At 41.1% G+C, this 72089-nt stretch overlaps 1 protein-coding gene across 1 annotated transcript; it reads left to right on the top strand.

Moving 5' to 3' along the window:
• Positions 1-35984: 35984 nt before the first annotated feature.
• On the top strand, positions 35985-68386 carry Frzb (frizzled related protein). The gene is made up of 6 exons (XM_059260790.1): positions 35985-37029; positions 43996-44043; positions 58690-58755; positions 63455-63659; positions 64030-64093; positions 68171-68386. Exons 1-6 carry the CDS (start codon positions 36552-36554, stop codon positions 68279-68281), a joined length of 972 nt encoding a protein of 323 aa, XP_059116773.1. The 5' UTR covers positions 35985-36551; the 3' UTR covers positions 68282-68386.
• Positions 68387-72089: the final 3703 nt, after the last annotated feature.

Genomic DNA, 72089 nt, shown 5'->3' with positions numbered 1-72089 from the left:
CAAGCAGTGGTTCTTGGCCTTCCTGATGCTGGAACCCTTTAATACAGCTCCTCATGTTGTGGTGACGCCCAACCATAAAATTATTTTCATTGCTACTTCATAACTGTGACTTTGGTACTGTTGAAAATAGTAATATAAACATTTTTGGTGATAGAGGTTTGCCAAAGGGGTCACGACCCACGTGTTGAGAACCACTGACCTGTAGGCAGGCATTACAAGACTTCAGCAGAAACAGGAAACACAATAAATCCCTCTTTTATTTTTGTAAGTGGATACATTTTACGGTGCTCTCAAAAGTCATCTGACTGGGAAACAAATAAATGCTAGCTTGTATATTAATAAACAGCCTCTGCTGAATTATAGCTTGTTTATCTATTTAGCAGTGCTTTGTAAAACAGTGACTGTGTTTGCACTGTAGGTAGGAATTCGTGAACTGTGATTCTAAAATGAAGAGGAAACAGGCATTTGACACTGAGCCTGTGAGCTGTTATAAGTAGTCACATTTCCTGTGAGTGGATGAGAAGAGGGTGATGCATTGGAGCTCATTAGTTTGAATGGAAACACGTTAGTCGAGGGGCGGGGAGATGGCTCCACAGATAAAGCTCTTGCTGCACAAGCCTTGGGACCTGAGTTTGAACCCACAGAGCCCAAGCCAATTGCAAGAGCAGCATCTGTGTGCCCAATGCTTCTGGAGCAGGATGGGTGACGGAGCCAGGAGAACCCCTGAGGCTCACAGCCTGCTGCTCATTTGGCATATGGACCGTTAATCAGCCAAAGAGACCATATCTTGAACAAGATATAAGACAAGGAGCAACTCTGGAGGGGTGCACCAGACTACACTTGCTCTCTCTCTCTCTCTCCCTCACACGCACACACTGAAATCTTTCAGGAATATGATATTAGGCACGGGATAGCATACACAAGGTTCTGAGTGACATTCTTACCCTAGCCTATTTTTTTTTAAAGCTCATTCAAGAGAAAGTAAATATCATGTAATTACTGTCATCAGGAGGACAACTCCCTTAAAAAGTAAAAAAGAGGGGGGAAAAAAGTCCTATTTTTTTTCTAGACCACAAATGAAAGCCAAGAAACTTAAAGACCAAGGGAGAATCCCTCATGAGCCCCGTAGTTGAAAGCTTTCACCGTATGTCATTTCTACAGCAAGTGCTGTGTTCTCAACTGCAGCTTACATGAAAGCACAAACATGGACTCACTGCTCCTTCTGTAGTTTTCATGCGCTGCTCCAGGGCAGGTCTTCTGCCGCACACTCAGCAGAATCCCAAACTTCTCAGGCTGAAAAGGAAGTATTTTTCATGGAAGATGGCACAGAGACTGGGTATTGTATTAGAAAGGATCCACTCGAAGGTGGTACTCTCTCGTGGAGGTGACCACATTCTCTTCTTTCTGATTAGACTGAGAAGATAACCCCGATGGAAAAGTAAGAAGGAACTGGACACCAAAACAAATCTCCTGTTCCTGGAGCTCCTAGTCAGTGCTGCTTGGGCTGGTAAGTTAGCACAGAAAAATCATTTAAATGACTTAGACTAGGAAAAAATAGAATATATAAGTCAATTAGAAATGTTACATACACAATCCATATGACATAAGAAAATTCTTACATAGAACTTGATACATCTTCACTTTGCAAATCTGAGATGTTCCACACACACAAAAATACTTTAAATGACTATTAAATCGTGTTTCAATTAATGGGTGGTTCAGCATCCTAAAATTGTAAAAAGTCAACTATACCTTAAGAGCACCTAAGAGATTAATAGCTAATGGTTCAGTTGTTGCCAAGTAATTGTGAGGCTGAGACCATAATCACAAACCCATACGGCCTGAAAGAGCTCTGCCTGCAACAAAGCCCAAAAGGGCAAAACACTACAATTAAAAACCGGGATTTGATGGGACCTGGAGAGAGGGCTCAGTGGTCAAGGGTACTTGTGGCTCTTCCAGAGGACCTGAGTTCAGTTCCCAGCACTCACATCACATGGCTCACGATCATTTGTAACTCAAGCTCCAGGAGATCCAATGTCCTCTTCTGGCCTCTGTAGGCATCCACATGCATGTGCACATACTCACAGACAGACACACATGTGTTAAAAATAAAACTTTTGAAAAGCTTTTATATTAACTCTTATAAAACTTTTTTTTTTTTTTTTTTTTTTTTTTTTTTTTTTTTTTTTTTTTTTTTTTTTTGATTTTTCGAGACAGGGTTTCTCTGTGTAGCTTTGCGCCTTTCCTGGAACTCACTTGGTAGCCCAGGCTGGCCTCGAACTCACAGAGATCCGCCTGGCTCTGCCTCCCGAGTGCTGGGATTAAAGGCGTGCGCCACCACCGCCCGGCCTTATAAAACTTTTTATATTAACATATAAAATACAATTTTTTTTCAGAATGATATGATGTGATGCCAGATATGATAAAGTCTGGCAATTGGTTGATCTATTTTAATCTTTCAAAGTGCACATAATTTAAATGATTTTTCTGCATTTAAAGTAGTATTTCCTCCTTGAAAAACATTAATGTATTTACTGAAGAAAATTCATGTTAATCCAGGAAATTTACAGATAATCAAAGGTCACAAACCTTAAAATCACTCTAAATTTCATTCCTCAGGAAGTTTTTGTTAGATGTTTTAATATCTATAGATATATTTTAATGTCTATATAAAAGTATACTATATGGAATATTCTACATTAAACTATTAAAATTTATATCTGTCCACAAATCTATGTAACATATATCCTAGAACTATGTGTTTCTCTAAATATATCTATGTTTATATCCACAACTATGTATCTATCCTAACATCCTCTATCATTTATCTCAATAGTTATGATGATATACTTTCATAACATCATACAACAGATAATAATTGTGTTTGTGCATGTGTATGTGGTGTGTGTATGCATTTTATGGGGATAATAAGGAGATCCAAGGCCTTGTGCATGGTAGGTAAATGCCCTTTTATCATGCTACTGCTCTGTTTAATAACTTAAGATTTTTTAATATATCATGAGCATTTCCCCATGCCATGTTCTTCTCCTTTTGCCTAGTCCCAATCATTTTAACAGTTTATGCTTATATAGCATGTACCAATATCTGATTCTTCGTTAGGGAACATTTACAGACACCAAATTTGAGGTAAGGTTGGAAGAGTTCTGCCCTTCTGTGACCCTTTGTTCTGCAGGCTGTCCACTTCTCTTTCTCCCAATAGAATTGGGCAGGCCTGCTTCCCTACCTCATACCAAACATTAATTTAAGGTTTTATAGGCTCTTCTTAATACAAACAACTCAAAGTACCACACGAACACACACACACATACACACAGAGAGACAGGCAGACAGACAGACAGACAGACACACACACAGAGACAGGCAGACAGACAGACAGATAGACATACACACACACACACACACACACACACACGCACGCACGCACGCATGCACGCACGCACGCACGCACGCACGCGCACGCACGCACGCATGCACACTCACACATGCTGTAAGTAGTCGTTGTTCTTAATGAATCCTGTGACTTAAGTCATGAGGATCTGCAGGTCACCTCTGTGACCTCTCCACTCCTTCCATTTCCCCAAGCCACAGGGTCTCCTCATCACTCCTCCAACCTGCCACACAACTGCCCACCTCAGGCCCTACATGCCACTGTGTCTGGGACTCTCCTCTCTGAACTTTCCCCTTCTCCAGGTTTCCATTCAACCATCCTAGCAAAGCCCCCTCCCAGCAGAAGTGGGGGAAGGAAGAGCCTACACTTCATTTGAAAAGAGATTATTGGTTCTTCTTAATAGAATGTTGGAATAGACAGTTATTTGAGGCACGATTTAAAATGTTGACTCCACTAGATATTACTGGGATTGCCTTGCTTGCTGAAGAGTCAGATGTTAGGTCTGGAGATGAAATGCAGCTCAGTGGTAGAACACTTGCCTACAACTTGCCTAGCAAGTGTGAGGCTCCCCGGTTCCATCCCTCACCCCAACACAGGCAAACGAACGCCATTCTATCACTTTTTTTTTTTTTTTTGCAGATTTGCATAAGTTTCCATGTGGCTAATATCTCATCCCCTGAGGGTCTAGTCTCATCACTGTTGAACTATTTAAGGGATGTTTTCAGCCCCCCAAGAATTTATGTACATTGTGCTGCATCAACCTTCTCACTTTCCTGTAATTTTCTATCCATACACAAATTACTCTCAATTGACATTTGTTTGCACATGGAAAAACCGACAGATGCTTCAGGAAAAATGGAGAGATTTCTATCACAGGTAAGTCAACATCAAAATGAACTATTAGATGTTTTTGATGTTGAAAGTACTTTGGCTGTATCTGCAGGTGTGCTCTAGTTTCTGTAAATGACACTGAGTGGTGTTTGTGAGGGCAAGTGAGAGGAAGGATGAGCCACACTTTGAACAATGCCCGGTATGGAGCAACCGTTAGCTCTCATGATTCCCTTAGCCTCATCTTAATTGTTCACTGGCCGTTGCTCTTCTCTTTCCTTTGCCCCCCTCCCCTCCCACCCTTTCTCTCTGGCCCCTCCCCCGACATCTAAATTCGCTTTTATTCTGGTTGGCTACAGATCTTCAGTGCCCCCATCTGAGATGTTTATGAAAGCATTTCCTAAACAGATACGGTTTCTTTTCTAAGAATCCTGGTGCCAGCCATTAAGATAAAATGGCTTGCCTCCCCCTCCCCTAAGTACTTGTAGCTTGGGTAGAAGATTTACTTATGTTACAGATACAGCCAGATTCAGATCATGTTTCACCCCCACATCCCAGATAATCTAGCTACACAGTTTGCTTATTGACCACACCATGCGTTTCTTTGCTTTGTTAAAGGAACACACACTCCCGAAAAGGCTGTGCGTCTACAGTTTGTTCTCATTCAAAAACTCTGGGGTAGACATACCCAGTGAGTAGCTGCTGCGTTCTTCTCCTCTGCCAATGTCGTTATGTTGTTGAGATGTGTCTTACGGTTACTTATGTGTCTTCTTATGAGATCTTCATCATCATTTGACTTTAGACCGAGGAACAAAATCGGAATTATTCTACACTCTAGAGCGTTCAAATTAAAGCTAATAATAAAATCAAGTACAAACCACAGGGAGACAATGGAGAGCAGGGCTGTGTCTAGGAGGAACTAGCACGTGTGATGGTGCATGTTTATACTGCACCAGGATCTCCTGAGTTTTATGATTGAGCTCAAATGGTTGGCGCTGTTGGGGCAGTGTGCATTCTTTATAAAGGAAAATAACATCTTTCTGATGCTTCTGCACTATTGTGCTGATCTAGCAATAAACATGTGGGGACTTTTATTTTAAAAACCTGACTGAGTGAATAGATCAAACAATAATATAGTCAGAACTGGTTCGGTGGTGGTTGCCTGTATTCTCATCACTCAGAAAGCTGGGACAAGAGGCTTTTGAATATGAGTCCAGCCTAGGATGCATAGACGAGATCCTGTACGAAAACAAAGCATGCATGTTCGGTTTCCAAGAGGAATACGTGCGTGTGTGTGTGTGTGTGTGTGTGTGTGTGTGTGTGTGTGTGTATACATATATATATATATATATAGTGTGTATATATATATATATATATATATATATATATATATATATATATATATATATATATCCCTGTATTTTACACTCCTTGAAAGGAAGAAGGAAGGTGAAAGGTATCTATATACTTCAAAAGCTGTCACCCAGCAACACTGATTAAATACTCACATTGCTATGATATGGTAAGAAGAGTCCACTTTCCTGCCACCTAAACCCCACCTCGGCAGAACTTGCAGCTCAGTTATGCATACTCTAGCTCTTTTTCATTTATAACTGGTGGAGTGAAAGCAATTTATAAGTGTTGTGTCAGTTAAAAAAAAAAAGTAAAGATGCAGAGAAATGGACAGTGGAAGTGGAGAAGAAAAGCCAAGAAGAGAAGATGGGAGGAAGGAGGGAGGGAGGGAGGGAGGGAGGAAGGAAAGGAGAGACAGAGTAAGAAAGTTAAGGAAGACAGGGAAGAAAAAGGGACAGAGATGTGTTATGTGGAAGATTCTGGGACTGAGAATTTATTCCATATTCACTCTACAAACGGAACCTGGAAACAGATGGGGAACCAGTTATTTAGCAGCTTTGCCAAAAGCGTAAGTATCGTGTCATTGTGCTATTGTTATAATCTCAGAGCCCCAAACAATGCCTAGAGCAGCGGAGATAGTTTATAGTGCTTGCTGGATGAACAGATTCATGGTTTTCATAAAGACAGGCTGCTTTATCCTTGTTTTCTACATCTTAAAAGAGAATGTGAGATTCCCTTCACCCAGCAGGGTAATACAGAATTGGAAGGGCCGAGCTGACTCAGCTTCTCTGGAACTGAATCAGTTTGACTTCCATGGAGATGTGGCACACATCACAACTGCTTTGACTCCCCCCCCTTTCAGACAGAAAAGTAAGTACTAAAACTCGGAGAATTTTCACTTCTCTGTGCAAACCCCTCCATGCTCCATTTGCACCAAGCATGTGCATGGTCTCCTCGGTAAGGAAGGCCACTGCCGTGGGAGCTGTCACAGCCAAAGCCAGAAATTGTTTCGTTGACAGCCACCAGTACCATCAGTGTGTGGGGAAAGTCTTACCTTCCTGGCTTTCAGGTGGACGTAAACTCTTACACAGACAGGATGGGCACTAATTTATTATCTAATTTCTTTAATGAAAAAAATATCAGCAATATAGGGGAAATGCATAGATGAGTCTGAGTAGTGAAGAGACCCCATATAAAAGATACCGTAAAACCTGGAATGCTTTGAGGCACCCACATGAGACATGGATGCAGGATTTTTTTTTCGGATGGAAAGAGAAATGATGATTTCAAGAGCAATCAATAATAATTGCTAATGCTTATTGACATTTATCAAGCATTGCTGTAATTGCTTATACACTTAATTTATTTTTCATAGTGACCATGTGCGATCTAGGACTGTAATGTTGTCAACTCACAGGGGAGGAAATGAAGGCTGAGAAAGGTTATGACCTTTGCTTGGGGCTACCCACAGACTTGATGCCTTCAGCAGTTATGAGGAAGGGCAACTCTACAACGTGATGAGTCAGGGACGATGAACGTCCTCAGGAGTGTGCCAGAGGTGAGTCACAGGCATAAAGTGCTCGCTCTCTGCATAAGCTCTGTGACTTCTCCTGGCTGCATATGCTGTCATCCTCTCAAATTCTTTGTAAAAATTTCTCTTGTCAACATTTTAAGTGAAAAGAACACAGAAGTTTGTCTTTGGATGTAATGGATGCAATGGAGTCTGAGATCAAGAAAAAGATCAAAGATGGTGGCTGAGTCCACAAAACCTATAGCAAAAGGAAAATTCAAGGCACAGGTTTTGGCAATAGCAAAGACCTTGGAGATAACCAGATAACTGCAGCAAATGCAGACTATGCAACTGAGAAAACAGATTCAAGGCATTACTGAGCAAAGGTTATGGAATGTTCTCGTCTGTAAGTGTTGAGATTTGGAAGTCCTTAGGCTCATTTCTCCATCTGTGTTTCTATGGCACCATAAAAAGGAGGTATGGTTTTCTCATTTGTGGCCACATCACCTAAAAGATTTTCTTCCTGCACCTGCCAGCTACTCTTGATCTGGTTGGCTTTTCCTAAAGGAGATTTACAGAATAGAAAAGAATCTCTTGACACTTAGACTAAGATGACTAGTTGTTGATGGTGGAACAGTGCCCTGTAAGGAAGAGTGAAGAGCACAGAAAAGAGTTATGATATGCCCTTTGACCTTGACACACTGCAAGCTGATACAGGCCTCTACAATAAGGAACATCGAGATAAAGGACGTGGTTCTAGAGGTGAGGCCGACGTAAGGGTACCAGAATAGGAAAGGACTCTTATGTTTATCTTAGTTATCAGTTTGAGTGGAACAAACACTGCTTTTGAGAAATAGTTTTGTGTTGACTTGGAGAGAGGAAGATCTGCATTCTGTGGAAAAGAGATGCCATGGAGTGGTATTGCTTGGTGAGGAGAGCTTGGCCTAAATGGTTGGAGTATGCCATGGGGTCTAACAATCCTTAAAGGACTTCACTAAAACTCTGAAAGGTAAGTCTTATGCCAAGGTTTCTTTCTGTGTTTCCTCAAGAAGCATGAGTTGGGGGAGGCTGAACGCCAGGACTCTGGGTACATCCTCCTGCTGGTGCTTGAGATAGGCCTCCCTGAGCTGGATCTTCCAGAAGCTCTGATATGAGGGTCGTAGTGGGTGATTTCCAAGAGCTGGTTGTTTTCTTCCCTTCACCCTACTAGAGCTGGATCTCATTTCGTTAGGAAAATGTGTTGAGAAACTTAAAATCCATTCTTTTTTTCAGATCAAATTCTCTTTCTCCTCTCTCTCTCTCTCTCTCCCTCCTTCCCTCCCTTTTTTGTTTTTTGAGACAGGGTCTCACTATGGAATTCTGGCTTTCCTGGAACTCACAGAGGTCCATCTGCTTCTGACTCCTGAGAAGTGCGTGCCACTACATCCAACTCATATCAAATTCTTAAAGAACGAAAAGTTGTTATAGTAGGAATAAATAATACCTGTTCTATTTAGTTTTCATTCATTTTTATTCATCTCACAATCTATATTCATTGAACATCAAATAAAATGTTATGCTACTAAGAACCCAACTCATCTTTTCGTGTTTAGTTAATTTTACTTACAATATCCCTCAGTTTCATTCATTTTGGCATAAGTGACACTACTTCATTATTTTTGGCAAAATAGTATTCCACTGTGCATATACGGCATATTCTCTTTATCCATCATCTGCTGATGGGCACGTGTGTTGACTTCCTGTCTTGGCTATTGTGAGAAATGCAGCAGTAAGCATGGGAGCAGAGACAGTTCATACCATGATGATTTCAACTTCTTTGCACATATATTCAGGCAGGATAGCAGGTCACATGGGAAATTTAGTTTTAATTTTTTAGGACCCCTGCCCATACTGTTCTCACCAACAGGGTGGAAGGGGCCCATTTCTCCACATTCTCTCTGGTGCCCATTGTTTTATGATTTTTAAATTGTAGCCATTCTAACCAGGATAATACCGAACTGTGGTTAGAAAGGCACATCAAATTTTAGAGTGTATGGCGGTTTGAAAGAAAGTGGCCCCCAAAGGGAGTGGCACTATTAGGAGATATGGCTTTGTTGGAGTGAGTATGGCCTTTTTGGAGGAAGTGTGTCACTGTGGGAGTGGGCTTTGAGTTTTCCTATGCTCAAGATACTGCCTAGTGTCACAGTCCATTTCCTGTTGTCTTCTGATCAAGATGTAGCCAGCACCATATCTGCCTGCACACCACCATGCTCCCTGCCATGATGATAATGAACTAAACTTCTGAAATTGTAAGCCACCACCACAATTAAATGTTTTTCCTTGTAAGAGTTGCTGTGGTCATGGTATCTTTTCACAGCAATAGAAACTTAAGACAGAGTGTCTCAGCACAGTAAGGTTTTCAGCATCCTTCTAATCTACTATACACTGTATGAAGTACTAGAAGGGAAGACCTTAAGTCTCAAAGCTTGAATGACAGGAAGAGAGAGGCTCATTCCCCCCACCCCCACCTCCGATTTCATCATCAGGCATTGCATGTATGCATTGAAACATCCCACTACATCCTATAAATGTGTGCAATTATTATGTGTTAATAAAAAAAATCAAAATAAGCCTGACAGTAGTGGCGCATGCCTTTTAATCCCAGCACTTGGGAGGCAGAGGAAGGCAAATCTCTGAGTTCGAGGCCAGTCTGGTCTACAGAGAGAGTTCCAGGATGGCCAGGGCTACACGGAGAAACCCTGTCTTCAAAATAAATAAATAAATAAATAAATAAATAAATAAATAAATAAATAAGTAAGTAACTAACTAACTAACTAAATAAATAAATATTAAAAATTCCATGCCAAAGATACAAAGCTGGGCAGAACTTAGCTCTTGCCTTCACAAGAGGTCCCTCCCTGGCTCACATCATGTTATCATGTGATTCAAACACTTTCAGATTAAAAGAAAAGCCACCAAATACATACCCCATTATGCTTACTCTTCATAACCTCAAGAATGGGTTTAGCTTCATTTAGCCTCCTTAAATCTGTGTGCCTCAGAAGAAAAGAAAGGGCCAAACTCTTGGTTAAATAATGCCAAGATATTTTTGTTGTTGTTGTTGTTGTTACAGTCTATCACAAGGCCTTTACTGTCCCAGGCTCATCCTACAGTGTCATACACTCATCCTACAGTGGCTCACAGAACAGCCTAGCAATGATTTTATTTAGTTTTACAATCTTATTCTGATAAGTGATATTTTTACTGAGCAGGTAAGACACGTAAGGTGCTTGGTATAAGATGGTTTTAAGACTTTCCGGGTTAAAGCATTTTTTATTTTATTACTAACAACATTAGGTTTTTCTCTAAAAGCCTTCTTTTGTTAAAGTGAACTTCTGAAGGTGGGAGATGTGCCCTAACTGCTCTGACAAGAACAGATGAACTGTGGCTATTTCCACAGATCCCGTGTGCATTTCATGTCTTTTCCACCCAACAAAGCCAGAAGGGAACACATGATTTCAGTAACTTGTGGTATAATGCATTTTTGGTTATCCTTTCTTAATCTTTAGGGATATAAGCCCTAAATTCTCTGCTTTAAATTGAGCAAACGCAGCACCACTAAATTTAGAAAACAAAACAAAACAAAAAGCCCCAAACCAAATTAACCAAACAACCAAAGGAAATCTGTGAGGTTTCTTGTTTGTTTCATTTTGTTTTGTTTTTAGAAAGAAATTGAGGTTTCTGGAACATATTCAAATCATTGAACTAACAAATCTTTAATTGGGGGCAGTAGGTTTGATTTTTACCCATTTGGTATTCATGTTTGTTTGCCTAAAATGTATCTACCAAAGAGCAGCACATTTACAAAGTGCAGTAAATTTGTGGTTTCTTCTGTCTGTTGATGCTATGGACCATTTCTGTCCTGGCCATATTAACACTGATGTAGAATCTAATTAGAACCATGTTGTAATTCTTCGATCAAATCAAGACTGTCTCATCAGGGTAAGAAGATTGGCACTGTTGATAAGGGGCGGGGAAACTGGCTGGAAAGCTTCTCTTCTTTGCCTTGGTACTGTAAGGGCTAAAGCTAACCTGTAAGCTGCCCTTGCCCAAGGACAGATAACTTCCTGGAATGCTAGGGGTAGTTGTTCATGTACAAGTTTGGTTGCCCCACCTGCACAGGATGAGCTTCATCACAGGGAGGTAAGAGATACATAGGCAGGAAGTACGTCAGGATGTATTCTTGTCCCCAATTGGACAAAGGTGAGAAGTACCATAGCCTTGTGGGGTTTGCCTTTATGAGCACCTGACTAACCTAATTCAGCAGTCAATCTCTGGGAATTCCAAGTATGGACCTGGCCAGTGTCCATCTTCTTGGCCAGTATTAAGTAAAGTTTACTTTAATTAGACAATCATGGATTTGGTCTTTCTCCTCATAAATTTCCAGTTTAACAGTACTATTCCAAGAGGATTCCAAGCCTCCATGATTCTCTATGGTCTTTTGTCTCTACCCTTTATCTCCCTAAATCATTGTCAATAGTGAAGACATTCATATGTACTTCTGAGTGAATACAGTGACTCAAATTACAAATATTTTATCGAATTATTTTAGCATTGAAAAATAGCTTTAGAAAAGCTTAGTGTGACAGGCAAATAGCCAGGTAAGAGAAAATTTAACTAGAGTCAACTAGACTTTACATATGTGTAGACAGAGAAAGAAGAAAAATAAGAGAAACCTTGGGTGTGTTGAGAGATAGAATATGAGGGCTGAAAAGTTTGGGAAACTTTGCATCACATGTAAATCACTTCTTGTGACTCAGAATCCTGTTTCAAGTCCATAGTTTCATTTTGTCCCCTGTTCCTCTTGGATATTTTCTCATATTATGTTAAACATCTATTGTTATGAGATGCTCCATTGACGTTCTTATAGTGACTGTCTTTAGACACATCTAAGGTTCATGAGAACATGTCCTGAATTAATTAATTTTATCAATGGACTGTTAGAAATAAAACAAGCAGAGTGAACCTTGAACCCGGAGAGACGAGTGTTGAATTACAAACAGGTTCACACAGAAGTGTAGCCACTTTTATGGACGTGGCCAAAGAATCTTACAGTGAGTGGTTGGTAGCATTAGCCTCGGTGTGGATTAAGCTTCTGAACAGCAGTCACATGTACCATAGCATTGATCCTATAAATACAGTATGTATGACAGACATACAGTCTGTCAAAACCATCTCAGGCCCTGGCTTTCAGAGGGAGGCTATTCAGCATACCATCTGTTCCATCTTATGTTTATGTAGTATTTAATGACTAGGGCAGTTTGTTTACAGATAGGCAAAGAACAGGCAATGTGAGAGGAAAATTGATTGGAGTAGGGTCGTGAAATAGAAAAAAAGGATAGAAATTGAAAGCATTAGGGTCCTTGTAAACAGTATTTTTGTTTTATTATTATGAGGCCCCTTTTCTTTGACTCTATTTATAAAGATAGCTGGTGTTCAGTGGGGCATGGTGGTTCATGTCTGTGGATCCCAGCAGCTGGATGACGAAAGCATGAGCATCAGGAGTTCAAGGTGATTCTCAGGTAGATATCAAGTTTGAGGTAACCTGAGTTACACGAGACTTTGCCTCAGAAAACAAGACAGAACTAAACTAAACTAAATTCACTCTAGTAGATAGTATTCTTAAGAATGGCATCTTTGGAAATGCCATAGCAGACACACACAGAGCTGTGCTTTACTGAGCTTAGTACAACCACGCTGACAATCCAGATTAAACGGCAAAGCTTCTGTCAGATTTAGTCCTAGCTATTTACTATTGTTGATGTTACTATAAACTGCATCATCAGTACATCTTTGGCCGGGCGGTGGTGGAGCATGCCTTTAATCCCAGCACTTGGGAGGCAGAGGCAGGTGGATCTCTGTGAGTTCGAGGCCAGCCTGGTCTACAGAGTGAGATCCAGGAAAGGCGCAAAGCTACACAGAGAAACCCTGTCTCGAAAAAAAAAAAAAAAAAAACAACAACAAAAAAACAAAAAAACAAACAAACAAAAAAAAATTGGTATCTTTGGATCTAACAATAGTGCTTGCTGCATATTGGTTGCCTATAAAGCAGACTTTAAAGCCATGCTCTTTTAAGTTTCTACATTACCTAAAATATAAATGAACAAATAATTTACTTTGAAGTCAAGTTCTGTTTTCCAAATGTCTCCAGAGATTAAAAAAAAAATTCTTAAAGTCACACATAGAGAAAAAAATGATATCTTTAGATCTTAAAATCCCATCATATTTGGTGGTGTATTGCTCATTCATCTTGTTATATAGGAACTGGACTCTAGGAACAAACAAGGGTCCCTGAGGTGGACAAGACAATTTGAGACTCCTGGTAAACCTGAAAGATACCACCAACGCCGCTGCTGCCGCCGCCGCCACCACACCACACCATCATCACACGACACCACCACCACCACCAAAGGTCAACTGCTATCAACACAAAAATACAACTCTCACCTCAAAGAGGGTAAGAGATAGTTTATTCTACTGTTAAAATTGTATAACCATGGCCCAGGAATTAGGCTTAATTTACCTCACATCTATGTTCCAATGTGGATGTACTTTTATGAAATTTTTATAGTAACAGAATAAAGAAAGTCCTAAGTTGAGGTGCTTTTCAAATACATTGGTGGAAATTTGAAGTAGGCACTTACAAGCAAGCAGAGGAATCTCAGCTGTAGGCCTCAAACGCTACCTGAAGTCTCCTAGACCTTTGGTTAAGTTAATACACTACACAAAGTTTGTTTGTTTTTTTTTTTGTTTGTTTGTTTGGTTGGTTTTTTTTTTTTTTTTTTTGGTTTTTCGAGACAGGGTTTCTCTGTGTAGCTTTGCGCCTTTCCTGGGACTCACTTGGTAGCCCAGGCTGGCCTCGAACTCACAGAGATCCGCCTGGCTCTGCCTCCCAAGTGCTGGGATTAAAGGCGTGCGCCACCACTGCCCAGCTACACAAAGTTTTTATCGGTGAGTCACAGTCAGCACAGAGGTGGGCAAGGAATGGCTAGAAGGCTAAAGACAGCCCAAGATAAATTGTAATTAGGCTCTGAACCTGCAACATTTCAGTATCCCTTAGTCATTGAAGTTCCAATCAGGCAATCAGACTTTCAGGTTTCAGGTTGAAGATGTAACTGCTTTCTGGAAACTTTGACACTGACAACCCAAGTTAGAAACAAGACCCAGCAGAGAAAATAAAGATGTTATCACCGACAGAGTTCCCTGGAGAGCATGGCTGACCGGGTCTTGCTAGTTTGGGCCCTACTAGTCATGCCAAGTCTATGAGTACTGGCCCACCGGGTTTCCTCTGCAGGCTTCTCAGGGCGATCACACAGGACACCAGGAAGAAGGAGTTCGAGAGTGTCCAGAGACCTGTTCATCACTCACAAAAGTTGCCCTTGCGCCTGCACCGCTCCTGTATTGTCGTTCCCAGGGAATGGATGTTTTCTCTGCCGGAACTATGTATGTTCTTACTTTTTCTGCAGACATGGAGTGCATCATCACAGCATTCTTCAGCTCCAGTGTTCCTTACATTCTTTCTCGGTTTCTTCCCCTGCTTGGAAGGCTCCATGCCATGCTGATCACAGGCAGCCTTTGAACATTGTTTTTCCCTTGGAAAATTTAGCAAATATTTACCTCTTCTGTTTCCAGCCTTTAAAATAGATACGACAGATTTCCTTGTGATAAAGTTGATGTTGAGAGCACGCAAAGGTTAAGCACAAATGTAACCATCCACCTTTTTTCTTTCCCTTTCTCTTAGCAATTTATTTCAAATAGAGGTAGTGGCCTTAGTGATATAACAGTAACATTGTCTGTAACAATTTACAAATGCAAAAATGGAAATATATAACTTAACATACTTTAGATCAATATATGAAATGAAAAAAAAACCTTAATTCTCTATATTCAGGAGAAAAGAAATAAATTTAAATTTAAGTGGAAACCGTGAAATGTACGAATGCTTTAGGAACATTGCATTTGTTTAAAAAAAAAAACAAAAAAAAAACACCAAAAAACAAACAAACAAACAAAAAACCAAGTAGAATATGTTCACTCATAGATTGAACCTAGAAACTTCTGTTTCCTTAGCATAGTGGTTCTCAACCTTCCTAATGCTTCTGCCCTTTAATACAGTTCCTCATGTTGTGGTGACCCCTGGCCGTAAAATTATTTCATTGCTACTTCATAACTGTAATTTTGCTACTGTTATGAATCGTAATGTAAATATCTGTTACACAGGATATCTGTGTAAGGGTCATTTGACTTCCAAATGGGTCGAGACCCACAGGTTGAGAATCACTTCCCTAAAGGCTCACTAGAAGCCCCAGAAAGTGAGCTACTGAGATAAGTTTTTCTCCTCTGGCTGGAACTGATCTCTTCTCTGCAGTTGCTTGTTGTCTTTGCCCCAGCTCACTGTGAACTGTGACGTGCATTTCTGCTTTCTTCTTAAATACTTTAGGGGCTGTCTTAGTCTACCGCTGGCTTAACCACATTCTTCAGAGAAAAAGACGTTTGTAAGCAAGATGCATACCAGATGTAGAGCACAACAATCCCGTCTAGCCTCTCATCACAAGTGACATTTTTAGCCACAGGTCATGCTCACTAAATTGGTGATGTGCCACGGTCTGACAGCATTCCTTGCATTCTGCACAAACCTGGCAATTATGGTCTCAAAGATACTTCTAGCTAAAACTTTTGGACCTAGAAGAGGAACTGTAATGTTCTGCAAAAAAGTATGTCCATGGATGATGTGTAAGTAAGAAAAAAATAAAATGAAAATATGGACCTATAATTTGGTGAAATGAAATGACAAAACTTGACTTGTGAGCAAAGAATTATCTCAAAGGTATACTTTTAAGCTCTCAGTAGCTTTGTAACATGCCCCGTTAAGTATTTTCAGTCCACCGGTCTTTGAAAAACCTCACCTTTCAATTATCCTCGCTTTCAATTATGTGCAGAACTTACCTGAAGAAAACAGGCATGCAGCCTGGTTTGTGGGGCAGTTTCATCGAAGTCCTTTGAAAAGAAATGTGTTCTCTGTACATGATTTTTAAAAAGTTGGTTTTTTTTTGTTTGTTTTTTTTTGTTTTGTTTTTTTTTTTTTTGAGATAGGATCTCATGTAGCCCAGACTGGACTCAGACTCACTAGGTCTCTAAGGATGACCTTGAATTTCTGTTCCTCCTTCCTCTGCTTCCTGAGGGCTAGAGTACAAGTGTGTGCCACCATCTGGTTTAGGTGGTGCTAAGGACCAAACCCAAAGCAGTGCTAGGCAAGTGCTCGACTACCTACATTCCAGCCCTACATGACTTCATTTTTAAGGATTCAGGTCAATGATTGTCTTAGTTAGAGGTCTTGTTGCTGTGATAAAATACCATGACCAAAATCAGCTTGGGGAGGAAAGGGTTTATTTCATCTTACAGCTTAGAGTTCATTATCCAGGGAAGTCAGAGCAGGAACTCAGGACTTAGGAACCTGGAGGAAGGAACTGATGCAGAGAACATGGAAAAATGCTGCTTACTGGCTTGTTCGCCACGGCTTGCTTAACCTGCTTTTTTATAGCATCCAGGGTCACCTGCCCAGGGGTGGCACTACACACAGTGAGATGGCCCTCCCATATCAATCACCAGTCAAACAAAATGCTCCACAGGCTTGCCCACAGGCTAACTCTGGACATTTTCTCAGTTGAAGTTCCCTCTTCCAAAATGACTATGGCTATGTCAAGCTGACATAAAACTAGCCAACACATTTGAACACTCTTAAGTGGGTTACCCAGGATTCTTCATCTCCAACGGAAGCCTCACTGTAATATAAATGATAGCTTAGTTGATCTTCCCTCTGCAAAGCTACACAGTTGGCTGGTATGCTGGTTTTTCTATGCTGTAGAGAAAACCTATTAGAATTTAGGTTTTATGACAGTTTGCACCCTGATTTGCATGTTGCGTTATTGACCACAATCTATAACTGTCTAGTACTTAGAAGGTGAACACTAAGTGTTCAATGTTAAAAAAAAAATGAATGGATTATTTTTCCCAGAACAACAATATTTTTTGATACCTTCTTCAGAGATTTTATTCTAGTTCATCTCCAAAAGAACTTTTATTGTTTCTTCTGTGTCTTGCTCAGTTTGACTCTGTTAGACACAGCATTGCAGATCTGAATAGCTCAGTGCTTCACTGTGTTAATCAACTGTATCATCAGCGTGGTCAGAAAGGTGAGAACAAATGGTCTCGAATGGACACTCCCCTCCAAGGCCTTCTCAGGCACCAATACCTATTTTTATTCAAAGCAGATCACATTTTCACATGCAGATTAAGAGTTTTTACTTTTAAAAGTGGGAGAAACAGGAACTCCAACGAGAGGAGTGATATTCTTGCGGAATATTTAATTAATATTTTTATTGGTGATTACTAGTGAATTGCTTTAACCCTTGAATCTGTCAGATGAAATGAAGAATTTATAAAAATGTTGAACTAGTCAGATGGCTCAGTGCATAAGGATGCCTCCTGCCAAGCCTGATGAGGAGGGTTAAATTCCCAGGACCTAGTGGTAGAAAAAGAGAATCTATTCCCACAAATTGTTCTCTCACCTCCCCGTGCCCTTGTGAATACGTACACACAGTAAGTACATGTAATTAAAAATTTTCTTAATTATAGATATTCTGTGTTAGGAGAAGCTGGATGTCCCCATGTGGTCAGTATGTGTGTTGCTTGCTTAACTTCACCAAATTTTGTCTCTGTCAGGCCATGAGAAAGGATGGGTAACTTGCTGTCTCTACTTCAAAATGAGTTACGATGTTGCGGCACACAAATATTCATAGCAGCCTTATTTATAAGAGTGAAAAGTGGAAACAACCAAAAGCTCAACAATCAACAAATAATAAATACACATTATTAGACATATTCATACATATTCATATGGCTGAATATCTATCAGCCATAAAAAGGAATGAAATACTGATATGTGCCCCAAGATTCATTGTGCAAAGTGAAGGAAGCCAGGGGCAAAGGCTACAGGTTGCCTGAATCTCTTTACATAAACAGATGTATGTACATCCAGAATAAACACTTCATACAGGTGAAAAAAAAACCCGTTATTGTCTGTCAAGGGTGCAGGGCTTTGTTTTAGGGTACTGAAAATGTTCTAAAAATAATTGTGGTGATGGTTCACAATTATGAGTAAGCTTTGAACCACTGAATTTAAAGGGTGGGTTTCATAATGTGTGACACCTCAGTACATCTATCATTGCAACAAATATATCTGAGAAAATCAGCGCAGAATGTCACCGTTACTTATGCTAAAGCAGATCAAACTGTTCCTCATAGGCATTGGGTCTCGATGAGAGGAGTGCATTTGTTGTCCTTCAGAAGCATGCAGGGCTGAAGTAAAGAGACCAGAGGTGGCAAGCGCGTTACAGTAGAAGCAAACTCCTGGTCTAGAGAATAGAATCTCTGGCTTGGGTAAGACTGATGGTTTTTTTTGTGGCGCTCTTGCCCCAAAGGAAAAGTCATGACACACGACAGAATCCACTAACAAGAGTTTTATCAAGACAAAGAAAAGGGATAGATGTGATCAGGCCTGTGGAAGGACATGTGCGAGAAAGAGACTGGGGGAACATGGCACCACCTTATAAAGGCCAGGACGCACCTGCGTTTACACAGGCCAACGTGCAGAGATCACGCGGTCATGTCCGTGCGACTACGTGACCCAGTAATCATGGGGCATGGGTCATGCAGGACCTATGACCTGGAAATGACTAGGCAGAGATGACTAAGTGTCCCACTGGGCACGCATGACCATGAGGCGTGGTTAGAATTCCTATCAAAGACCTCCTGCTGGAACTAGGCTGGTTCAGTTTCCAGGGACCACCCCTGGAAAGGTGGGCTTCCCTTAAGCCATGCTAAAGAGATAGGTGCAATAATTAGTTCTTCAACGGCATGCTGTCCTTTCCTTCCCAGGATCCTCGGCCTTACAGCTTACCCAGACATGAAAGGCCCTTATGTCAGCCCGCTTTTCAAAGTTACCGAGAAAAGGATAACTTACCTTTTTCTATCTATCTTCCAAGCATGCCACTTTGGGCTTTCCCTTAACATTTCAGGATTCCTTACTCTTTCTCTGAAGCCCCTCACCCTGCCATGTGGCTGTCTGTCAGCCTTGTGTTTGACCTCCATGTCAGCCAAATGGCAGAGCTTTGCCCTTCTCTCCTGCATTGCCCTCCTCCGGGCAGCAGCTGAGCTTTTACAGCTTGCCTCTCTGGTTTTCCTGTTAAATTGTAAGAAAGTGGCCCTGTGCTTCCATTTGAGTCCATTCTTAAATTCTTTTCTTAATGAGACTGAGAATCCCAATAGGGGACCTCAGTTTCCCCTTACTAGCTGGAGTACCTGAGTTTGAATTGTGGCATGAGCTCTTATTGAGTCATGGGATTTGGGAAAAACTATTTTGTGGCATAGTTCCCTAGTTCCTAAACAGATGATAATTGTGGTGCTGTATAATAGGGGTGATGTGATGCTTAAAGCTTTGACAAGTTCTGGCATAAAGTAAAGCAGAGTAAGTGATGCATAAATATTTGGCATAAATGTTATTACATAGGTTAGCAAATTGAAAGCATAACTTCCTGGTGTTGACTGAACTCCAACTCCAAATCAGTGAGCAGCCAACCACTTGAGAAAAGGAGGAAAATTTTTATTGTAGAAAATGGGTGTGTCAGAAAGAGTTTTTAGGAGAAGAGCAAAACAGCGGAAGAAAGTGTTTACACTTGCCTCCTTCTCATGTCGTGTCTGTATAACTGGTTAAACACACTTGGGGAAAGAGACGAGATGCCTGCATTTACCTTTGGAGACTTACAGTTAAGAAGTTGTAAGCTACTAGCTTCACTATTCAGGTGCTAAGGTTGTTAGCATGGGGTGATTGCACTTTTCTGTCCTGAGTTGCAAGACGTACAGTTTCTTGTCTTCAAAGAATAGAAAGGATGACCGAAGGATTGCTAGCCAGAACCGGAAGTGTGAGCCAGTCATGGGAAGAGTGGCTAGCTGAGGACCACCTTGAGGATTGTGGGCTCAATGAAAGGGATCTTAGGGAAAATTCCATGGATGATTAGTGAGATGACTGACATTTGGGGCTTAGCAAGGACAGCCTATGAGGATTTCCAGACGGTGCAACTAGCTGGCTGGTGATGCAGAGGCACTAAACCTACTCCAGGAAAGGTTCTGTTTGCATCAGGAGGATCCAGATTAAGACTTGGGCTGTTGGTATTGGCTAATGTATCTTGATGTTTCTCACCTTGACCTCAAAAACCAATCAATAGCTAATCAATATGATTAGCATTTCCTCTTCAAAACTGAGGGAATATTTTTCTTTTTTCTATTTTCTTTCTTTTTTGTTTGTTGTTTGTTTGCTTGTTTGTGTTTTAAGACTGGGTTTCTCTGTGTAGCCTTGGCTGTCCTGGAACTCACTCTGTAGATCAGGCTGGCCTTGTACTTAAAGATCCATCTGCCTCTGCCTCCCAAGTGCTGGGATTAAGGGCTTTGCCACCACTGCCAGCCTTTTTCCCCCAGAAATCTATAAATATCTCTTTTCTAGATTAAAAAAAAATCTGCTGGATTTAGTATTGGATATACTTTCCAACTCTGTGGATTCATGTTCTCATTTTCACAGATCCACAAATATGTTTCACTTTCAGGGTAGTAAATCCAAGGGGCCTGAGAAACAGCTGTTATTGCTTCTTAGTGATTGTTTTATGGATTTCAAGGTATTCAATGATCATTTTATGGCTGTTTTCTAATTTGACTGTAGCCACAGTTAATTGTTTACAGTATAACAACCCCAAACCCCATGTTAGAATGAACTCTAGGCTACTGGCTTTCTCTTCTGTCACTATAAGATAAATCAAAGATAAAACAAGTCCCTTAAATAGTGAGAAGAAAGAGGTAACAAAATGTGTGTGTCTATTTAGAGTAAGAGCATGCCAGAGCCTATCTGTAATCTTATTTTGTCAAAGGGTTTCAGATTATTGCAGTGCACACCTATAACCCCAGCTCTCAAGAAGTTGAGGCAGGTGGATCAGGTAGTCAAGTGCAGCCTTAGCTACACAATGGGTCATGGGTCATCCTGGGCTACTTGAGATCCTATCACACACACACACACACACACACACACACACACACACACACACACATCCAACAGCAACAAAAACAATAAACAAAGGCAGAGAAAGGAAGGAAGGAAGGTAAGAAAGAAAAAGAAAAGAGAAGCAGTGTAGGAAGGTTTGGGGTTTAGCTGACATTAGGTGTAGGGAAACATGTCTTGGTTGTGCTTGAACCCCCAAATGCTTTGCGACTGTTTGGAAGCTTGGATAATGTTAAGGAATTGTATTAACAGAATGTTCTGTATTTGATTTCAGCTACATCTAAGTGGTACGTGGTGTTTCCAAGTATGTAAAAACACACAAATACTTAGCATTCTGAAGCAGAATGACATAAATAGAACATTAACTGGGATGCATAGTGAACTATCATTGGACTTCATTTGTGGACTTTAATTTCTTTGTGTCTTCTCTTCATGTAGGTATGGAACTTCAGGAAGGGCTGAAACTTTAGGGAAAGGGGTGGGGTGATTTAATTGGTTGAGTTTCATTCTACAAGACACTGGATGGGAGTGGGGGTTTGTGCCATGACCCCTTAGGAAGGTACATTAAATCCTGAGTGCAACATGATTTTAATACTTAGGCACATTAGTGCTAGTATTATGGCTTTTGAAGAAGTGATAGAAATAGACAGACCTTCCTCTAGTCTTCTTCGTAGATTCCTTTATGATAACTTGTGCTTCCAATTTCTCAGTTAAAAAAAAAAAAACATCAAAATCATAAGATTTTTTTTTATGAAATTTCAATAAGATGGAAAGAATTGACCAAGGATAAATGAAAGCTTATTAGTTTGTTTAAAAGGATGATTCTCTTCTGTATGTATATGTGTGGTGTGTTATGTGTTCCTGTAGGCATGTGTGTGCAGGTACAATGTGGAGGCCAGAGATCAACGTCAGCTATCTTTCTCAGTTGCTTTTCACTTTATTTTTGAGACAGGGTCTCTCATTAAATCTAGAGCTCACTGACTAGCCTAGACTGGCTGGCCAATGAGCTCCAGGGATCCTCCTATCTCTCTACCACAGAACTGGGGTCACAGATGTGGCTGCTGAGCTGGCTTTTTATGTGGCACCAAGGGTCGGAACTCAGGTCCTTAGGCTTGCACAGCAGGCACTTTGCCAACTTAGCCATCACCTCAGCCTGACCAGGGTGATTCTCTAAGTTCCCTGAGAGCCTCTTAGAAATGCAAACCCTCACACCCCAACTCAACTCACCCTTCAGAAAGCCTAAAAGGGGTGCTGCTCGGTCTTGATCTGTCTTCTGAGGTCCTCCAGAGGATCCTGATTCATGCCATGGGTTGAGAGTCACTCCCTTAACACTGCGGTGGCTAATAGGAAGGAAGCTTTTATTGAAAGACTGAGACCTTCCTAAAGTGGAACTCAAAGGAGTTAGTAGGTCTGTAGACCATCTTAAGTGGAGGCCACGCTATGTGACACTATTCCTAGAGGGACATGAACAAATATCAACTCACCTCAGATAGGGAACTGATAGCAGACCAAAATATGGCTATCACTAAATTCATATTGAGTGAGCCAATAAGTTTTCTTGGATTATTACAGTAATATGGGTGAGGGGTTACTTACAGGAGCAGAAATGACTCAAAGACAGCCGCATCACCGAATCCCACCCCAGCATGAGTGACAGCTCACAAAGCTGGGAACCTGGAGCACACAGTACGGCCTGCAATGTGAGAGGGTGTCCTTACTACCGGCAGCTTAGCTGGTCCGTGTTTCTTTTAGGCACCTGGGCTTTTCAGGGAATGGGCTTCTGCTGCCATGTGTGCCTATCATGATAGGCTCTGCTGCACAGATCATGCTGTGAAAACTCTGAAAGTGTGAACCAAACTAACTCCTACTTTTAAGTTATCTCAGGTATTTGTGACTGTGACAGGAAGCAAACATGTCTGGACTCTACTAGTTATTTTCATATCAGCTCTGCTTATAGGCATATAAACACATTTTTCTCTCTCTCAACTTTTGGTTTTAATTGATAAAATTGATAAATAAAAACTGTATATATATTGGACTATTTTTTTTTTTTTGGCTGTGCTGGTAATAGCGCTAGGGATTGAATCTAAGTCCTCATACGTGTTAAATGTATGCTCTACTGTGAGATGTATCCTCATACACAACACTTAAATCTTTAAACATTTTATTGCATGTGTGCAGGTGTTCTGCCTGCCATATGTCTGGACACCACCTGTGTGCCTGGTTCCCACACAGGCTGGAAGAGGGCATCTGATCCCCTAGGGCTGGGGTTACAGACAGTTGTGAGCTGCCATGTGAGTGCTTTGAACTGAATCAGGGTCCTCTGGAAAAGCAGCCACTGCTCTTAACCATTGAGCCACCACTCCAGCCTTTACAACACACTTCTTAGAGGAAAGATATGGCTAGTTTTATGCACACAAAGCTAGGGTAAGTTTAAAGTTTTTTTCTAGGTAGATGAAAAGTTGTTTGCATTAATTAACATTAATTTTGAAAATCACTTAACATTACTTAAATTATTGACAAAACATGACATTGCAACTTGGAAGAGGACTGGGAAACTGTTGAGCTCCACGAGGTTGTGGAAGACACTGATGCAGCATCACAGATGTCCAGGTGACCTCACCATTTGAAGACATACAAAGAATATGCCTAGCATAGTCCTCAGAGAGTCTGGAATCTGATCTCCATAGGACTTTTTTTTTTTAAGCAGTATGTTGGTACATCAACAATTTGCAGGTGCCACATTGACAATTTTTTTTTCAAACACCAAATACATTGCATAAAACTTTGACTTGTGTCCTTAGTTCTACAGTATGAGTTCCTATGCCCATGAGATATCAAAACAACAACATCAAACCCACACTCAATTCTCCAGGCCCCTTTTTATGCAAACACATGTAGTTAGATATTGGGCTGATGAGATGGCTGAGCAGTGAAGGGGCTTGCTGGGGAGCTGGACAACCTCAGTCTGATCCCTAGGTTCCATATGGGAGCACTGATTTCTGTAAATTGTCCTCTGCTCTCCACATACATGCTATGACATGTTTGAACACACATGCATGCGAACGCACGCGCGCACACATACGCACACACACACACACACACTTAAAAATTTAAAAATATTCCAGAAGGTGTGAGAAAATGTCTATAGCAAGGAGCTATTTTGTGTATAGTCCTAATACAGTCTTAATTTTAGATTGTATGTGTGTATGTGTGTGTGTGTGTGTGTGTGTGTGTGTGTGTGTGTGTGTGTATGCATGTGTGTGAATGCAGTGCCCTCAGGCCAGAGAAACAATCATATCCCTTGAAGATGGAGTTAAAGGCCATTGATGTGGATGCTATGAACCAAATTCTGATCCTCTGGAAGAAGAGCAAATGTTCTTAACTGATGAGCCATCTTTCTAGACTCCCAGATTTATACAAAGGTACTGTCAGTTAAATCATGCTTAAATAAAGCCATATAAAATAAACTGTAATTTAAACAGATGATTTACGCCCTGTTTTCTCTGGGATATCAAGTTTCAGTGTTCATGAATTTTTCTGAATTTTGGGCTTGTTGAAGGTATTTATTTTGGGGATACAGCTCACTTGTTATTAGAAAATGCTCATGATGTGGGACTTGTGTTTCCTTATGGCCACACAGCCTCTTTTTTTTTTTTTTAATTTTCAGAACTAACACTTTCTTCTAAAGTTGTTTATCTCTTTAAGACATTTATATTTCAATATTTACAACATTGCATGCCAAATTCCATCGGCCATTTTCCCACTGCCTACTTCAAAAGAAGTAGAAGAGAGATTCTCTGTTGTGTGATATTTTTATTACATTCTGAAAATAAAGTTTGTTTTGAATCAGAGGGCAGAGCTAGCTACTAGCTGACCAAAAATTAACCATAGAGGTTTGTGAGGACTGAGGAGGTAGTAAGGCAGGGCTTAGAGAGGATCTCAACCCTTTTTTTGGAGGAAGGAATGAAAGAGATAGGAAGTCACTGGTGTCTGCTCCTCTGCTTCTCTGATCTTTTGGGTTCTTACCCTAATATCTGACTCCTGGTTTTTTATTGATAAAGAATAATTAGATAAACACATCACCTGACATCCAACTCAGGGCACAAAAGCACAAGATAGATGCTCGCCCCTGGCTGTGCAGCTACCACCACTGCTGAAGCTGCCACCAGCAGCCACCACCAGTGCCCTCAGCCACAGCCACAGCCACAGCCACCAGAGTCAGCTGGATTTTCCTCCCTTGCCCCAAGCCCTCTGAGCAATTCTGGGATTTTTCTGTTGTAGCCTTTCTACAACAGCTCCAGCTGCCATCCAAATTCCACAGGCCCCAAACGCCACAGGCACCTGGGCTGCCTTCAGCTCTGTGTTCTAACTTCCCGCCTGCCACTTCTGCTTCTTCCACACATTCCCCGTGTCTGCTTTTCAGACAGCTGGCTCCAGGGCTCCTTTTCCCCTGGGTGGAGGGCTTCTCCTGGACCCCCTCCTCAGGCTGCTGCCACTAGGTCAGCTGCTTCAACACATGCTCAGACTTCTATTGTTGTTGCAACCACCACACACTCTGAGCTCACAGCTACATGTGAGCAGCTGCAGCTGCCTCAGCCAGGCTGTCCATTGTCTATGTTCTCTGCCCAACTGTGCTGCACAGGGACAGCCAGCCTCACACTTCACTGTCATCATCAGCAGATTTGTTGAGATAACTGGGAATTCTTAAAGAGGGAATCAGTTTAAAAAAAGGAGAGGGGAGAGGTTTTTCCCCCTATGTTAAAAATGGGAAACATTATGATGCACAGTTAGGTCTCTGTATAATTCCACAATGGATGGTTTGAAAATGGAGCAATTAAGTGTTTGGGATTGACATAATGTCACTTGTCATTTTGATAATTATTGTTTTATCCCTAAAAAAGATGTTTGATATCAATGCCAAATGTGAAAATTTGACTGATAAGATAAAATTCTTAGAAAGCTATACTAATGGAACTAAGAAAAATATTCACATGCAGACAGAGGAGTTTAGAGTAGAAGTTACGACACCATTGCATTATGAAACTGGAAAGGAGCAGCCCAAGGTTATTAGAAAACCAACCTTAATTTATCCAGCTACTGTTCAAGAATGATCATTGGATGATAGGTATCCCCAAGGCTATTCAGAAGTTCCCTGGGATTCTATAGAAATGTTAGATTTGAAGAAATTTAAGGAAGCAATAATTTCATATGGTCTGCATTCACCTTTTGTGAGGCAGATGTTAAGTTCATGGTCCACTCAGGACAGAATTATTCCATAAGACTGGAAGGATTTAATTACAGCAGTATTGGAAGCTGGTGCTCAGTTACAGTGGAGAACCTGGTGGAGAGATGAAGCTAGAGCCATCAAACAGCATGGTAGGGTTAGAGATTATGAGATTTTCCAAGATTAAATGTTTGGTGAGATCTATTATGTTGCTGTGGAAAGACAGATTACATTTGATAATTACACCTTGCCCCTATACCATACAGCAGCTTTGAATGCTTGGGACAAGTTTGAAGAATCAGGAAAGAGGATTGAGCCATTTATTAAAATTATACAAGGACCAAAAGAAGACTTCACTGATTTTTTACAAAGATAGACTTCAGCTGTAAATAGAATATCAGATCCAGAAGTTAGATGAATATTAATTGAATCTTTGGCTTTTGAAAATGCTGATTCAGAAGCCAGGCGGTGGAGGCACATGCCTTTAATATCAGCACTTGCGAGGCAGAGGCAAGCAGATCTCTGTGAGTTCAAGGCCTTCCTGGTCTACAAAGGGAGTTAAGGACAGCCAGGACTACACAGAGAAACCCTGTCTTGAAACAAACAAACAAATGGCATTTTAGTTAAGGGTTTGATAGACACAGGGGCAGATGTAACAATACTTGCACCAAAATCTTGGCATCCAAATTGGCCTCTTCATGAGGTAAATGTTCAGTTTATAGGGATTGGAACTTTATTTCAGGTAAAACAACACACAAGATGTGTTAAATGTATAGGGAGAAAAGGACAGAGAAGAAAATTAAAGCCATATGTGGCTAACATAGCAATGAATTTATGGGGATGTGATTTGTTATAGCAATGGAATACCCAGATTAACATTCCTCTAATCTCACAAACAAGCCATAAACTAATGTATGTTTCTGGGAAAAATATTAAGAAGTATTATAAAGAACAGTCACTGACCATTCAGGTTGTACATAAATAGGGCACAATGGCTGCTGATCTTTCAAAAGTATCAACAACCCTATCTTTAAAATGGTTGACTGACAAACAAGTCTGGGTGGAACAATGGCCTTTGACATCAGAAAAATTACATGCCTTAAAACAGTTGTTCCAGGAGCAGCCACATGCTCAACATATCGAAGAACTGACCAGTCCTTGAAGCTCTCCTATATTTTGTTATTAAAAAAGAAATCTGGAAAATGGAGAATAGTAACAGATCTAAGAGCTTTCCTTTTCTTTTTCTTTTTCTTTTTTTTTTTTTTTTTTTTTTTTTTTGGTTTTTTGAGACAAGGTTTCTCTGTGTAGCTTTGCGCCTATCCTGGTTCTCACTCTGTAGACCAGGCCGGCCTCGAACTCACAGAGATCCACTTGCCTCTGCCTCCCGAGTGCTGGGATTAAAGGCGTGTGCCACCACTGCCCGGCCTAAGAGCTCTTAATAAGGTGATTAAGCCAATGGGCTCTTTACAGCCTGGAATTCTGTTGCCTTTTTTATTATCTAAAGGATGGTCTATTATAGTGATTGATTTAAAAGACTGCTTTTTACTATACCTTTGCAAGAACAGGATAGAGAAAAATTTGCCTTCACAGTGCCTACTCATAATAATTCCCAGTCTCTTAAAAGGTATCAGTGGAAAATTCTTCCCCAAGGAATGTTAAACAGTCCTATCTTATGTCAATATTTTGTATAACAGTCATTGGTAATAATCTGTAAGCAGTTTCCTCAATCTACAATTTACCATTATATGAATGACATCTTACTAGCTGATTCAGATACAAATACTTTAGAGAAAATGTTTGAAGAAGTAAAGAAAAATTTGCCTTGTTGGGGATTATAAATCGCTCCTGAAAAAATACAAAGAAGAGATTCCAGTAATTATCTAGGATATAAAATAGGTTTACAAAAAATTCAACCATAGAAAGTACAAATTGGGAAAGATCAATTACGAACTCTTAATGATTTTCAAAAATTGATGGCTACAGTCCACAATTGGATTGACAACTCAAGAACTATGTAATTTATTTCAAACATTACAAGATGATAAGGACTTAAATAGTCCAAGAAAATTATCAGGTGAGACTGAGAGAGAATTGGCTTTAATAGAAAAGAAATTACAGGATGTACACATGGATTGTTTAGATCCATAGCTTGACTGTATTCTGGTTATTTTACCTTCCATACATTCTCCTACTGGAATTCTAATGCAGATTGAAGAGAATATCTTAGAATGGATATTTTTGCCACACAAACAGAGTAAAAAATTAAAGACCTATGTAGAAAAGGTTTCTGAATTGATCCTGAAAGGAAAATTAAGACTTTGTCAATTGACAGGAATAGACTCAGCAGAAATTATGATACCTTTTACTGATGCTGGAATTTCCTCATTATGGACCAAAAATGAACAATGGCAAAGAGCTTGCAGTAATTTTTTGGGAGAGGTTAGTAACAAATATCCCAAAAGCAAAAGACTTCATTTTGTAAAGAGAACTAATTGGATCCTTCCTCACATGGTATGGGGAACACCAATTTCTGGAGCCCCTACATTCTATACTTTTGCAAACAAATCAGGAAAGGTAGGTTATAAGTCAGGAGATTTAAGTAAACTGATTCAAAGGCCTTATGATTCTGTTCAAAAGTCAGAATTATATGCTATTCTCATGGTGTTATTAGATTTTTCAGAACCTCTTAATATAGTTACTGACTCTCAATATACAGAAAGAGTTATTTTACATATTGAAACTGCTGAACTTATTCCAGATGATTTGGAATTAACTTTGTTATTTATTCAATTACAAGAAATAATCAGAAATAGAAATTATCCTTTGTATATAACACATATCAGATCCCATACAGATCTACCAGACACTCTAGCACAAGGTAATGGTGAAATTGATCAACTATTGGTAGGAAATGTGCTAGAAGCGTCAGAATTTCATAAGAAGCACCAGTTGATAGCAAGGGTTTGAAAAAAGATTTTTCTATCACTTGACAACAAGCCAAGGAAATTATAAGGAAATGTCCTACTTGTTCATTGTATAACCAAACTCCACTACCTGTAGGAAGTAACCCAAAGGGTACTCAAAGAAATGAAATTTGTTTGCTGGGTGGTGGTGGCGCATGCCTTTAATCCCAGCACTTGGGAGGCAGAGCCAGGCGGACCTCTGTGAGTTCGAGGCCAGCCTGGACTACCAAGTGAGTCCCAGGAAAGGCGCAAAGCTACACAGAGAAACCTTGTCTCGAAAAATAAAAAAAATAAAAAAATTTAAAAAAAGAAATGAAATTTGTCAAATGGATGTGTTTCACTTTCTAGAGTTTGGAAAATTAAAATATGTATACCATACCATAGATACATATTCAGGATTTCAACGGGCAACTGCTTTGAGTTCTGGAAAGGCTGATTCTGTAATTACACGTTTATTAGAAGTTATGGCCATCCTGGGGATAACTGTACAAATTAAGGCTGACAATGCTCCAGTTTAGTGGGTAGCTGTTCCAGCTTTGACCTTGAAACACTGCTCCTAGTGTGGCAGCAAGTAACTACAATACCTGTCTATTACCTTCCCCTTGGGTGTGGCCAAGAGGAGACCCCTTAAGACTCAAGATGCATATATGTTCACTTTCTTAACTCCTCATGTCCTGGAGGCTAGATTTGTAGACCAAGTCAGAGTTTCCCAGAGAACTAAGCTGGACTGTACCTCATCTCTCCCAGATCCTTTAATCGACCCTTTATCGGTTGTAAGTTACCCCTGAAATAAATCCCTTTTAATTACCAGATAAAATACATGGAATTGCCTTATTAATTATAGCAATACTCCAGCATATGTTTCTAGTAAAATGAAAAAGGTCTTTTGCATATCACAATATAAAGCATATTACAGATATACTACTCAGTCCTACAGGGCAAGCAGTTGTAGAAAGACCTAATCACACTCCAAAAGATATGCTTAATAAATAGGAAGAAGTAATAAAGACCCCTAGAGATAGATTACACAATGCTTTATTAACTTAAAATTTTTTGAATGCTAATGAGAAAGGAACAACAGCTGCAGAGAGACATTGGATAACAGAAAAGACTGCTGAATTAAATTAGCCTGTATACTTTAAAGATGTGTTGACTTCAGAATGGAAACCAGGATATGTGCTACATTGAGGAAGAGATTTTGCTTTTTTTTTCCACAGAAGAGGAAAAGCTATGGATACCATCAAAATTGATAAAGATTAGATTCAAACAGGAGATACCTCTTGATTATAGCTTTACCAGCATTACCATTCAATCTAAACTAACTTATAAGACTGACAAATGCTTTTCATTTGATCAGATATAATCTGCCAAAAATGAAGCTCCCCAAAGTTAGGGTTGAGGGCAGGGTTTTGTTTTTGTCTTTCCAGGAGAATGACGGCATCCAACTAAGGAATCTAAAGAACACTGGACAAATGAGACATCTGAAGAAAAAGAATGAATCATCCAGAGAAAGTGTCCCAAGGAAAAGAGTAAATTGGCCTAATGGTCTAGCACATTTTCAATAGGATAAAATTTCATAAATCTTCCCAAATGTTTGTTTTTGCTGTTCTCTACAGACATATAAAGCAAATGGTCTTTTTGTAGTGCCAGGTAAATCTGGCTTCTGAGTTGGAGCGTGACTCTCTTCTTCTCTAAACCCAAGCATGTTTGTTAATGAAAAAATCTAAAATTTCTTTCTCATATCAGAAGAGCCACCTGATATGGGACAAAAGACAAAACAAAATTAAGAAACTATTCTATTGCCACTAATCTCATAATCCTTTATTTTGACTCTGAAAGTTTTCCTAAGGTATAAATATTATCTCAAAATTTATAAGATATCTATCTATCTATCTATCTATCTATCTATCTATCTATCTATTCTGTTGTGATATTAATGGTCACATAGAGTACTAATTCTAGAAAAAAGCTTAATCTAGCTTCTTGTACATGATTTGGGTTTGAGTATCAGGTAACTAGGAATTAAGTTTTTGTACTCTGGAGGTACTTAACAAATTGTGGTCCTTTAACCGCTCCAAGATCTGCTGCACATGACATTTAAAATGTTTAAGTTTTCTACCGTGAATTATGACCATTTCTAACAGTGACCTTTGAAGTCTCCAAGAGGATGATGGGGCACCATAACAATAATTCCACCTGGATTGTGGTAATGTCACTGAGCTGACAGACACCACCCAAAGATCAGCTTTGGACTACAAACTGCTCAGGACAAGTTCAAGATGGCTAACTGAGATGGTCCAGCCTCATGCACTACAATAGCCAGGAATTCAGAGAAGCCCTACACTTTCCCATTGCACAAAGACTGGCAACAAATGATACAGCTAGCTCTCCCAGGACTTGACCATTATTTGAATTTTATCAGGGTCTCCTAGAGATGCAGTCATACCCCCCAGGCAGTAGGAAGCAATCTAGAGAATACAATACCCACATTCCCAAGAGGTGAGATGGATGGTGTTTGGTAATTCAGTGGGTTATGGACCTTTGTCATTGTTTAGGGAAGCTTGGTTACAAGCTGTTATTGAGAATAGTCAGGGAAAAAGCTGAACACAGGAGATTAGATTCAGGGATCTAGTTTTAAAAAGAAAAAAGGGGGATATAGAAATGATGAGAAAAAAGCATGGATTATTAAATCTACCTTTAAACCAAAAAAGCAACACTAGTCAAATATTTTACATTGGTATGGATTTTTGTATATTGATACAAATTTGAGGTTATTTTTGCTATACTGTATATATGTTTCTACTCTTGTTTAAAATATTTTTGTATATTGATACAAATTTAAGGTTATTTTTGTTAGAATATACTGTACATACATTTTTACTCTTGTTTAAGGTTTTGTACTTATGCAGTTCATTTAACAATGTAATGTAAATTTCTAGCCCTTGAAAGTTATTATTACAAACTATTTAAGATAATAAAGAAATGCAGGTTAGTAGTTAGCCACCTATTACAGTCAAATTTATAGTCATGCTAAGTATGTTTTCAAGGTCAAACAGATATATTTTAGATTGACAGGTGGTCTTCAAACACTTCAGAGATCTATAGAATATGGCACTTAAAATGTTTTATAATATAATGTCATAAAAATATGACAATCAGACATGTCTGCTCCTGGCAATACTAATCAACTAAAGAGAAGATGATAGGCATCAAAGAACATCCATATGGAGTTTACTCTCTTTGTGGCAAAAGTTAGACACTGGGAAAGAAACTGCCCTTGCCTTGGCCGCTGACAAAGTACTGTCCAGGTTGGACAAGCAGGACACAAAAGAAAGCAACTGCTGAAATTTGCCAAGACTAAATTCTGCTTCACAGAAGTGTCTGTCAGATGTTCTAGGCCTGTAGGACAAAGATGGATATCCCAACATTTCAGAGGACTCTTGGGTGATTGTTCAGGTAGCCAGCTATTTCTGTAATTTCTTAGTTTTGGAAGTTGTTTGCTCTGCACTTCCTGTTTACTCAGCTAATATTATATCCTTCTCAGGTCTCTGATGGAGCTGTAAACAAGAGTTTTCCTTGTTACCAAATTCAGAAAAGAAATTCACCAAAGAGGTATAAAGTGTATACAGTTGAGAGACATAAAGAGATAGTTTTGGGCTACAGTAATACAAATTAGGATGGAAAGTGAATTAGGTACAATACTTTGGACTCACCAAGATAGTATAGATAATGGAGTATTTTCTTTGAACTTGCCAAATGCAAATGTACTGGACATTTGTTAATGTAATTCTTTTATGTTTATATTCATGTATATATATATATATTTATTATACTTAACATACATAGTTTTACTATGTTAGAGTTAAAACCTTCCTTTTATATTTAGACAAAAAGGGGAAACGTGATATTTTGATTGCATTCTAATAATAAAGTTTGTTTGAATCAGAGGGTGGAGCTAGCCACTAGCTGACAAAAATTAACCATAGAGGTTTTGGAGGACTGAGGAAGTGGTAAGGCGGGGCTTAGAGAGGATCTTGACCCTGTTTTGGAGGAAAGAATGGAAGAGGTAGGTAGAAAGTCACTGGCGTTGCTTCTCCGGTCTTTCAGGTTCTTACCCCTGATAGCTGACTCCTGATTTTCTATTGATAAAGAATAATTAGAAAAATGCATCAATTATCTTCTTTTGAAAATCGTATATGCCATTTAGGAAAGTAGAAAGAAAAAAAAGTAATGTACTGGCAGGTGCTGAAGAATAGTTTGTACACATGAAGAATGTTTAAGAGAAACAATAGAGGGGCTGGAGAGATGGCTCAGTGCTTGGGAGCGATGTCTGCTTTTCCAGACACGGTTCAGTTCCTAGCACCCACATGGCAGTTCACACCTGTCTGTAACTCTAGTTTCAGGGGACTTGACACCCATGGCAAAACACATCAATGCACACAAAAATTAAAAAAAAAATGAAGAGAGAGAGGGAGAAAGAGAAGAGAAGGCACAGATTCAACAGATTCAGATAAGTGCATACAAGGAAAGGAAATTTATCTCTGGTTTTAGTAAAGACAAATGTGGCCTTAAAAAAAATTGTGAGTGTCAGGTATTTTGGCGAATGCCTTTGATCCTAGCACTTGGGAGGCAGAGCCAGGTGGATCCCTGTGAGTTCAAGGCTAGCTTGGTCTATATAGTGAGTTCCAGGACAGCCAGAGCTACATAGTGAGACCCTGTTTCCAAAACCAAAACAGAGAGAGAGAGAAAGAGAGAGAGAGAGAGAGAGAGAGAGAGAGAGAGAGAGAGAGAGAGAGAGAGAGAGAGAGAGATATTGTGGGAGGATTTGCTGGACAAAGGGGTGGCTGACTGAAGCAAAGGAGCACAGACCTTGCGTCAGTGTGGATCATTCAAACACTTGGCTCATTTCTTCCCCTAAAAGATTTGAGTTGAACAGAAACCATGTTTAACAACCAATTATGTTCATCATTCACCTTCAAATTTATCACAAATTCCTCCTATATTTTCTTTACCCAGTAAAGCCCCCAAATATTCTAATGTTGACTGCTTATAAACCTCTCCCCCACCCAAATGTTTTGTTGGTGCTTTGTCATTTTTTATTGAAATCATTTTATATAACTTTTGGCTCTTTTTTGTATGACACCAAAATAATTGTAAACCAGGAGTAATTTATTTATTAATTAAATGGTGCCCTAGCCGCCATCTGTTGTTGATTTCCTAGGAAGTGGACACACTTCCTTCTGAAAACATTGAAGTCACAGACCGCTGTTAATGATCATTTTTGGAGATAAAAATTCCATAAACTCAAGTCAGCCACACTGACATTCCCTAAGTGCCATTGGGCCAGTGCAGGGGATTAATTCCGTCTCCCACTGTGTGCTCTCAGAAGTGGAGGCCGACTTTCTCTGCCTAATATTGACAGCGGAGAAAGGTTGGATAAATCAAGGACTGTTTTAGTGACGTCAGACTGTGTTGTAGGTTTTGCCTCCGCATCCGCTGTCTTCTGACACTGCCATCCCTCTGCTCAAGGGTTTTCCTCTGAAGGGGCACAGTGGTTGGGCCTCGGCATATAACGCTGTGAAAGCCAAGGGGGGCAGCCAGGGCGGAAACGGGAGACTTCTGGAAGGCGTAGCTTGTGAGGGATCTGTTTTCTATTTTCTCCTCCCGATTCAACTCATCTGGATGAGAACCATTTTCCTGTTTACTATTATTATTACCTGTGTGGGGTAGTTTGTCTGCACCGTTTATTTCCCGTTAGATGAAACTGCCCGTGAGAAGAGTTAGGTAATAAATGCATTTTTCAGTGAGAAAACTCGGGGTGGGGTGGGTGTGGGGGGCGGGATCCAAGTGCTTTAAAGCAGTCTCCACTCTTATGCTTTAAAAAAGAAAGATTCAAAAGTTCCGATTCTACAGGGCAAAGAAAAACTCGGAAGGAAGGAAGAAAGGAAGGAAGGAAGGAAGGAAGGAAGGAAGGAAGGAAGGAAGGAAAGAAGGAAGGACGGAAGGAAGGAAATTCCGTTTCTTGTTTCTGTGGGTCTATTTGTATTCGTGCACATTTTTTTCCCCTTGTGAGGGTCAATTTCTTCAGTTACTCCAATCACAGACCCCTGGAGTCACTAGCTCTCGCTGGATGGGGCCCCACCACTGCTCTCAGGGGGCTGCGGTCTTTGCGACTGGGACATTTAAAGTGACTCTACTTGCGCCTTCCGGACTCGGGGCAGGCGGAGATAGTCTCTGATTTTCATTGAGAAAATAGCCGCAAGGAGAGAAGGGCAGAGTGGGTTCCCGGGGCAGGGCCGAGGGGACTCATCCGTGGGTGCGTTGAGACCGATTCTCCCGTGGGGACCAAGGGTTGGTCTCTGGAGCTAGAGCCCGGAGTGGAGTGGTAAAGGTTCGCGGCTCCTGTCGGGAGCCGCCTAGGGTTACAGCATCTTCACTGTTAGGCAAGGTCCCACCAATCGGCCAGTCCCCTGAAAACTCACTGCCTTCTGGGAAGGAGGAGCCGGAGGGCAGGGGACCACGGGGTGGAGCTCTTGTCAGCCGAGGTTGGAAGGAGCAGCTGCAAGCCAAGACGCGCTGACCTCCCCTGAGCTCCTCCGGCTGCTTGCAGGATCTTCCCGACCCTGCAAGACTTGGCAAACTCCTACCTCCGCTCCCCATTAGTTCCCCACCGCACCAGGCTCCTCCCTCGGGGTCTCTCATCCTTCTCACTTTGCAGAATTCATCGCTTCTTCCAACACCTTTTTGTAACACCCCAGAGCTCCGAGTCCCTTAGCTGAATTCGACTTTTGTTTTTATTTTCTCTCTCGCTTCCTTTTTCTGCCTCTCTCATCTGATTGATGTGCGGAGGCTGATGCCTCTGCCAGAGTGAGAGGAATAAATAGATGCTGCCTCGCCCAGAGGCTTAGACGCCTGGGAAGAGCAGCCAGCGCAGCAAGGCACTGGGCTCGGCCAAGTGTGTGGACCGGACCGGAGGACTTGGATCCAAGAGAGCTGTGATTGATTGTCGGAGGGGACAGCTCCCAGGTCGTTGTGCTCACCCCCGGAGCGCAGGAGACCGCGGAACGCGCCCCTCGCGTCCGCCGCCCGGCTGCGCCCTATCCCATCCTGCCGGGATCATGGTTTGCAGCGGCCCGGGACCGATGCTGCTGTTACGGGCTGGGCTGCTAGTCCTGGCTGCGCTCTGCCTGCTCCAGATCCCCGGAGCCCGGGCAGCAGCCTGTGAGCCCGTCCGCATCCCCTTGTGCAAGTCCCTGCCCTGGAACATGACCAAGATGCCCAACCACCTGCACCACAGCACCCAGGCTAACGCCATCCTGGCCATCGAACAATTCGAAGGTCTGCTGGGCACCCATTGCAGCCCGGATCTGCTCTTCTTCCTCTGCGCCATGTATGCACCCATCTGCACCATCGACTTCCAGCACGAGCCCATCAAGCCCTGCAAGTCTGTGTGTGAGCGCGCCCGGCAGGGCTGCGAGCCCATCCTCATCAAGTACCGTCACTCGTGGCCAGAGAGCCTGGCCTGCGAGGAGTTGCCTGTGTACGACCGTGGCGTGTGCATCTCTCCCGAGGCCATCGTCACCGCTGACGGAGCGGGTGAGTCCTGAACTCTGCCGACCTCTGAGGAGGAGTTAATTATTTGCCTTTATCTTCTAGCTCGCTCTTTGCTCTTCAGATCACTCAATCTCCCCTTTACCACTGAGTCCTGTTGTTTTACTTTAAAAGAAAACAGAAAATTCACTTTATCATCCTTCCAAACAAATTCTTCCAACAGGTGATCTGATTCATCCATTCGTCCCCTGCTCTTCACACTGAACCTCCAAAGCTCTCCTTCCCTGTCCACTCTTCGCATGCGGGAATATCGAGTCCCCTACACTTAACTTTCTTCTTTGTTTCTTGGTGGATTCTTTTGCAATGTCAGTCATCAAGGTTGTTTTATCATTAGTGTTTTCACCGCTTAAAACTGTATGAAGACCTTAGAAAAAAAGGAAACCTTTGTTTTCTCCTAGTCGTTAAAAATGCTAAGATAGTGCTAATAAACTTCTTCTAACACAGAGATCTGTTAGTGACATGTATTTGCTCAAAATCCAACTTTGTCAATACTACCACCTTAAATTTCCCCCTCCTTTCAATGAAATAGATGATAATTCCAGTCAGACACAGCTATGAAATGTTATTGCTATGCACTGCTTATGAGCTTCTGTGGCTCACTTCAGCCAGACAGCCAGGGAACTGAAATAACAGGTCCTTTTCACATGCCCACATGCCTTCAAGTCATTTTGTAAATGGCTTGTGGACAAATGGAGTTACATTTTAAGCATGTTATCTTCATAGCCTTGTATAACTTTATTTTTAACCTCACCCTTTATCCCATCCATACTTTGTGTATTCACTACCCACACATTCACACTTTCCCCACTATAAAACTGAATTAAAGTTCTATGTTTAATGGGTTTAATCACCATTTGTTTCATCACTGATGTTTGGTCTCATCGTGGCATTCACCATTTTAAGGCCCCCAACTCAGTCTAGTTCAGTATGGTCTATTTTCAGTAAAGTCAGTATTTCCCTACCGATTAGCTGGAATCTCAGCTTTTCCCCTTCATGTACTTTAAAGATAAAGCTTAAGCAAACCAGTGGTCCTTCTCAGAATCTCCTAGGCCCAGCTGTTGTCAGATGTGTTTCACTTGGTTGTATCATCTCTGTTCACTTCTTCAACATCTGTGTTTCCTTCTGCTTTTCAGCTTGCTCAGGCTGGGCTCACGTCCTCAGTTCGTAGTTAATGGATCAGTTATTAGGGGACTGATTCAGAAAAATTACGTTCATTAACTAGAGAGGGTGAAAGGAAAAAAAGTACAGAGAGCTGAAAATCGAAGACAGAACAGAGAGATCTCACAGCTTTCTGGCGATTACTTTACTTAGCTTAGCACCATGAATATAGGAACTGTCTTCTGAAGGTCAATTAACAATCGAGAGCTAGTTGCATAAGGTAATCCAAAAGAAACATTCTTTTTGCTGTTTGGCTAAAGGAGAATTCTTGAGCCCTTGCACTGACTGAAGTCGCAGGCTCTGCAGACCCCGTTAGAGCTCCATGCAGTTGCCATCCTGGCTCGACAAACACTATTAAAGTCCGTTAAAGGCTAGCACTCTTCTCAGGCCAACTGCTAGGAATGATGTATTTCACTCTGAAATGCATGCTCCCCTGAGAAGACAAGCTTTGCTCCTAAGCCTAAGCCTAGAGAAGGACCTGGAAGGAGTGAGGTTTGGCAAGTCTACATGCTCTCAAAGGCCATGGTCAGTGGGGATGAGAAGCAGTTTCATTAAGCGTCCCTATCACCAAAGACCAGATATGGCACATTGGCCACACTGAAATACTCACACGAGTCACGCATAGGGACAGTTTGTCAGTCCAGGAGATATGATTGCTGAAATGCTTAAAAGTTCCATAGTATTTGTTTTACTGACAGCATCTTTGGAAGAAAAACCCCTGAGGGCAGGGGGTACTTAGGATGCTCCCATGCCTCAATTTCCATATGAAACAGTGACCAGGAGATGAGGACAGGGTTGGAGAGATGCATGCTGGCCTGAAGGAGCCCCTGGCTTCCAGTCTGTTGAAAATTACACAGTTCCTCTGTTGGGTGAAACTGTCAGATGCCTGGAATTATTTAATACTGCCACATGGAGCTGGAGAGATGGTACCATGATTAAGAGCACTGTGATTAATCAGCTCCTCCAGAGGACCTGGGTTTGATTCCTAGGACCCACATGGTAGCTTAACAGTCTGTAACTCTAGTTCTGGGAGACTTAATGCCCTCTTCTGGCCTCTGTGAGTACTGCATACAAATGGTGTGTAGACATACATACATACAAGCTTACAGTGCAGAACCAGGTGCTGAATATGGGCACTGATTACATGTGGTGCACAGATATACATGCAGGCAAAACACCCATATACATACAATTTAAAAAAACTACCACGTGCCACCATTTTAATTAATTTTTTTTTGGTTTATTGGGATACAATAGTTTACAAATTTTTTTTCCCCTTCCTTCAGGAATAAGCAGAATCCCTGTGTTTTAGGACTAGATCCTATCTAACCAGATATGAAAATGAGATCTCTCTTTAAGGAGTGGTACAAACCTTCACATTCCTGTATCAAGAGGATTTTGGTTCCTTCATACCATTCATGATTCTCTGTTTATACCTAACATATTGTGACTCAACAAATAAGCTTAGGGCATTCAACAAAAAACGAAGTGTGAATAGAGCAGACTAATGCTTCAAACTACTTTTCACTTCCAAAACACTACGAATGAGCGGTTTTTTTTATAAAGAACATGAGACCTGTTGGCCATAGTTAATAATTTCATGTTAAGTTTATTGTATATTTCAGGTTAACTGTAAAGTAGGACTTTAAACACTCTATTTGAGAGCTCAGCTCAATTTGGCCATTCTGCTTGTTATTTGAGACATTTAGGCAAATCTTCAAGATGGCCCAGTGAGTGAGGCTTAGGATCCAGGTACACGGGCCCATGGCATTCTGGCTATAGGGAAATGATATGATTTCTTTAACCCTTACATGTCAGTGCAGGTAAATGCCTGTATCCTAAGGGCAAGGTGGGGACTAGACAGCATGTGAACCATTGAGTCTCGAACCTGGTGCCAAGAGATCACTGAACACATTGCTGCTGCTGTTTTTCTGTTTTTATGGCTGTTGTATCAAGTGGACTCGCTTTTTCTTTTCATTTGTTTATTTGAATTTGATCAATGCACACAACAGTCTCGAATTCTTAGCAGGATTTACCCTGGGGTCTGATTGGAGAAGCAGGTTTTACTTCTTCTGGATATAGAAAATTAATGTTTCCTTTCATACAAATCAAGCTAGAACTCAGGCTAAGGAGTAAATTCCTACGGGAATAATAGGAAAAATAAAGAGTGAGTTTGACTGATGTCTGTTAACTAGAAATAGTTTATTGGGGGAGAGACTTACAAGCCTCTGCCCCTCCCTGAAGAGCTATAAGCAGTTAATAGTTGCTGGGAGCCGGGGTGGGGGTGAGGGGTGGAGGTTGACCTGGAGGCTCCGCCCCTTCTCGTGTATCTATAGGCAGGTTGTGGTTGCAGGGAAGGGAGAGACATTTTCTTTAGTAGTGTGGCCACTGGTGAGTGGCCTGTCCTCATGTGAGTAATGCTCACCCATGCTCCTATAACTAATCCTGATCAAAGTCACTAGATCACCAAAAAAGAAAAAGAGAATGAACTTATGTAAAAACATGTGAATGATAAAGTATTGCACACCTCTTTCTAAACCACCAATGGCTTGCTGTGCCAAGAGCTTCATAATCGCCCTTTGCAAACATCTGGTTATTGCTGCCTTCCAGCGTGCTCCCTCAGCTCTTGCACAATGTATTCTTCAGGCCCTGGCCTGGCAGAGCCCCGCCACCTTTCCCATGTGATGACGGCTGTTTAATCATCTCTTCACTTTCGGAGGAACAGGCAGCCTTTTCTTCAGCGTTCGCCCTGGTCTACAAATATTTGAGGGGCCAAATACCAAGAAGGAAGGATGTGAACAAGAGCATGGGATGGAAAGAAGTAAAAATTTTAAATTAGGACTAGAGAGAAAAACACGATTCGAAGGCTCCTTCATCATGTCGATACCAAAAGGCATTCTGCCTGGCTTGGGGAGAGAGTCTGTGTTGTTAATTTTATTTAGCCATAACCCAATTGTCAGTGCTAGTGAAATCCTAGATTGTCCCTAACTTATTTTAATCAGTCACCTTTTGTCTCCCTTTTTTCCAAACTTTGAAATAATTGTTGGAAGAGAAAAACTGACCATGTTATCTTTGGCCTTTGTCTTTCTGCTAGGTGTTTAGAAAGCACGTAAGAGCCACTGCGTAGATGTATAATTTTGAGTAATGAAGCACTAGCTTCTGTCTAGAAGTTTAGAGACAATCACAGTTTCACAGATGCAAACCCTTAGCTGAGTGTCATTCATTTTCAGGAAGTCACCTGACTGACGTTGGTCAGCATTGGTGTCTAAGAAGGGGAATGAATGATTGGCAAAGCACAGAATGCATGCTGAACGACAACCACACCAGGGAGAGGACCTGCTGTCTCGGGACAAGGATCCTTAGTGGTGACCGAATAAAAGCTGATGACGCATACTGTGTTCTAGGCATTGTCATAGGCGTTGTGCGTATGAGTTTTCATAACAGCTCCATGTTGCTCCTAGTTTACAGGAAAGACTGCAAGGTACATAGAGAAGTGACTCGTCAAGTTAACTGAGTGTGTGAGAAAGCAAAGGTTCAGACCAGAGGCTGTTCAACACTACCCATCTTCTCTTGCTAAGAAAAACAATTTTTGATCTTTTTGGAGAATCTGTGTCTTTTGTTCTTTAGGTTAAAGTTCAAGGAGCAAAGAATTTTCATTGTGTTGACTTATGGCTTAAAAGGATAAAAGGGCACCCAGGACAATGGGTTCCAAGAGATAAGGAAGGACAGTTCGGCCGCGTTGTTGAGATAGGAGAGAATGTCCATGCCACACTCTTCTAACCCAAGTCCCTCAGCTCAGAGTGCTGCAGAATTCATGCTTCCCCGTCCTCCCCACTTATTCTCCAGCATGCTTTATGCTGTTTCGAGGCTTTAGTACTGTAGTCGTTTAGGCTTAGGATTCTGCCTTTCCTCAGCCTGGTGTTCCGTAGGTATCAAGTACTACTCCTCTATTCAGAATCAGATTTCTTACCTTCTCTCCCTGACCTTCTCCCTGGGCTCACCATACCTGACAGGGATTATGATCCTGCACCCATGACCGTCTCTTTTATCTACAGTATTCCTCGTTCATCTTCTGGCAAGAGGATTTTTCTGAAATGTGTATCTGTTGCTTAAATCCTTTGGGTCTCCTCCTTAGATTCACGCCCCTCTTCCTCTCTGTATAGAGTCACTCTTTACTTGCCCCAGTCTCTCTCTAGCCATGCCGGAGGACATTCGGGTCCTATAAAGAGAGCTGGATCTGCCACCTTTGCGGCACTGTTCTCACACAGGCAGGCTCTTCCGGAAGTCTCTGTGACTTCACAGGAATCCCTCAAGATACAAAATCTAGCAATCTCACAGTATCGACAATTTCAATTCAGGATAATTTTGATGGTAGAATTTCAAATTTTGACTATCTGGAAAAAAGGATCAGGAAGTTCTGATTTTTTCTAACAGTTCTAACAGTTGAATCCTTCACATTTGAAAAAGCATAGAAATATCTCTGGCGATGAGAATATGAAATAAGGAAAACATTCACCTTAGCTGGACTGTTTCAAAGGAGTGCCCCACCCCCAGAAGCTTTATTTTTTCATCTCATATAAACCGTAAATGCTAAATGTCTTAAATGGAGACTGATATAATTCATTCATCTACAGGGAGATTATTTTATATAAACCATATGCATTGTATCTCATTATTCTTCAGGAATAGAAACATTGGCATATTACCTTAAAATTTGGGTACATTATCACGAATAAAGTTTGAATAGCATGAAAGTCATCAAGTTTATGTCAAATTCTTGTAGAACTAGTATTTGTTGTTTATTCATCTATCTGGAGACCTCTGTCTTTCCTTAGATACAGCTTTTTACATGTTAGTTATGGCCATGTGTGTAGCTCAGTGGTAGAGCCCATGTTTCGCATGCATGAAGCCCTGGGTTCACCTTAAACCCTTTTCCGTTTATGTTTTATATGACCTATGAAGAAAAGGGACAGAGGAAGAATGCTGGTTTTGTTGGGCTAAGTAGAGTTATTTAGCATTGAGCTTGTTTAGCATTAAGTGTTAATACAAGTATACAACTCTTGTTTGAAAGTGTGAGCCGAGTGTCAGCGTGAATCCATGGTCAGCTACTGTGTCTCTCCTCATAGCACTCTGTAGGGGCACGCAGCACAAATCATTAGAGGCTGCTCTCCTAATTAGAACACAGAAGGCCATTATCATTACCATTTTCTGGGATTACAGCATCATGAAAAGAACCAATGGCAAATCCTAATTATTGCCACGTCTATTAATTTTACTGGCTTGAGCATCTACGAGTGCTAGGCTTCCTTTCTGCTGAACTGTTTAGTCTGCGTTTAACAAAGGGCCTGGAGTTCCTTCTGGATTTCCCATAGACACTGTGCCTGAAGAGTGACACCACCATTCATTGACATGGTGTGTTTGGTTCCATCTGTCACAAAGTCACACATGTTGGGTTAGTGCCTAATATTTATGTGGGCTTTACTGAGATAGAACATTTATTTACAGTGTTTATGAAATTCAAGAACACATTGTTTATTAAATGCTAAAATGTTATGCTCAGGTGATGGGGATTCATGAGCAACAACTTTCAACCACATCCAAGTAAGGACCTCATCCTTATTCAACCCCCAATGGTGGGGCTACTTCACGGCACTAACGAAGGACCATTTCCTGGAGACACTTGGTTCTGACCCAAGCCAAGCTGTCACAGAATTACATTTTATAGGTGAATTCCTATAAATTCCTGACGTAATAACTCTGTTACCCTTCTTTCTGTATTCTGTCACCTTTCAGATTTTCCTATGGATTCTAGTACTGGACACTGCAGAGGGTCAAGCAGCGGTGAGTACATTGCTGTTCCTGGCTTTCATTCGTGGGGTAATTTATCTTTGATATAGTCTTAATACTTACATTTTATTTGCAGATATTTGTGTCCCACTTTAAAAATAAACCTAAAAATGATTTCCTTATCAATGCTGACTTTATTGAGTATTAGTATATTAACATTGACCTCTTGGCTTACAGTTTGGTATACAAATATGTTAATAAATGTATAGATTCATGTAGCCACAGTTCAGGATAATTCACAGATTATCCACACCGAGAATAATTCTATCACCCATCACCATGCTCCTTCATGTTTTTTATTTTTTAAATAGTGCAAGTTTCACCTGCTTTTAAGCACTAGCTATTCTCTGGCACTATACTGTCTTTGGGGATTGTCAGCTAGATGGGATCTAGGAATGTAGCTTCCATGGTAGGGTATATAATCTTTCAAGATTATTATTTTTTTTTCCAGAGCTGAGGACTGAACCCAGGGCCTTGCACTTGCTAGGCAAGCACTCTACCACTGAGCTAAATCCCCAACCCCTCAAGATTATTTTTTGTCACTCAGAATAATGCCTCTGAAAATGACTGAAGTTTTTACATGTATCAACAATTCACCCCTTTTGTTGAGGAATAACTCATTATTTGGGTGTATACAATTTATGTATCTATTTACTACTTGAATAATAGGTTGTTTTAGTTTGGGGGCATGCATAAAAAGAGCTGCTATAACTATTTGTGTATTTTTGTATGAATGTTAATGCTCATTTCTCAAGAATAAATATCTAGGGATAGGATTGCTGGTCATGGGGTAAGTATTTATTGAACTTGGTTAAAAAATGCAAAGTTGTTTTTAAAATAACTGTTCAGGGGTAGGGGCACAGCTCAGTTTGTAGGGTGCTTGCTTAGCATGTGTGAAGCCCTGGCTTTGGTTCCCCTTACCACATGCTGGTGCATGCCTATCATCCTAGCACTCAAGAGTCGGAGGAGCAAGATCAGAAGTCTGAGTCCAGCCTGGGCTACATGAAACCCTGTCTCAAGGCAAAACAAAAACACAAATCGGACTATTCAGTTTTGTACTACCAACATACAAGAACTGTAGGCTTTCTATATCCTCATCAGCATGCAGTGTTGTCCGATTTTTGTTTTGTTGAACTGTCTTTGGTATCTTGGTTATCTGATTGTCTTTTTCATGAAAGTCGAGTTTTTTTTCTAGTTCTTCATGTGGACAGTCATTTAGGACTGGATTCTGAGCATTTTAAAGCATAGGTCACTCAAAAAGCCAAACCAAACCGAACCACACAAACAAGAGATAGGTAATAGGACTTGAAGTTGCATTCAAAGTCCTTTAGAGAGGTTGGTCCTCTATCTTCCCAGGGGTCAGCTGTGTTAGGTTAGGTTCTAAACTAGTCTTCTGCAGGTGATGATGTCAGCATCCGGTCTCTTTCCAGTCTCTGCAGTATCTTTTAGATTCAATCCAGGTGTGCCATCAAGGTGATCTATAATGCACAGTTACTTTTTCAGTTTGTAGAACATTGTTTAGTCAAATTCACACACAGCCAGGGGCAAGTCCAGCAGTTTGCAATCACTGATGCAAGGCCATTTCCCAAGCTCTTTCCACTCTGGGATCTCCTCAGTACTTTTCAGTTCCTTGGAGCAAGCACCCCGTTTTGACCCCTGATAGAAAGCCAGGACCTTATTTTTCCCACTCTGCCGTTCATTCCTGCATCTGGGGCCAAGAAGTGGATGGATGTAAACAGAATAACAGGATTTCCTGATCTCTTAGCACCATTGGTCCCCTAATCAAAGAGGAAGGGTCTCCTCCATCAGGGTTCTAGGCTCATTTGATACAGTTGATACTGTTACCTCTGCCCTGGGATGGGTTATAAGAGACTGGATCTCCACTTTTGGAGCCAGATCTACAATGCCCACTTCCAGATTACAGGTTGTACAGAAACAGATTGGCAGATGATAGACAAAGAAATATGATGAGCCCACTGTCATGTGGTGGGCCTGGTTTCCTTCCCTAATCTTTCTGCTGTTTATGTTTGAGCATTCCTAAGAAGCTGCTTCATGCATTCTACTCAGGGTATGTTCTGTGAGGGAGAAAGAATGGGCCTTATTATTGCATCTTATGACACAATAAACCTTTTAATAAAGTGCAAAAAAGCACAAATAAACCAAATAAGTTAGTGCATTTTTGTAGGCACTGTCTCGTAAGGACCACACACCAGGATAGTTAATGTTAGCAGCGTTCTAGACGCTTCTGAGTCACTGCTACTTGCACATTCCTTAACAATGGTAGCTTCTAGTCAGCACTCTAATACTGTAGTTTAATTTTGCCTGGTCTTGAATTTTGTATGAATAAAGGTTGCCTTTGGTTGCACAGGGGCTTTCTTTGCTCTTCGTAATGCACACAATAGTTTTCATTTGCATTGCTAACACTGTCCATCATTAAACATACCAGGCATAATTCTTCCTAATGTTACTGGGTATTTGGGTTGTTTCCTATTTCTGCTACTGTGTCTAAAGGCTGCATAGTTTCTACATAGCATTTTTTTTTTCTGGTACTTCTCACTGATTTTGGTCAGTATGCTATATTTTGTCACGTACCTTATAAGTGAAAGGGAAACATTTGTCAATTCATGAGTAAGTTTGAAATACAGATTTTCACTCATCAGTGACATCTGTTGAGTATTATCGTCAGGTTGGCCGGAGGTACTGTAAGGTAGCCCTAACAACCACTTACCTTCTGTAAAAGTGACTGATTTAAAATTATTTCAAATTTTTGAAAATGAAAACTTCATTTTAGTGTAATGCAAGGGTGGAGGGGGATGGGAGAGTGTAGATGGAGCAGGTAGCCATTACTCTGGTTAGCACTGAATGCTCATTTCAATGACCATGGCTGAGCCAAAGGTACCAACACCACATCCATGATTTCCAGGCTTCACATCAACTCCCAGGCCCTCTCCATGATCCCGAGACAGGAAAAGGTGCTGAAGAGTACCCCATCTGTACCCACAAAAGACTCTATGACAAAGCTGGTTCTCACCCTGCTAAAGCAGCTAGACTGCCGATGTCCCGTGGAGACCCACAGTGATCTAAATCCTGCTTTCCAGAGGGTGCTCATCCTGGGCGCTATTTAAAGTATTTTAAGTTCTGGTGATACAATTTTCAGTCACATAAAAGCAGCCAGACACTGTTGGTGCCTATGCTACTCGGCGATCGCTCGTTTTGTTGTATTTGTGTAAAACAAACTAGAAGCTCACTTGTTCGGTGACACAATTGGTCTGTCAGAATTTCCGGCCAAGTGTGTGTGTGTGTGTGTGTGTGTGTGTGTGTGTGTGTGTGTGTGTTGTCAATTTGTCTGAAAGCTCTGGTTAGAGCTTCAGTGTGTCAATGAGCAAAGACATCAATAACACAGTATACAAAAGTGGATCCACTTCAAGTAGGGTGTGGTGGCACATGCCTTTGATTTCAGCACTCTGGAGGCAGAGACCAGCAGATATCTGAGTTCAAGGAAGCTGGTCTGCATACAGAGTGAGTTCCAGGACAGCCAGGGTTACACGAGAAACCCTGTGTAAATGTAACAACAACAAAACCCAAACAAAAGAACAGCCCAAACAACAACAGCAACAACATAATAAAAACAGATCCACTTAGAAAACTACAGAGTGAAATGCAGTGTTCCTGGTATCAGTGTTTTCTCTTTTCCCAAATGTTTCCTTTTTCCTGGTGTAATCCGGACAAGGAAAACAACAGGGAAGCCGAGTACATTCTGGGTTTTTTTTTTGGGGGGGGGGGGGGCATTGACATAGTCACATGTTTTCAAAAGTAAATGCAATTTGTTCATGCTCCGTTTTATTCTTTGGAGAAAGGTAGCAGCTGAAAAGACTCACGATAAAACAGGAAATGAGGAAGGCACAAAACCATTCTAACCCACGTCGTGACCCCTTTCCAAAATGTCAAGCGTTTGTGTCCGGAATTTGGGAGTTACTTCCCTCCAATTAGTTTATTTGTTGCCTTAACACTTGACATTCTCCCCCTCCTTCTTTGGAGACTGTGACTCTGCACAGCTTCCAATTTGCGAGTGTATTTTACTATTGTAAATCTACTATCATAAAAGTAATGGATGTTCTGTATTTACATAGTATGGGATGTGGAAAACAATTCAGTTCCATTCCACTGAGTCACTTTGTCAAATTATCATGGAAAATTAAGAGGGGTATTTAATTCATTCAACAAAAGGGTACGTTTTTGTTTGTATTTTGGTTCATTTTGTTTGTTTTTTGAGGTAGGGTCTGTGTAACCCAGGATGGCTTCGAACTCCCTATGCAGCTGAAGATGAGCATGAACTTCTGATCCCCCTGCCTCCACCTCCCAAACACTGGGATTGCAGCTGGCACCACCACACTTTGTTTTAAGCATGGCTGGTGAGGAATCTAGGCTTCGTGTAGACTAGCAAGCACTCCCACAACTAAGCTACAGTCCCAGGCCAAGATGTCAGCTAAATTGAAATAAACCAAAAATAATTCTAGTTTTGTATGTGTGATGACAACTTATGAGCATTAACATTAAAAAATACACAAAATTTTCCAGGGAGGCGATAGTTGATGAGTTCTGATGTACTGTGCGTGTGTGACCAAATTACTTCACGGGTCTTTCCCAATATGCATATCGGGTTGCATTGGCCTCTGCCCTTCTTCCTGCAAATGCTTGCTGACTACAGAGGCTGAATTAACCACGCACAACTGGGGGAAATTAGCATGGTAAATAGTACTTCATGTGATTGTACTGTAGTTTACAATTACAGGTCTTCCCCCAACCCACCCGTAACGTATGGAAACTGCCGCTTCAATTTTCTTTCTTTCACATTCTCTTCCTTGAACTGTTAGCAAAACTGCCTTAGTTCTTCTGCCCCAGGCACAGCACTTCCCAAGGCTCTCATGCTTGTGCCCTTTTCCTCTCTCTGCATAACGGTTCACTCCTGTCAGAATTCATCTGCTCACAGAGGGTCCTCATTACGTATCTGACTGGGGTTCTGCTCGCTCTCCCAGGAGGAGTAGCGTATTTCTATTTCCTATCTCCCTATCCTATTTACATTTCAAATATAATGTATGTAACAACAAAAACAATCACTTAAAAAATTTCCATTTTGAATGATGTGGCATCATCTCCTTCCGAAGCTCCCAGCTCGAGAGTTTCAGAGTTGGCTTGAGTCCATCCACCTTCCCATTTCTCAGAATGTAATGGTAACAGGTTTCTCTCAGATGTCCTGTACATCAAGGGCCTATCAGGAGACGAAGCAGTGGACAGAGTGGCGTGTCTCCTTTCTTCTCCCTCTTTTATGTACGTGGCATTGGGCAGACGCGACACAGTAAGTAAGGCCAGTGGAGCCCACTTTGTGTCTTTGGTTTTTGGCTTTAAGGACATCACAAAACAGTTAAAGGGAACACAAAATTGCCTTGACTCTTAGACTCCAAAACAGTGTAGAGAGCAATTGATTTAAATATTTCTAAAAACTAATCTTGAAGAAATAAATGCAATTTCCTATTCTTGGTGATGCAATGTTAGTCTTTGCAATCTTAAGCGATTTCCTCGTACAAAGCACAAATCATTATGAATTGAGACCTTTATTACAAAATTTGAGGTTTATTTTTATAGCTGTGCTGAGCCCGTGTTACTTTTGGTTTTCAAAACTTTTTTCTGTTACCTAGGTTCACCAGTCAACTTCATCATATTTTTCTCTAACCCAAAATAACACTTCACGTAAACACACACACACACACACACACACACACACACACACACACACACACACACACACACAATTTGCCTCATGCAGAAAATAAATATTATTTTAAATATCCAATGAATAGCTGCTAAGTCACTTCATTTTATGGGGAAAAAAATGAAGGAATGTCTTGTGATTTTTAGGTTAATGGTATTTTACTGAAGTTTAATTAAGAGTAAAATGAACAAATTATCAAGTGAGTGCTGCTTTGAGTTTTGACAAGGTCTGCATGTATCTGTGTGTGTGTGTGTGTGTGTGTGTGTGTGTGTGTGTGTGTGTGTGCAGCCATCATTGGGAGAGTAGGATAAAGAGTATTTTTGTCATCCTTAGAGATTTCCCAGCCTACACCAGCAGGGTTGTAATTTCCATTAGCGTGGATTAGTGCCACCGTTAAATGTTCCGCTTTGTGCAAACAGATCCACCTTCCAGGGCATCCTTTGTCACTGGCAGCTTTGTGCAAACAGATCCACCTTCCAGGGCATCCTTTGTCACTGGCAGCTTTTGCTTAGATTTATCTACAAAGTTGTGTTTCACTGGTCTCCGTATATGATCGTGCACCTTCAAATGGCCGCAATACCAGTGACATTAGAAACTTCTGGCTTTTTAAATATTGTTCCCAGCTCCAGGGAGTTACTGGTTTCTGATTCTTCAGGAATTGTTATTACGACACCCTCCCCCACTCCCTTCTCCCACTTCCCGTTTTATCACTGAGCTCAGACAGCTAGGATTCTGATGGCTTTTGTTCTTAACATCCCAGGAACAACAAGACTCTGGAGATTTTCCATAAGGTATCCTTTCGATGACTTTAATGTCAGGGCGAGGGAGGGTGGTTGGCCCTAGGGGTGGACTCTCCAGATGTTTTCCCAGCTCCTTGTTTCTAGAAGGGTAGTGGAACAAACCTTCTGAAATGAACATTGTCTTTGGCCATTCTCCATCAGAAAGCTGCCGGAGCAAGCCTGGCATCCGCCCTGTTGCTGTTTGGATGCTTTGTGATCCAGCAGATGGACCGACATCCTAACTTCTGCTCACTCACCTGTGGCCTTGTTCTGCTGCAGCTGTTCTCTTTCATGGGCAGGCTTTCCTTTGCCATGTAGTGATGGTGCTGGCTTTATACTCTTAATTTCGAGCATCCTACACTGTACCTACGTCTGCTCTTCCTTCCAGATGATTCATTCTGGAACTGTAGCTGATTTTTCTTACTCCTTTAAGACTGCCTGCCCATCAACTACCATTTACTCTCTGTCCAGCCTCCGACTTCTTCATTTATGTGAGATTTTATTGTTCATGGGAATAAGTGGTTTTCTTGAAACTCTCTTTAATTCCCCTTTTTCTCTTTTTGTGGCAAATTCTTAGCAAGATTCAGTGGAGTAAATCACTCAAATGTGTGACGCTTTAGGAAAGAAACGTTATTGGAGAAGCAGTTTGTGTGACAGTTTTATCAGCACCAGGTTTGTCCTTTTATTTACAACATCGGTCTCCTTCTTCTTTCTCCGTACATCGCACAGCTCTGCGCCTGATCCTCATGCTTCACAGTGACACCGTCACTTCCTCCTTCAACAAGAGAGTCAAAGCTGTTGAAGAAACGGCTCTCATCCACCCCCTAACGAATTCATCATCCTGTCAGCGTCAGGACCCTCTGTCCTTATCTCTTGTGTAGTGGATAAGTGTCCTGGCTTTCAAAGCCCCATTCTCCTTGTTTTTGTTTTTGTTTTTGTTTTTTTTTTTTTTCCCCAGGGCCCTGTCATCTCCTTGCCAATTAAATTCAATGGACCCTTTTATTTCTTAACCAACTTCAGCTTGGAGGGTCATTTGACAAAGAGATTGCCCTTCGTCCCCCTTAGAATTTCCTGTTTTTCCAGCTTTTGTGACTCCATGCCCTCCTGCGTTTCCTCCCACGTCTCTGGATGCTCCTCCGCAGCCTCCTTTGTGTGCTTTTTCTTCTCTGGTTTTTTTTAAAATCAAGTTAGCAAGAAGTAGTTCTTGACTGGGCGACCATAACTCACCTTTCCAGATTTATATTTGAAGAGCACTTCCACAGAAGACTATGAAAGCCAGAGTGGTTTAGACCATCAAGTTATACATTGCACAATATGCTTCTTTTTCATAACACACACGGAGTTGGCTGTGTGTCATTAGTTTGTACCCTTTGCTCTGGCCATGTTGTCCATCAGCTGTCCCACAGTCCTGGGACGGAGCCTAGAATGTGGCACATGGCAAGTAAATATTAGTACAGCGAATAAATGAGCACACTGCTAACTGGAAGGCTTCAACAAGTGTTCTCTTTTCCTTTCCCACCTGATATTTAGAGAAGCTTGGCTGTCCCAGGGTTATGAAATAGAGGACACTATCTTTTCTGCAGCACGAAGACACAGGCATGGTGTGGAATATATTCACTGACGTCTAAAACTACTTAAGGACAGACTTACAAACACTATTACGAACTGCTATTAGGCAGTTGAAAAGATGTCAAGGTCAGAGTTGAGGGTGTAGATATTCACATTGTATGAACTTACTTCGTGAATCTTTAAAAGTTTGCCATGGCCTTCTCCTGAGTGTCTTAGAGTGGAAGGAAGGGGACAAATGGATCTTGGGTCAGATGCAAGGATATGCACTTTGGCACAAGTTAAAATGTCCTCTGGTCTCATCAGAATGGTCATTCATGAGAGAGCAATGGGAATGTAATACATAGAATTGTACTTTCTCCTTTTCCCCTTACCTTTTGTCCATATGTCCTAAGTATAGACTGGAGATATTTTCTTAGAAAAATATCTACTCCATCTTCCAAAGTCAAAATCGGTCTATGGGCTGTTGACATCCAGTGAAGTTAATTATAGTCTTACAGCTGTGAGTGAGATCAAAATGAGTTCAAATAAAGGTCAGAACTAGTTGGAAAGTTGTATCACACTTGAGGTTGGTCTCAGACAAGATTGTATTAAACAGCAAGAACCCAGTTAATAACAAATTTTATAATTGTAATCAGGTCTTTAGAATTACCTCGATCTTTTAAACCTATATAAAAATAATTTTCTATGGGTTTCTAATAAATGAGGCTATCATGATCAAACCTAGGTGTAGAAGGGTGTGATCATTGGCCCAGTGGCTTATGCTGATCAGAAGTCTCACTGTAGAGACAGTAGGCTGCGAATTAGCTCGAATTCTATGGAGTAACTTGGGGCATCTCAGGGCTGGGAATGCAGTCCAAGGCCTTACACATGCTAGCTTTGCAACTGAGCTATGTCCCTGCAGGTCTGGTTCTGGGAGGTGATGGGCATGTTAGCTTCCCTCATTTGTAGAAGGGTGATAAACTCTTCTTTATATTAGCATAATAAACAATATTTCCAGCAGAGTGGCTGAAAGAATTGAGTGAAAAGGTGAGATAACAGCAAGAGTAGCCTGAGGCAGAGCTCTAGTCACTCTCTGCTCCACAGTCCAGGGTATTGTGTTTAATTCCAGACTTTGAAGGGAATCAAAATGGTCCACATTTAAAGACTTTTCTCATCACTCCATTAAAAAAAAATCAACTCCTTTAATTAAAAGTTCCCCTAAAATAAACCACCGAGGCAGCCTCTAATTCTTTTATAGGATTTTATTCTCAATGTATGCTTTTATGCAAATTTGAGTAATATATTTCATTTTGCCATCATAGAACCAAATCTTAAAGTCCTTGTCTCACCAGGAAACTGGGAGGGGAAGAATACTACCAATTACACTAGTAATAATGGGAATTCTATTGGCTCAATAAGAAGTCCAAGCATCGGGAAATCAAACTGTCGGTAGGAAAGAAAAATAAACTGTTACAGCAGACACACAGATTGCAATAGATGATGCATGCAGTTTCTCTTTCCCTGGCTTTTTATGTTTTCCTAGTTCTTAGACTTTGTGGACAGTGTGTGTGTGTGTGTGTGTGTGTGTGTGTGAGAGAGAGAGAGAGAGAGAGAGAGAGAGAGAGAGAGAGAGAGAGAGAGACTGGGAGGGAGATAATGCTTTAGGTTTATCAAGGTAAGGTATATTTTTAGATTAAATAATCAGGAGTAAGTGGAAGGAAATTCTACATTTGTACTTAGTGGATATAAAATTCTACTTATACTGTTGCTAATATATTGAACTACTAGATAATCAAACTAGGTGGATATTTGCATCTATAGCAAGATCTAAGAATTACGGCAAAAGGGTCATTTTTTTTTAACTGATTCTTTGGGAATTTCACATCATGCACCCAATCCCACTCATTACTCAGTTTCTCTGTATCTTCCCTTCACCCTTGTAGTGACCCCCAAAAGGTTTTTTTTTTTTTTTCTTTTTTTTTTTCTTTTTTTTCGAGACAGGGTTTCTCTGTGTAGCTTTGCGCCTTTCCTGGAACTCACTTGGTAGCCCAGGCTGGCCTCGAACTCACAGAGATCCGCCTTCCTCTGCCTCCCGAGTGCTGGGATTAAAGGCGTGCGCCACCACCGCCGGGCGTGACCCCCAAAAGGAAAACTAAAAGAGAAATGATAAAAATAAGGTCAAAAATAAAAAAAATTAAAAATACAAATAAGTATATTAAAACACAAACAACAACAAAACAACAAACAAACAAACAAACAAACAAACCCACTTTGCTTGTCCATCTTCCCTGCCTCTCCATCGCCTCTTCATCCATCTCAGCGGCACTGGGAGCTGCGGTGTGGTGTATCATGCAATCTACTCTTTTGTCCAAAGAGCTTTCCTTGCAAATGTTCATTGTGTAATGACTTGTTGGTCAGGTTCAAGGCCCCTGGTTTCTGGTACACCATCAATACTGGACCCTCACCGAAACTCCTCTCAGATATCCTGCTGTTGCCTGGAGTCATGGAGATCCTGCCGCCATGGTTCTGCAGGACCAGTCCCTTCCCACTCTCCAGCAGGTCATAGATTGGGTAGATGTTGGGGAGTATCAACTCAAAGCCCTGGATGCGTGCCTGGGTGGTAGCTGACTGGGCTACTTCGACCACCCCCTTAGGCCAGAGGGCCATAACCAGCTTTCCCAAGTGTGGTGAGCAGTGGGGTCAGCTTTCCCAAGTGTGTGCGTGCATGCGTGCGTGCGTGCGTGTGTGCGTGCGTGTGTGTGTGTGTGTGTGTGTGTGTGTGTGTGTGTGTGTGTGTGTAGGGGGCAGCTCTTCTATGAGGGGCGGGGCCCACTCTCCTGTGCTGGGGCCATAGGGGGTCTCCTATCTCAGGGTCAGAAAGGAGCAGGCTCAGCTCTCAGGTGAGGGGGTGGGGTCAGCTCAGCATGGCCCTTGCACCTCAACACATGGTCCAACACATGGTTCAATACCTGGTTCACATGGGCCTCTGTGGCAACATGGGCAATGGACATCAATGTAGACAGAGGGTCATATTTTTACACAGTGTGACAATATTCCCTTGGTGACCAGTAAGAATAATGAGTGCATTGCAGGGGAGCAACCTCTGGTCCCAAAATTAGCTCATTAGCTCTTAGGGAATAGTCTATGTAGAAGGAATTGTACATATCACTATATAAACGCCTCCTTGAAATATTCCTAAATCACTTTATAACACAATTAAAAAGAATCTCTGCCTGGGAAGTTTGGTGTAATACATTTGTTTATGCTTCAGGCAAAGTTATATGGGTAACAATATCAAATTAGATTTAGTTTAGTGACAGTTGCCTAAACTGTTCTTTTGACTAAACGTTTTCTTATTAAAATATAGGAAATTTCTGAAGATTAGAAATGTACAGCTAATTTATCAACATGCATTATTTTTATTTTATTTTTGCAATGCTGAGGATCAAACCCCAGACCTGTCACAGCTTGGTAAGCTTTGTAGCACTCAGCTAAAATCTTAGTCCTTGAAAGCATTGTGTTGACACATATATATTTCTAGGTAGAGAAATAACAAACCTATGTCTTTGGGAGGATAGTTTTAAAATTCAAGCTATTGCATTTATTTCTTCAGAAATATTCTCATTTTTAGGAGACCTTTATAAAAATGTATAAGATTACAACACATTAGTACAAAATGAAATAGCTAACAAGGCAAGACCTGGGTAGCTTTCCATTTTCTTTAAAAAGGAATACAAATATTTTAGAAATAGAACATTTTTTAAGTAGTTCACTTTATGAAATTATATTGTCTGGGGCTGAAGAGATGCCTCAGTGGTTAAGAGCACTGACTGCTCTTCCAGAGGATCCAGGTTCAATTCCCAGCACCCACATGGCAGCTAACAACTGTCTGTAACTTCAAGATCTGACACCCTCACTCAGACACACACGCAGGCAAAGCCACAATGCACAGTAAGTAAATAAATCTTTTTTTAAAAAATTATATTGTTAGCCAGGTGTGGCAGTGCATGCCTTTAATCCTAGCACTTGGGATGCAGAGGCAGGTAGATCTCTGTGAGTTCAAGGCCAGCCTGGTCGACAGAGTGAGTTTCAGATTAGCCAGGGCTACAGAGAGAAACTCTGTCTTGAAAAACCAAAAACAAAAATCATATTGTTGTCTCTCTGTGTGTGTATGTGTGTGTGTGTGTGTGTGTGTGTGTGTGTGTGTTCATGCATGCATGCATGTGCACATTATGTGATGTGTGTGAGCGAGGTCAGAGGACAACCTTTGTGAGTTGGTTCTCTCCTTCCACCTTTTTCTGGGTTCCATCATTGAACTCAGCTCCTTTGCTCACTGAGCCATCTTGTCATTCCTGGAGTGGTCCTCTTCAGAGTGTCCACAGACACTGATGAATATCTGTTGTTTACTGGACTGAGCTCCTACAGAAGTCTGCTGAAATCCCCTTGCAGAACAAAGGAGGAAGATGCTCTGTGAGACATTCCCATTACCACCACGGCAGGAACAATTACTTCTGTGACGGACTCACCCAGGAGAGATGCTTATTTCTAAATATGAATGCTGGCAGGCAGGGTATATTGGTCCTTGGGACTGCCACTGCTCATTTACATGTTCAACGAAAGAAAAATTAATTTTGATTAGAATGTACAAGGGACTGGCAAGATGGCTTATCAGGCAAAGGCCCCAGCTGTGGAGCATAATGACTTGAATTCCATGCCCTGGGCCCACAGAGGAGAGACAACTGATTCCTACAAGTTTTCCTTTGACTTCCACTCATGCACTGTGGCATGTATATGCTCTCCTGCTCCCCCCCCCATATACACACATACCTGCACGTTAAATAAGTAAATGTGTAATTAAAAATGTTAAGAAAGGGGGCTGGAAGGACGGCCCACCATTGAGAACACTGGCTGCTTTCCTGGAGGACTTGGGTTTGACACCCCACACCTACATGGCAACTCACAAGCATTTGTAACTTTGGTTCCAGAAGATCCAATGCCTCCACAGACAATGCACATACATGGTGCACAGACAGACAGACACTCAAGCAAAATACCCAGGCATATAAAATAATAAATATAACAGCAAACGGTCAACATGAGAGTCTGCTTTTTAGTGGCCCCCATACTAACACAAAACACTTTTTAAACAGAACTAAAAAAAAAAAATTAGCTTCTTTTCTCTGATTCCTAGGCTCTGTGCCACCATATAGGAAGCACCTATTATTTTTCAGTGGAACTGTCTCAGGTACTAACTTGAAGAAACTTTTACACATAATCAAATATCTTCCAAGAAAATTGTGCGTTATATTCTTTTTATATTGACTTTACTGACTATTCTACATGCTTACAGTGTGTGAGTGCATGCATGTGTGTGTGTATATGTGTGTGTGTGTGTGTGTGTGTGTGTGTGTGTGTGTGTGTGTGCATTACTATGGATAGACCTCATGGCCTCATCAATCTGAGCATATACATTATAACTGAGCTACATCACCAACTCCAGTTTCTCAACTAAGTAATCTTGGTAGTATAGCTTTTCCATAACAGGTTTAAAAATACATCCTTAAAGATGTAAAATTATCTACAGATGAAAAATTTTGAGATAGTCAGAGATTTTACGACACACATTTGTACTAGGTAAAATGGGTTCAGGTCACTACTCACAGGTATCTTTTATGATTTTTCTATTAATGATTTTGACCTTTTGAAATCAGAATATGATTACATCGTTTTCCTCTTCCCTTTTCTCCCTCCAACCCCTCTCATACACTTATATACCCCCCTGGCTCTTTCTCAAATTCATGGCCTCTTTTTCTTTAACTGTTGTCATATATATATGACATATATAACATACATATCACACACATGAACACATTTCTAAATATAGGAATACAACTTGCTCAGTCTGTGTAATGCTACTTATATGCATATTATCTCAATGCTGACTATTAGCAGATATTTTTAATATATGGGATTTTTACTTTCAAAAGATGTGTGTTCTCTCCAACAAGCACAGAAATACCATTGCATGTAATGCCAGGTATTTTACCTGTGGAAGGGACTCATTGGCTTATTGCAATTTTTGTTTATCTTGAGTGGCTTTCTCATTCAGGACCTAATATGTGGAGGAATGCCATGCAGTCTGTAAAAATCATTCATACACCAAGAGGTCTTCCACAGGGCCACACTAGCTATCTACACATATGAGAAGATTGCCTCGTGGTGTGCTGCTGTTCTACTTCTGAGAAGTACCAAGTCTACCTCTTAGCCTGGGTCTGGGAGTCTGGGCTCCTGGTTAGCTCAAGCAGGATGATGAGCAGTGGTACCTTAGTATTAGATGGGAGAGATTGGGAACTTGAGAACCTCCTGCCACTGAGTAACAGGCTGTGTAGACAGAAGGAGCAGCAAGTTGGTTCCAGGAGAAAAATGATCAGATGCATACTGCATCGACTTCTCACCACCAAGTTCACATGGTCTTTCTTAAAGCACACGGGTGAGCAAAGAGAGTTAATACCGAAGAGTCACTTACCATTACCTGTTTTTCAGAACGCTGCAAATGTAAGCCTGTCAGAGCTACACAGAAGACGTATTTCCGGAATAACTACAACTATGGTAAGGATACCTTTGCGGTCCACTCAGAGACTGCTGTGTTGGGAAGCCTGTGGGTATATTACATGCACATGCTTGCGTGCCCATAAAGGGGTAGTTTAAACGCAAGGCTTAAAAACAGAAAAGGACACTTGCAAGGGTTGTCCCCGGCTTCAGCTAATTAAAATGTTACCATGGTGGCAACCTTCTTGTCAAATGCCTGATGCGTCTACAATTTTTTTTTTTTTAAATCTTAACCCATAGCATTGAGTACCCAGAGATCTGTTTCAAAGTAGAAGTTCTCGTCTCTGGGTTGGTACCTGGGTGGCGGCTGTGCTCCACCTGGAGTGAATTGAAGGACACTGGAAAGCAATACTTAATAGTTCTTGATACCCATCTAAGGGGATGTTTTGCTATTTAGCTTGACCAAACATAGCATTTAAGTAAGCTAAAGGCTAAGTGAAGAGGCCCCTTTACAAATGGGCTTAACGGGAGGATGCTATCTTATCAGGGACTGCTTTGGGTGCTTCCCATGCGGGTACTATCCTATTTAATTTTCCCAATTGTTCGTGAACACTCTTCTTAGCCTGGTTTTATGAGTGACTATTGAGCCAAAGCTGTCCCTTCTTTCATTATGCCTAATGTACTTTTGGGTACTGTTACCTTTCACGAAACATCACTGTCGTGTCAATAAAAATCACTGCCATACTTAGAAGAGGCAGTCACTAGAGTTCTTCAGCTGGTAAGATGTAGGTCTGCTCCGTGTTACTGTATCCCACAGGTTTTTACTATAATTGCTTTTGAGTCAAGGTTGAATAGTCCTTATCCAAATTACCTGGGACCAGAAGTATTTAGGATTTCAGACTTTCATTTTGTATTTTGGAATATTTGTGGATATGCAATAATCTTTGGAATGGGACTGAAGTTTAAGCATGAAGTTTGTGTTTCATAGACAACATTTCCTGAAGGTAATTATAGGTACATTTTCAAATGTGACTGTGACCTGTCACGTGAAGTCAGGTGTGGAATTTCCTGTTTGTAGTATTGTGTTGGATTTGGCAGTAGGGATGCTCAGCCTGTCAGTGGGACTGACCAGGTCATGCCGCTCTCTGATCCTGAGTTAATGAGTGAAAGTGAATTACAGAGTCTTCCAAAGTGAACTGTGTTATTAAAATAGGAATTTTGTCTTCACAGGACTTATTTTAGAGGGCATTTAGGGATTTATTTCAACTTCTACAGTATGAGGGCCTGGAAGGAGAGAAGTGTAAAAACCATGACAACAGTGTCTTTCAAAGAGCGTAAAAGAAACTCCTGGGGGGTAGGAGAATATGAGTGCAACTTCTTTCCCAAGTGTTTCTTCAGTGGAGTCAGTTTTTATCTTTTGCTTATAATTGATTTCTTTTTAGATTGGGACTCTGTACTTCAAAGGCTTGCCTAGAAATTGCTGTATAGCCCGAGCTGTCCCTGAACTTAACATTCTCAGCCTCTCTAGAGCTTGAGTTATGGGCATGTGCTACCAGGCCCAGCTGACAGCTTATCTTCAGACTGTTAGTCACTCTTGGCTAGTGAGGAATAGACATCCCAGGGAGGGACAGACACCTCAGGGAGGGACAGACATCCCAGGGCTGAAGGTTTAGTTTATGTAAGTATCAAATGCTGGGCCGCTTATCTGAAGACCCCTGTGGTTATGCAAACGGATGTGACTGCAGGGGAAAAGAGATCTTTGTTTTCAGAAAGCTAGCCTTTTAAGATTGATAAAGGCTGCATGAACTTTTAAATGTAGTTATGATAAAAAATAAAAACATAATTTCATACTAGGGCCCAGCAGTGTTGATGAAGTGCTTGCTGGACATGCGCGGAACCCTAGATTAGATCATCAGCCCCACGTAAAACTGGTTATGTAGTTCAATGTCATCCTTTGCTATGTAGCAAGTTGGAGGCCAGCCTGGGATATATGAGAGTCTTTTTCCAAACGAACACACACACACACACACACACACACACACACACACACACACACACACAAACAGCAGCAGCAACAACATACACACCAAAAAACATTAGCAGCAAAAAATTTATTCCAAAGAGATAGAGTCTTAACATACTACTTTTAAATTTATCCAGCTTCCTTGTGACTAGAATTGTTGTATTTTAGAAACGGTGGGAAGGAGTCACACCATACATCAGGGCCCATGTGGGAGGTTTATTGAGGGGAGGGCAGAGAAGGGGCAGAGAAGGGAGCAGAGACTGGTCCCTGGGGATGAGAGAGAAGGAAGAGAAAGAGACAGGAGGTAGGCAAGGACTGCCTTTTATAAGGAAACATAATGAATGGACACAGGAGGTGCTCTTAATGGCCGAGGTGACGATATATCCTGTCAGGACCCTAAGGGCAGGCCTGTACAGATGCCTAAATGCTAACAACAATAGCTGGTGGTACTCTTATCATTAAAAGTTAAAATACTAATCATTAAAAATCATTAAAAAGATGTCTTAGAGAAGGTACCTGAATGAGTATTATGATATAAGATTGGCTGTGGGTCACAAGTGATGAAAAGGAGGAGCCTTGTATGGTTGTTTACATCTGTAGTCCATCCCAGCACTTGGGAATAAAGCCAAGAGGATCAAGAGTTCAAGGCCAGCCTCAACTGCATTGCAAGTTCAAAGCCAACCTAGGTCTTTCCAATCACGACTGGAGGGGAGAATAAAAAAGGAGGATTGTTTTTTTCATAGCCAGATACTAACCAGACCATCCATGATTTAAAGATTTGCTTTTGGGTTGGACTTAGAGATTCTTAAGGGAAAAGAGGCACTCTAATGCTTGGCTAGAAGGTAAACTAATGGACGGGAAATATTTCTTTTTATTGATTTTTCCTTTATGAATTTGCACGTATCTATTTAGAAAACAAAGTACAGGCAGGAACAATGGACAATTCCTATAAAACCTCTGCCGCATTCTTGACTAATTCAGTAAAAATTTAGCAAAATTACTTAAATAATGAAGTAGGTGTTGCAGAGAGGTATTTTTTTTGGAGTGGGTACATGTGCTAAAAATTTCTAATGAAAATAGTGGGTGCCCTGGGTAAATAAATCATTAGCTTGAGAACATTTGCCCAGCTCACTGATCGCTAATGGCTGGTGGATACTGTGAAGCACATTCATTTAAGTCAGGACTCACACAAATGTCTGCTAGCTAGCTGGCCTTCAGAACTTATCGTCTGGAAGGAAAACTTTATCTCTTGTCAAAATACAGGGCTAAGAAAACAGGAATAGAAAGGGACTCCGCTTGCCAATCGAGCCAGACAGGGCCAGCTGGGCAGTAAGACCTTGTGGGGCACAAACTCTCATACTTGCATTGCGACAAATTCTCTGAAGACTGAACTATTCATGAAGTAAAAATAAGACTTGGATTTGCAAATTTTGGTAACTGAATCTCTGTCCTGTGCATCACTGCATTGGTAGACCATTAAGTTCCTGTGATAAAGTTCGAACATTGTTGGAGGAATGGATTGCCAGCTGGTTGTATGTTTTTAATGGAGATATTTTATCAATCCTGTGTAGTCCTGAACACCTAAAATACAAGGGAGGGTCTGCAAGGAGGAGTTTGTACATGCCTACCTACAAAGCTTGTCCAAAGTGGGTTCACTTGGAGATAGTGTGTTTTCTCTGTGGACACTGGTCTAATGTGTCAAAGCTTCCTGAGCAATTGCTGTTGACTTCTTATTAATTGAGATTTTCACATCTTTCTTAAAACAAAACGAAGCAAAACAAAACTTTCCTGTAAAAATGCTTCTGGACCAGAAGTAGAGATCTACACAATGTGGCTCTTCAAAAGGAGAGACCCAGGAAAGACAAGTACTTTCTAGATTTTGAGTCCCTTAGACTTTGCAATGGAGGGCAATTTGTCTTTGTGTTGAGAAGTGAAGCCGAGTCCTGTAAAACAGAGGTACTTGCACTGTGAGAGGCAGACTGATGTAATTGGCATGATAGACTGGTCTCCGTAACACAGCTGGGACGTGGAGGGGTAGCTGAGCACAAAGCGGAGGAGGAGACGGGGTCTGACAGACCTCAAGAAGAAAGTTGAGTATACCTAAGGGACATACAAAGCATGACACAGCCATGAAGGAGGAAAATGCTGATGTCTGAACGCTGAGCCAAGATGAAGAAAGTAAAAACACAGGAACTCATTTGGAAACACTACCAAGCAGGATGGTGATATAGCCCTAAAGAGATCCCGCCTGGAGAAAACTGACCAGGTGCAGAATGCTGATGAAGAGACCAAGTATAGAGCTGAGGCTAGCCCTTTACATAGGGTGAAATTAGTGTAAGTTAACTCCTTCTGGCAGCAATCGGTCCTGCACACATGCATATTTACACATCCAAGGTGAAACTTTAGAAGGAAATTTATAACAGATTACTCAATCGACTCTGATTATCTACACGGGCTTTTGAAAACCAAATGCATGTACACACACATGCATTTATAAACACCAATGTATGCATACACAGATACCTATACAAATTGGCAGGGGATTGGGACTCTGCATGGAGAAGGCAGGTATTGTGTTTAATTTCACTAAAGAAGAGTGTCTGCCTAACTTCTCCTTTCTAACCATCGAGTATGAAATTGAGAAGAACTGACTAGAAAAAATCCTCCCGGCTTTTTTGGGTATGGTGTACCTACTATGTGCCATCATATAAATCAGATCGGTTTTCTTTTCTCCAGTCATCCGGGCCAAAGTTAAAGAGGTAAAGGCCAAGTGTCATGATGTGACCGCTGTTGTGGAGGTGAAAGAGATTGTAAAAGCATCTCTGGTGAGCATCCCAAAGGACACCATCAATCTCCACACCACCTCTGGCTGCCTCTGCCCCCCACTCCATGTCAATGAGGAATACATCATCATGGGCTACGAAGATGAGGAACGCTCCAGGTAAGTTCCCCTAAGAATTCAGGGTAATGTGTTTCCTTCCTAGCCATTATGTTTCTCTTTACACATCTTGCTGTGATGTGCTTGTCTTCTCTACTTTCTTGGGAACTGTGGCTGTCTGTTAATATTATATATTGGATAGAAAAAGATGGAAGCACAATTTATGGGTATGGATTTTTCTGGAAAGAGAGATCATAGCATCATTATTTCCAAAGGGAGTCTATGACTCCTAAATAGTTAAAATTCTTTTCAACTCTCTGGCTTCCCTAATTCTAGAATAAACATATTTAGCTTTTCTTGCCACCGATTCCTTGACTTTTTCAATAATATAATTTGGTTTTTCAAAAGTTGTTATTTGATTTTAAAAATGCAGGTTACTCTTGGTGGAAGGCTCTATAGCTGAGAAGTGGAAGGACCGGCTTGGGAAGAAAGTCAAGGTAAGATAAGATTTTTTTTTTAATTAAGAAATTTTTTATTCATTTTACATACCAATCACAGATCCCCCTCTTCCCTCCTCCCGCCCCTCCAGCCCATCTCTCCATTCCCTTCTATAGGAAGGTAAGGTCTCCCATGGATAGTCAGCAGAGCCTGGTCCATTCAGTTGAGGCAGGCCCAAGCCCCTTCCCCCACCTCAAGGCAGGTAGTGGGCTCCAAAAAGTCAGCTCATGCACCAGCCGTGTATCCTGAGCCTATTGCCAGGGGGCTTCTTAAGCAGATCAAGCCACACAACTATCTCGCTTATGAAAAAAAAAAAGATTAGATTTTATGTTCAAAGTAGTATAGTACTGGGGCTGGAGACTTAGCTCTGTGGTAGAATGCTTACCTAGCAAGCACACTCCAGGTTTAGTCTCCAGCACCAGAAAAAAAAAATCCTGTCTGCTGATTAAGTCCGTATAAAACCATCTCTTGTATAGATTAATTGCTTGCCCTCAACTACATGAGAATGTTAAGACCTGATATACATACATATAGATATGCATAGACATATGCACATACATTGAATATTCTAAGAACTGAAATTGTCTTTAATGTCTATTCATTTAAGGAGTGAATTCTCTGTACATGTATCAGGGCTCTAACTACAGTTGTCCTACTTTCCTGTGAGACTGCCTGTAGTCAGCCAATCACGACAGGCTGGCTTCACACTCAACTTTGAACACCAGTCTCCCGCCAGCTTATTATTCTGCCATTGGTAGGGTATCACTTCCATTTTCATGTTCTATAGAAGTCACAGAGGACTGTTCTAATGCCAACATCATACCTCATTTCAGGCAGGAAGAAAGGAGGAGGTAAACACAGCTTTCCAAGAATTCTAGCCAGAAGCTTTATCTTAGAACTTTTGATCAGGACTGGTGCTGTGTCGATCTCTGGTTGGGAGAGTAGGGAATAGAGGATTTTCTTTCTTCTAAACAAATTGCTCTTCTCCAAGAAAGGGAAAATCAATGATGAGTGGAAAAATACCACAGTTTCTAATGTACAGACAATTCCTATGAACAAGGTGCTGCCACAGTCATCAGTGGAGAAGGGATCTGACCAAACTAGGTCTTGAGAACTGTAATGTGGCTTTAATATTTTATATTAAGATCCTAGAATTTATATATCAAAAAATCAAGTAATGAATTACTTAGTAATTCTTTGTTTCTTATTATTGAATTAGCACGTCTTCTTTAAAGAATAGAATAAGTGGGGGAAATGCATAAGAGGCCAAAGAATCTCCTAGGATGGGTGCTGGGGTGGAGATGGGGAGTGGGATGTATACCAAACATGATACATCCTGCTCTTTCTGAGAGCTGGAAGGCTTGGGAAGCATTTACAGGGTTAGCTAAAAACCCTTAGGCAGTTGATCTTACACATCTGGCACTCAGTACGGCAGACACATGTGAATCGAAGTGACCTACAAAACTGTGGAGGGCATGATCTCATAGAAACTATCAAGTCCCTTTTGTCCTGGGTGTTTTTGTCAGAAGTGGGGTGCATTTCAAATGCAGACTGTGAGAGCTCTCTGTTTTCATCTCTCATCAATTAACCTGGGGTTTAATTATTAGTGGAGAAATGGCTCTTCTTCCGAATACTGGGGTCTCTTTTCATCCTTTCAAGTCTGTTTTCTGCTTCCTAGTGCAGAACAAGAATTTGTCCTGAATTCCTGTCCCAGTTGGAACAGCTTCAGCATGTCTGTGGCATGTGTATCAAACCTGGCTGGTTATGTTTTCACGGGGATGCATGGCTTGTCCTGTTTTATAGCATGGTGGATTTACTCCTCATTGCTTCCTGCAGGGAACTCACAGTTTTTATGAGATCACTGATGTTCTCAGACTGAATTTAAACACACTAATGGAAAACAATAAACCAGTAACTTAAATCAATTTTTTTTTTTTTTTGAGATGGTGTCTTACTCTATAGCCCTAGCTGGACTGATGCTTTCAATTTAGCACACGCTGTATTGGTACCTGTGATGTAGCACAGGCTGGACTGGTACTCTCTGTAGTTCTCCTGCATTGGCATTTGTATTATAGTAGTGTATCATTGCACCACACTCTTTTTCATTGTTTTTCCTTTTCAAAAGGTTTTTAAATTTTTATTTCATATGTCTGAGTGTTTGTGTGTATGTCTATGCCTGAGTTCCTGGTGCCCAAGAAGGCCAGAAGAGGGTGTGGGATCCCCTGGAATTGGAGTTATAGATGTTTGTGAGCTATCTCTTGGGTGCTGGGAACCTTTGGTCCTCTGCAAGATCAGCAAGTGTTCTTAACCACTGAGCCGTCCCTTCAGACCCAGTGGGCCAATTTCTAATTCATGTTTATGCTCTGAGCCAGAAGTTTGGGGTAGGAAAAACTCTTCCAACTAGAATTATTAGGATCCTTATTATGGGTTTCTAGTTAACTTGGGAATGTAAAAAAGACTTTTATGGAGGACATTATTTTTTTGTAATCCAATCAAAGTTGCTCTTTACAGCTGATTTTTCTTTGAGAAGAAGGCCATTTAAAAATATCTCTTACCATCCTCCTAAATAATGATTGTTGAGTTCCACAACCGCAAGTAGTCCAAATCAAGATATTTGAATTACCTTGGAGAGAGTTAAAGATCAGATTCTTTTTTAAATATGAAAGCAATATTGTGGAATAAAGTCAGCTAAGACAAAGACCTAACTTAATAGAAAAACAGTAATAACCAACTTACTGTTTGCCATTCACTTTGTACATAATTCAATCTTCAGAATAATCCTATTATTAATGTTATTAATCTCTATATAGAAATGATAAAAATGCCATCAATTAAGTTAAAAAGCTTTGCATGCTAAGTAGTGATTTAGAATCAGAATTTGGGTCAACTAGCATTAACTTCCTACTACTTAAAGTGAGGTCTCTGAAACTGCAGCTCAAGGGTCACTGGAGAGCTCCTGGTGTGGACATCATGGACCCCACTTCAGAGCTCCTAATATGGACATCATGGACCCCATTTCAGAGCCGCTAACCAAAAACCTGTTCTCAGCAGGACCCTCTGATGATTTCTGTGTTCCCTGAAATTTGTCAAGTACAGATGTTTTCAGTGCTTCCCGTACTTTCAAAATGTAGCCTCCATTCAACTCCTTATATCATAAGTAAACACTACTGACATTGTTCATATGAAATACAAGTAAATGTGACTTTTCTTATTAAAAACAATGCAGACAGCAACAACCACAAACAAACAAAAATCCTACAACACGTGCGTTGTAAAACTCGAGGCAGAGGCAGGATCTTGTGGTTTTGCTGTAATTGGTGAATATTAGAAAATCATTCTAGCAACACTGCATGTTTTTACTATCTGTGTGTACATGTTCGTGTACACGCACACGGTGCCTGGAGGTCACTGTGAGGTGTCTTCCTCAGTTACCCTCTACTTTACTTTTTGACACAAGGTCTTTCCCTGATTAAGCTAGACACATTGACCATGAAGCTCCAGGGCCCCACTTGTCTCTGCCCCCCACCCACCACCCACCCCACCCCTACCCTCGCTGCTCCCTCAGCACTGAGATGATAGACTTGCACCACTCCACTTGGCTTTTCCTCAGACGTTGGGTACCAAACAGTAGGTTTTTACATTTGTACCATCTCCCCAACCCCTTAATTAGCTTTTAAAATGTTATGTTGATTTGGTCTTAAGAGGACGAAATATAGCTCCCCTTTCAAAATTTATCAACATAAATCTTCCACTTGAATATAAATTTGGAAAGTACAGAGACTGCTGACATTTGCATCATTTACAGACACGGAAATTTTAGTCTTAACTTTTGGTATGATGGCCTTACTGGATGTCTTATAGATGAGATGGTCTCTGTTGTGTTTTTTGAAATCAGAGCGTTGAGTTGATGCAGTATCAGTTTCATTGTTATCCTGGGATAGAGATTTTATACTTTTGGAAAAGTAGTAAACCACTTTAGAGATCAGACTTTGCAATCTCCCTTAGCTGCTGACGTCATAGAAATGATGCCCGGTGTGCTGTGTCCATGTGACTGTTTTCTCTTTTACATTTCACAGCGCTGGGATATAAAACTCCGCCATCTTGGACTGGGTAAAACGGATGCTAGCGATGCCACTCAGAGTCAGAAGTCTGGCAGGAACTCTAACCCCCGGCCAGCGCGAAGCTGAGTCCTGAAACGCAAAAGGCCACACCCATGGACTCCCTAAGACTCGCATTGCTGGACTAGCAAAGGCAAATTGCACGATTGCACTCACGACCTATTGTTTACTACAGATACTGTGTGGCAACTGAAGTTACTTCTGCGTCCTCTGCTCCCACTTCTTAATGGCCTGGGCTAGATCCTCAACTATGTCATGCATTCTATTTTACTAACCACGGGGAAACTGCTCTTTCACAACAGTCACAATACATTCAACATGTTGTTATTAAGGTCTCTGTACCAGAGTCCCCAGGTATTAACTTTGTCTTCTGTACCCAGATTGAGAATGCAATATTGGATGTAAAGAGAAATTTCTGGCAATATCTCGAAAACTAGGTACTGCTGTAAAACAGACCCTGCTGGTGTACTTCCAGCTTTGTATGCCTTTTGGGCATTTTCCTCATGCTATGAAAGTCCTAAATGTTTATTAAAGGTAGAATGGCAGTCTGGAATTAAATACTGCACATGCAGAGCAATGCAGCACCAGGAAGCATTCGTGAGGAAATGCCACACAGCATGAATAATTTTCAAGACTGGCAGGAAGCAAAATAAATAATGGTAGGGGCCAAGAAAAGAATATTTTGCCCGACTAAGGAGCATGCTGGAGCCCGGAGCCCTTGAGCCATTTACAGCAGTGCTGTCCTGATAATGGATTTGATTTATTCACAAAGATATTAATGGGCATTAGAGAAAGACTTACAGCTAGACGTCACTATAGCTCTGCTTCCTTATAAATAAAACCCACTATGAGATGCCCCCCCACTTCCATTCATAATAAATTTGGCTTGCTGTATTGACCAGAAAAAGAAAGTATTCAAGTAGCATGCATGTGCATCAGGGTGTGATTTTAAAGAGGTATGCAACTCTATAAAGTGTTGTAGTTTCCAGGACAGTGAAATGTGCAAATTTGTTTTCATTATTGTTTTTTGCTTTGGGCTTGTGATTTTGTTTTTTTGGTGTGTGTACGTCTGTATTTGTGCGGGAGTGGGTCTGAACCATCACACACCCAAGTTAGACTAGATTGTAGGTCTGCTCATTGGCCTAGACGGTTTCATTTGCATTTGTACTGTTCAATGCTCAGTCAAAATATCTAATAAAAGGAAGCATGGTTGTCAGGAGAGGGATAATTCTGACTTTTAAACAACAACAACAAAATGCTTTTATTATTCAAGCTGCAGTGAGACCCCTGTAGACCATGGGAAACCTGTGATGTTGATTCTTCCTTCCTGCAGCAGGGCTCTTTAGAGCATGTGCCAGTCACTTGAAAGCCTCGTTCCCTGCAGTTTACACATGTCATAATAGTAGATCCAGATTTCTAAGCTATGGTGTGCTGAAAATAAAACATGTATGAAGCAAATGATTCTGTGTTTCCTTCAGTAAGAAGAACCATGCAAGGATGAAATTCATTCCTGAGCGGACACTTCCTATGTTGGTAATTAATAACTTATCCGATTTCTTTCTTTTAGAAGCAAAAAAGCATCCTTGCCTTCCAATGAACCCTAAACACCAAAATTTTCCCCAATTCTAGAAGCAGAGTCCCACGTTTGCCTATAGGTGGACAGCCCAGGCTTGGATCTACCTGTGACTGCTTCAGGTACCTTGTACTGTATTCTCTGATGCTGGAGTAGAGGCATCTCTTCCTAGATGCTGTTGTTATCCTTTTAAGATGAATTTTGTGTCACTAAGTAGTGGTGAAGTACTGTGCTAGGGATGCTGGCCTCCAACTTCTCAGGGAATCTGTCGTGGCTTTGGGTTCCCAGGCTGAATGCACCCATCCTGTTCTGTTTTTCTCAGGGCTTCTACAGCAACCCTGGGGAAAGGGCAGGCCTTGGTTGCAGGAGACTTGGAAGATCTGGCATCTGTAATCCCTAACATGCCATCAGTGTTTTCAGGGCATAGTTAAAGCCATTTTAAGTGATAGAAATTCTACTGTTTATTTACTTATTTTTTTTTATGGTCCTGAAGATGGAACCAGGCCCTAGGAAGGCTATATAGGTTTTCTACCACCAAGCTACATCCCCAGCCAGTGAGGAAATATTTTGATATGAATGAAAACCTGCAGCTGTTTCATTTAGGTGCATTGACTGGAAAACATAATGGTTTTCAGTGGAGGACTTTCACATATAATAGATTTAATTCATACACATTGGCATTTATAGACAAAAGGAGGCCATCTCTCAGATTAAGCAAGTGTTTTTGCTACCTTCCATTTTAGTTATCTATGGTAATGTTTGGTCTTGTTTGTCTGCATGAGACTTGTCATTTCTGTGAACATTTTTAATGTGACAACACCCATGAACAACATCTGTGCCATTTTTCAGTTTGTTAGCTGCAACATCTTCACTAACAAACTGGGCAGACATCTTGGAGGATGGCGTGATTTCATCACAAGTCAAGTTTCTAAGCAGACTGCAAAACCATATCTACTCCGCTGTTGTCATATATGTCTCACTCATGCCTCTCTACAGGCCCTTTATGCTCATCGGGAAAGTCACTAAAAGCCAGGCCGTAGTGGCACATGCCTTTAATACCAGCACCCGGGAGGCAGAGGCAGGCAGATCTCTGAGTTCAAGGCCAACCAGGTCTTTGCCAGGGCCAACCAGAGAGAGTTCCAGGATAGCCAGGGCTACACACTGTCTTGAAAAACCAAAGCTGCTAAAAATTTAACCTACATGTCTGTTTCTTAGTAAACCTTGAGGCCTTTAAAGTCAACTGAAATTTTCTTCAGAAAAATTTGCTCACCTTCAGGGTTTTAGTCTTCATAGCCAGACAACAACAAAACAGTTATGTGCATGCTCAAAGAACCAGTGGCAAGTAAGTGGGAACTTGTCTTCCCTTTCCCAGGGATCCCTAAGAATTTTACTGTGTTGTGTATGGGGTAATCTGACTCTCTGCCATATGGTCCACCGCGCCTTGGGGGTGGGGTGGGACAAGCCTGTGTCTTTCCACATCTGTTACCTATTAGGAAGTCAAACACAAAAGTTACAATCACTGTGAGTAAATAGCTCTCCTTATTGCCTTCTGCAAGAAATTATTTGCTATTACATTTCAACAGTAAAATGACTTTCTAAAAAGCATTTCAAGATTGGTAATTGTTTAGCCCTATGGATTTTAACATTTTAGTACAGAAAAAGCATTAAGGAAGATGGTTAAAAAAAAAAAAACAATGAAGCAGAGATTTTTAGTAGTGTGTCACTGAAATGCAATGTAGAGAGTTAAAATATATGGTTCCCAGCTGCATACATGTTAACAGAAATAATGCACTCCGACCTTTGATGGGGATCTCTTTGGGGTCCTGTCTAGCAGTGGCAAGAAGTTATATAAAACACTTACACATGTCCTATTGGTGCCTTAAAAGTTGATGGTGTGATTCCCACTTCATAGAGGAGTTGAGGATTTAAGACTTCAGACATCCTAAGTGGCAGAGAGGGGCTTTAGAATCTCTTAGTCTTATATTTCCCAAGTTGTATGTTTTCTGCTGTAATTACTAATAAAAATATAAATGCACCTTGATATTGTTTTCAAAAAGCACAGTGTAAAGCAAATGGAAGGTCTATTGGCAGTGTCAGAAAACCTACACCATGTTGTCCAACACTACCCCCAAATGCTGTCACCTTACCCATCCGGTTGTTCCCCCACCCTGAAGTCAAAATTTCAGGGGAATTGTTCTAGTTCTGGATACTTGGATAAATAAGGCAAGTGATTCTTTTCGCATTGGTAGCTTAAAGATACATGATTTTGAAACAGAAAATGGTTGTTTTTCTGTCTTCCCTTGA

The sequence above is a fragment of the Peromyscus eremicus genome, chromosome 4 (assembly GCF_949786415.1).
Source record: "Peromyscus eremicus chromosome 4, PerEre_H2_v1, whole genome shotgun sequence".
Taxonomy (NCBI): Eukaryota; Metazoa; Chordata; class Mammalia; order Rodentia; family Cricetidae; genus Peromyscus; species Peromyscus eremicus.
This window is presented reverse-complemented; position numbering and strand designations above follow the sequence as displayed.

Coding starts and splice junctions, on each gene's coding strand:
- Frzb (XM_059260790.1), top strand. CDS start 36,552: ATGGTTTGCAGCGGCCCGGGACCGATGCTGCTGTTACGGGCTGGGCTG. Junction 37,030..43,995: donor CGTCACCGCTGACGGAGCGG/GTGAGTCCTGAA, acceptor GTCACCTTTCAG/ATTTTCCTATGGATTCTAGT. Junction 44,044..58,689: donor CTGCAGAGGGTCAAGCAGCG/GTGAGTACATTG, acceptor CCTGTTTTTCAG/AACGCTGCAAATGTAAGCCT.